General features: G+C 38.1%; 2 protein-coding genes across 6 annotated transcripts; both read left to right on the top strand.

Annotated features, from left to right (window-relative positions):
- The first annotated feature begins 14,354 nt into the window (after positions 1 to 14,354).
- Positions 14,355 to 32,571, top strand: TMEM196 (transmembrane protein 196). Of its 5 annotated transcripts, none has more exons than XM_040549521.1 (5): positions 14,355 to 14,762; positions 24,724 to 24,780; positions 26,610 to 26,864; positions 28,708 to 28,781; positions 31,169 to 32,571. In XM_040549521.1, the coding sequence occupies exons 1-5, from the start codon at positions 14,616 to 14,618 to the stop codon at positions 31,173 to 31,175; spliced, it is 540 nt and encodes a 179-aa protein (XP_040405455.1). In that variant the 5' UTR covers positions 14,355 to 14,615; the 3' UTR covers positions 31,176 to 32,571. The 5 variants fall into 5 exon arrangements, with proteins under 5 accessions (XP_040405455.1, XP_040405453.1, XP_040405454.1 ...); XM_040549519.1 differs by having other exon boundaries at positions 14,355 to 14,780; XM_040549523.1 differs by having other exon boundaries at positions 14,739 to 14,776.
- A 19,787-nt stretch (positions 32,572 to 52,358) lies between these two features.
- On the top strand, positions 52,359 to 56,756 carry POLR1F (RNA polymerase I subunit F). Its single transcript, XM_040549029.1, is given in 5 exon segments — positions 52,359 to 52,602; positions 52,724 to 52,865; positions 54,684 to 54,892; positions 56,300 to 56,513; positions 56,516 to 56,756. Coding segments are annotated over 5 exon segments (948 nt in total). The 5' UTR covers positions 52,359 to 52,393; the 3' UTR covers positions 56,690 to 56,756.
- The last annotated feature ends 15,333 nt before the right edge of the window (positions 56,757 to 72,089 follow it).

Raw genomic sequence — 72,089 nt, 5'->3', positions numbered from 1 at the left:
ATAATAAAATAAAATAAATAAAAAAAACACTGTAGTTAGTATGAGTTTATTTTCACTTACTTTTGTAAGTGAAAAGCAAAAAAGCTGAAACCAAGATCATTCATTTATTTCCAAACAAGAAAAGGCTCATTTAGTGTCTCTTTAGTAAATTGGAGCCCTTTATTCTGCTTGAAATGAGAGTGGAGGTCATGGACATAGTCTATCCTCAAGAGCCAAGATGGTCACCATGATCCATCTCACAAGGAAACCTTGCTTGGATTCAATAAACAGTTGGGGACCTTCATTTTAATGAGGGTACTGTCTTGATGACAGGCTCTGGGCCGAAGCATCATCATATCTGTTTCATAAACACAGAATGCTATGTCTTGAACTGGCACTACAGAAAATCCTACTGATTCAGACCTGTAGGTATATTTACTGCCTTCTATGTGAACAAACTGCAGTAGAGTAGGCACAGCAATGACAATTAACACGAACTAGCTTCTGAGAAGGGCATGCTCTAAATTGGGGGGGGGGGGGGGGGGGGAGAAAAAAAGGGGGGGGGGGGGGAAGGAGGAAAACACAAGGATTATTTCTACTTTATAAATGGGAAATTGAATGCAAAAATAATCATCTTGTGAGCTGGCTCACTTGGTTTCAATGCATATATACACCTGAAGGGAGGGTGCAAAGAAGATGGAGCCAGACTCTTTGGAGCCAGGCTCTTTTCAGCGGTGCCATGTCAGGACACGAAGCAAGAGGCACAAACTGGAGTAAAAGAGGTTCCATCTAAACATCAGAAAGCACTTCTTTACTGTGCAGGTAATGGAGCACTGAAACAGGTTGTCCAGAGGCGTTGTCTGGAGATGTTGTAAACTTAGTCCTGGACAACCTGCTCTATGTGTCCATGCTTAAGCAGGGGCATTGGATGAGGTGACCTCTAGAGGTTGGAAACCTGAACCATTCTGTGATTCTCTCTCATAAGCAAACCTGGAAACCTAACCTGCCACTTCTTGACCTCAATCCAATGGCACAGGAAACCTCTTACTCTGTGCCTCTGAGCTTAAATTATTTGTGGAATAATTTATTCAGTCATTTTAATGTTGTTTTCAGGGAAAAATAGCTTCTTCTTAATAGACTGAGTAACTTAATGAGAAGCACAAATTCCATTTCATATATATACTTAGATGTTTCTATGTTGCTCTGGAAATGCAGGGGTTATACATGAGCATATGGTGTAGAAACAAATTTTTTTTCCACAAAAAGTGGTCCTTTTCCTTTACATCTTTTATATCTACTGATGTCAGTCTAATTTCAGTTGCATATTCCTTATAAATAGCAATATAAGGGAATACAAAGTACATCCGGATGGGGCTTCATTTAACTTTAAATGTGATTATGAATTTGGCTTAGTAAATTCATGGTGTATTTCACTAGACTTACAGGTTTTACTCTAGTGAATATTTTCAGATTTTTTTTCCAAGTTCTCTTGCCCTGTTTTCTTCTTTATCAATTTTACATAGATAGAGCCAGATACAAATAGCTTATCTGACTTTACGTGCTAGGAAGATTTTAGAAAAGGCTTTGTTTCAGTTCTAAGCAATTAAGAATATCTTTTGTTTGACATATATGTGGCTAAGTGGGGCAATAACCTTCTTCCCTGTAAGTGGAAATATTCTTCTAAATTAGTAACGAGAATGATGAACATTAAATATTTTAAAGCAATGATAAAGCAGATATAACATAAAAAGACAGTCTCCTGTAAACAACAATGTGTTTTTTTTATATTCTTCAAATTCTGTATCTTGTTTTGTAATCTATATCTACAGTGAGGGCAACCATAAACATAGTACGAATGGCAAGACCATGTGTCAGGGACGATGGTTTTCTGTGAGGTTATACAGCTCTGAGAAACAGCTGAGGAATAAAAAGGTGTATGTCATGTGGTAGGCAAAGTTAAAAGTCATAATTATTCTGTAGATAAAACAAGGGTTTGGAAAGCTTTTATTCATATATATTCCCAGAGATTAGCTTCTTGGGTGATATTCATTGGTTCAGCTCCACCAGATTTAAAATAGATTAATATACTCTATACTTAGTTTTAAGTCTGTTTAAGTCTGTACATGACAGCAATATATTTGTTTGATCTACATTGAATTAGATTTGAACACATTAGCTATGAACTGATTAAAATACACTCATTTCAGTGATGTGTCTTCTGTTCTTTACAATTTCCAAATACCATAGAAGAATAAACAGAAATCTATGTGTTTATCTCAAGAGTGTTATTGAAGGGAGATGAGGTACTATGACCATTGGTAAATATTTTTAAGTGGCCTCTCTTTTATTCACTTTTTTTTTTTGTGTGTGTGTGTGTGTAAAAGTATCTATTTCTAAAATGTTAGCATTTTTCATGTAGGCATCTGTGAAACTATTTGTATTATACCTTAATTTCATTTAAAATAAATTTAAAGCATCTTATTTAAAGAAAATGTGTACATTTAGCATTTTATTTTTAATAGGAAAATACTGATTTGTGGATATTTACTTTAGATTAGCAATTCAATTTTCATACAAATATACATTAGCAGTTATTTCTAATACACTTGTGTCTATTACAAAGAGCTCATATTGAATGTACTGAAATGAGTGATATGTCATAAAAAGAGTTTCCACATTTTTATTAATGGTAGTGTTAAAATAGTCAAAAGATGAAAAGCACAGTCAATGACTTCTGGGAGTATTGTTTAAACTGAGACAATTTGGAACAACAGTGAGGGAAATTATGTTTTTGTGAGAAGCAGTCAGTTCAAACACAGTGAAACAAGAAACATAAAAAGCAAATGGGAAGAAAGTCTTCCGCAGAAGGCTAAGAGTGTTTTGCCCAAGTCAGTGTGCTCTTCTTCCCCTACCAAAGGTGTGATGAAAACATTCTCTCTCTCCAAGCAGCCCGGTCCCAGTTCTGAAAGAAAATATTATTTCCATGAAGGGAACCCATCAAAGTTTCCATCAGAGGACACAGCACTCACAGTAACATTTTAAAGAAGGCAAGGGACATTCTAGGAAGGTTCTTAAATATCTTAACAGTATTATTGTTTTAAGATACTTTTGTTTTCTCTCTACACAAAAAGTTCTGTGGTCTCCACCTCTGGGGTCCTCAGCACAAGAGAAACATGCACCTGTTGGAGTGAGTTCAGAGGAGGGCCATGAAGATCATCAGAAGGCTGGAGCACCTCTCCTATGAAGAGCGGTTGAGAGAGTTAGAGTTGTTCAGCCTGGAGAAGAGAAGGCTATGGGGAGACCTTATAGTGGCCTTCTAGTACCCAAAGGGGGCCTACAGGAAAGCTGAGGAGAGACTCTTTTTCAGAGAGTGTAGGGATAGGACAAGGTGTAATGGTTTTAAACTAGAAGAGGATAGATTTAAATTAGATATTAGGAAGAAAATCTTTACTCAGAGGGTGGTGAGGCACTGGAACAGGTTGCCCACAGATGCTGTGGATGCCCCATCCCTGGAAGTGTTCAAGGCCGTGTTGGATGGGGCTTTGAGAAACCAGGTCAAGTGGGAGGTTTCCCTGCCCATAGCAGGGGGGTTGGAACTAGATGGTCTTTATAGTCCCTTCCAACCCAAACCATTTCGTGATTCAGTGAAAAATTAAATATCTCAAAAATACCCATGCATTAACATGCATTTTTTAAAGTAGTTTGGTGTAATTATCGTACTGAGATACAACATACAATGTCAAAAAATGTATCAGGAACACATGTTGGGGAATGAATTCTGAGTCAGAAACAAAAACCCAGCTCTGTGATTGCCTTTTCAAGACAGAAAGCACTAAACGAAAGTGAAAATAATATTGCAGTATGACTGGTACTACAATGTTAATGTATTACAGAATCAGTCTTTACAATTATAAAGTACTCAAGAAAGAAAATACTGCTAGTTGGGAAGGTATGTGATTTTTTTTTTTCTCAACTACAGTAGCTGGTGCCAGATGGATGCAATTTTAAGATCATTACTTGTAATCCTTCCTGTGCCCTCAGTATTTTATCTTGAAACAATTGCAATTAAGATGTTTTTCAGCACTTCTTGCTGAGTTGCATTCTTTTCTTGCTCGCTCAGGTTAAAATGCTACTAAATTAATCTTTGTACAATTTAGCTAAGGAATATAGCTCTTCCTTTGTTGATGTGTAGCTATTTTTAACATTAATTAGAAAGAGTCAGAAAGCTGATCAAGAATACAGTATGATTGCACAGATCATTCACACTCACATGGAAACCTTGGTGCATCTTGTTCCACTACATGCAGGTGCCAATTCATCTCTTACCTGTGTAAGTAGAGATCTCCTTGCTCAAAGATCAGTAATACGCAAGTGATGGGAGATTTTGATGTTGCAACCTTGATTCTTTGTCAGATGTGTGTGAACTGATTTGACTGAAATGCTTGGGAGCCAAATGCATGAAGGACCAACCAGCAGTCCAGAGGACTCAAGTTGTGTCTCTAGCGATGAGTGTCTCAGATATCATAGAATTATAGAATCATGGAAGATACTGACCAGGAAGGGATCTGCACAGGACCACACAAAAACCAAAACATATGTCTGAGAGTGTTGTCCAAATGCTTTTTGGATTCCAGCAGGCCTCATTTGATGACAATTTCCCTGGGGGTCCTGTTCCACTATCTGACCACCCTCTGGGTGCAGAACCTTTCCCTAACACCCAGCCTGACCCTCCCCTGTCCCAGCTCCATGCCATTCCCTCGGGTCCTGTTGCTGTCCCAGAGAGCAGAGCTCAGCGCCTGCCCCTCCATTCCCCTCATGAGGGAGCTGCAGGCCGCCGTGAGGCCTCCCATCAGCCTGCTCTGCTCTGGACTGAAGAAACCAAGTGACTTCAGCCACTCCACGTATGTCTTGCCCTGTAGACCCTCCATCATATTTGTAACCCTCCTTTGGGATCTCTCTGGTATTTTTGTGTCCTTCTTATATTGCGGTGCCCCAAACTGCACACAGTACTTGAGGTAAGGTCACACCAGTGCAGAGCAGAGCAGGACAATCTCTTCCCTCGACCGGCTAGCCATGCCATGCCTGATACAGCCCTCCTGGCTGCCAGGGCATGCAGTTGACTCATATTCAACATGCCATGAACCAAAACCCACAGATCCCTTTCTGTGGGGATGCTTTACAGCCTCTCTTTCCCCAGTCTGTACGTATATCTACGGTTGTCCTGTCCCAGGTGCAGAATACAGAGCTTGCTCTTGTTAAATTTCATGAGGTTGGTCATTGCCCAGCCCTTTAACTTGTCAAAACCTCTCTGCAAGGCCTCTCTACCCTCAAGGGAGTCAACAGCTCCTCCTAATTAAGTATCATCCACCTTATTATATGCTTGTTTTTTATGATCTGGAAGGCCAAAATTCTAATTCATAATATTACATTTATCACATATATTCTTATAAAGCCCAGATGTGATCTTATTAGGAAAAAAAAAAAAAAAAGCCAAGGTGTCTTTGGACTCATTCCACTGCTAACATCGGACACGTTTGCATAAGCTCCCTAATCCTACAACAGTGATGTAACTGGAAAACATTCCCAGACAGACAGCAGATCTAGCTGTTGCTGGTAAAAAATCATCATTATAGAGAAATTATTGATGAAAAATGGTTTCAGTTTTATAGATGGATATAGCAAGAGTTTAGTTTAGCAAGATACTCTTTGTTGTTTCAGCTGTAAAAGTTATTTGCATATGCTGAACCATTAAGAACCATTATACAGTTTTGCCCATTTCAACTTATATGTTGTTCAGTAGAAAGATTTCTTTCAACTAGACAAGGAATTGGATCAGATCTATAGCTCTTAAATAAAAACAGATGTTACAGAAACTAACAATATGCTGGGTGTAGTCCAAGAAAAACTATGATTTCCAGGCATGCTTACAAATCACTCTTTCAACTCAGTGACCTCTGAGTTTACCATTTTTGACTCCTCTTTCACTTTCTCCATACAGTGTTTCCTATAAAAATGATTATTACAGTTTGGCAGAAAAATGGGGTTGATGTAGGCATGTATGGTTGAAGCAAAAGTTCTTTGTTAACTGGTTATTCCTATTTTTGCCTAACATTGAAAGAATGGGAATTAGTTTAGTCCCTAAATACTTTCATTTTTAATTTGGATTTTATATATTTTTTCTTATACTCTACCTTGGGCACAAAAATTTAATAACTGTTTTGTAAAAGCATAATGCAACAAAAGAAAATCCAGTTCCAAATCTCCTCAAGTATCAGCCCACATCCCACATGCTGAATGACTTTGTTTGACACAATGTATCTCATCAGTGGAAAAAAATTACTCAGTGGGAGACAGATTCTCATATAATTAAAAAAGTAGGCAAAGGGGAAATAACAACTCTCCTTATTCATCTGCAAAACCATCCGAACAGGCTTCAGGTTAAGGTTGTTAACAGGGCTCTTCCCAGCTGTTATCTCCTTCATGACTCATCCAAAGAATATGAGCAGGCAAAGGCTGGAGCCTGGACTTGGACTTTTTCTACAGTATATCAGATGCCAAAAATGGGAGCAGATACTGGGCCTGAGGTCCTCAAGTGCTACTTTCTGTGTTGGCAATAATCCTAGTTACTGCAGCAGCATAAGTCCCTGTTGTGCATTTATTATACAGTCTTTCAGGGCACTTAACATGTGCAGGTTTGTTCTAGCCCTCATTCAGGCCATGCTCCCATTTAAGCAAATATGAGCTTTGTCAATACACATTATGGAGGCTGTTATTCTGATTTTTCAAAGCTTTTGAGTGCATATTTAGTTATACATGTATTAGGCTTATCCTCATTCAGGAAAGTGTTATTCATAAGGTGAATTTTGAACACACAGTAGAGTGCTGAATTGTATTAGGGCTGATATTAGTAAGACACCTTCTAATCTTTATGACTTGAATGCACTGCAGGATTCTAAAAAATGATGGCAAATGTATAATGTACTGATATTCTAGTTGGACACTCACTCCATGGCACTTTAGCTTTGAGAATGTTTTGTTACTGTAAGAAAATATCTTCACAGCATTCAGATTGAAAGAGTTTAATTAAATCTCATTTTAATGGACTTCTGTGGGACATGAAACTTACCCCACAAAGTGAAGGCTAGAGACTGAAAAATGGCAGAATGTCAGATGGGTTATGTAAGTCAAGCAGTTCAAAGAGCACTTTAATTTACTATCCTGAAGAGACTGTTTATACATTCTGTTTATACAGCAAGACAGTAATGATGTTATCTCACTTCTGCTTTGTTTTGAACATCCAAGGTTAATGTATTAAAAAAAAAAAAAAAAAAAAAAAAAAAAAAAAAAAAGGTGACTAAGTCAGGATTTTTCCCGGACATTACATGAATTATTTGGGATAAAGATTTGTGTTCTTTTTTTTTTTTTTTCTTTTCTTTTCTTTTTCAGATCAGCATGCTTGCTGTTCATCCCAACCAGTAGAACAAATTGGTGGAGACTTTTAGCAAGCGGAGACAACATAAATGTCATTTGGAAGCTGCTCTTTCACAGAGGTCAAGATGAAAATGAGATGCATTCAGAAAATATCAGTGAGATTCTTGTGGCATAGCTGGTGCTAGAAACTGTATCTGGTAACTTTTGTATGCTCACAGCTAGTATGGTAGTGTGTTACATAAGGTGTAATAACTTCAAGACTGTAGGCAGATTTCAGAAATGATCTGAACAAAATGCTCATTCCATCTGCAGGTTTAATGAATACTGGTTCAAGTATGAGGCACTGCATGTCAATGGCTTTTTCTTTGTGGAGTTGTTATATGCACACTTTATACTTCCATAACACCTGTCCATAGTTTCACAGCTCCAGCAGTGAAGCAATGAGATGTACTGTAGCATTATGGAATAAATTCTCTGATGATTCAAAATGAGATGGAGAAATTCAAAGTTCCTAAGTTAGTGTCTTAGTTCAGATCATTTTCTGGGTGACCTTCTAGGCAAGGGTCCTAGATGATAGTTTCTTTCAAATGTAGATCCAGAGATAGTGTGAATATCCTCCTGTCCTGATTTTTTCAGAGCATTAACCTTAAGAGATGTTAAGATGCAGATTGTAATATACACATTAGATGGAGAGCATATGAAGAGTTAAATAAGGACTCACTCCTTCAGTATAAGACCCTGTTCCTGCCTCATCTTAAACATAATAGTTTAAGCCATCAGGTTGCTGGGTGGAACAGATTATTTGGTCAGACATATGTCAGATGAAACAGATAAATGGATCAACATAGATTTCTGTTCCTGGTGATACACAGATTAGATTGTGCAAGGCAATCTTTGCCCCAAAACTTTTTAACTCACAAGCCCTTACATCAAAATAAAAAGTCATCAGCAAGGTTTTTCTCAGTTCTCTGTTCCATACTATTTGTTCTTTTCCCTTCATGTGGAAAGAATGGCACTATGTGCACCTTCTCTTCCTCTCACCTATTAGAAACATTCATGTAAAGGGTTTGTAGCAAGTCTGTGCATGCTTTCAAGGATAAGCAAGAGACAAGAAGAACCTGCAGTACTTCCAAACACTCTCACTTCTCCTTCATGCGCTATGGAACTGTCTCATCTTCTCTCTCTCTCAGTCCCAGCCAACCAAAATAAACACCAATTCCTCCCAAACTGCTTCACTCCTATAAGCACTGCTGACACTTCACATCCCTGTCAGTCCCCAGCAATCCCTCTCTGGTCTTCTTCTCACCCTTCTTCAACAAGATTTGCTGTCACCATCAGCAAATTGCATTTCCTATCACAAAAATAATGACGAAAGTGGGTGGAAAAATGTAACGCTTGCCTACACTGTTAAGAAGACTAGTATTGGCTTTGTTTTCCTTCATTCCTCACAGAAACAAACACAAGAGGTTCCATTAATGTTCTGGCTATTAGCATAAAACAACAGTTCAGTTCAGAATTAGAAGTTGCTGGCCTCCAGCCTTGTCAGTCTCCAGCCCTTTCTACTTCTGTACCCCAAAAGAAGATAGGTTTAAACCTTTGTTCTCTCCATGGTAGAAATAATTTTTTCTCCATTCTTCTTTAATCTGGAATCCCATGATAATCCCATGGGAATATCATTTTTCCTTACAACTAAATCTTACTCAGCAGGGTACTACCCTAGATGGATACTATCTGCAGAAACCATTCCCTTAACAGCTTAAATTACTTCCTCTTACTAAGCAGAGACAGCTCCTTTTCAAAGGAAACTGTGCTGACAGGCCACCACTGGAAAGTGGGTACAGTTGAACTCTCCTAGTAAAAAACCTATCCAACCTTTTATAGAAGGTAAATATATTAATAATAATCTGATAAATACATGATGACTTCATATACACAGTGTTGGACTATACAGTTCAAAACAGTTCCTAGAGCAACCAGTTTTCCATTCTGTCCCAGATTCCCAAGTGGGTCACATCTCCTTTAAGTGAATCAGAAGTGAAGGGTCTATAAAGCTCAGCTTCTGGGTTACCTAATGTCATTAAATCTTCTTTATATTCCCCAGATCTCTATGAAAGCCTGTTTAGCATGGTGCTACTACACCAAGAAATGGGTAGGATTTGTTTTACAAGTATTAAATTCATGTTAATAACAGAGGGGTTCTTGTTTAATCAGGCATTTCAGTGCTGTATATTATACTCATGAACAGAGCTGCTGGAAGAACATGGCTGTGCACCCAGGCTGTGCACCCAGGGGTCTTCTTTGGAAGGGAATTATCTTCTGGGGAGCCACGAATTCACAGTTCCTGGGAAAACTTTAGTATTTTCTGATTATCATACCTTCTTGCTCTTTCCACAGAAACTATATTAATGTAACATCTATTTAACAGGACATTGATGTTGGATGAAAGACACCTTCTCAGTTCAGCTACAGACTGTATGTACAATATTAGGCAAATCATTTTTAAGATTCTGTGACTCATAGCCTGGTATGTTACACAGGGGTAAACAATTTCACACGCATTCAATTACTCCTTTGAGCAGTAGCAGGAAAGTTAGAATTTGTGCAGAGTTTTGATCTCTCCTACTGAAGGAAGATCCTTCTGCCATCTAATTAAACTCAAAGAGAACAGGTGTTCTCATAGCTGTAGACCACAGGGGGTAGTTAAGACTAAATCCAGGAAAAAGTAATTTATACACACTTTTAACTTGGGTTATATAGGGGCCGTACAATTTTCACTACCAAACCCAGACATGAAAACAGGTGAATTTTTCTAGCCAAATCAATGACTGACAATTCCTCTAACTTCTCTTGAATGAAAACATGTGATAAGTAGTTTTAGAATATGCAATCAGACTTTTTTTGTCTATGTGTTATAAGCCAATACCTTAATGACTTGATCCAGGGAAAAAAATTGTGACCTAACAACCTTAACAGCCACATAAGTGCCACAGATACTAGCTTGCTGGGGCTGAGCTACCCATTCAGCAGAAAGATTGTCTGGGTATTGAATTTTAAACAGACAAAATCAATGATGGTCCCTTCTTATCTTCTCCTGATGGGTTTTGTTTCCCGTTTTAGACCAACAGTACTTGCTAATTTAAAGTATGAACAAGCTAAGGAGTAAAATGTACTAAGAGTTGATTTTGCACAAAAACAAGAGGAAATGTTCTAAAGGCTGTTTTGTACACATTTTTAAAGATAAGGTAGAATTGATAGAGCAGGCTTTATAATTAAATCAATGGCCATCTCTCTGTAGAACCCAAGGCAATGTATCACCCCAGACAACTGAAAGCCATTAGAGTGCTGGTCTCCACTGCTTTCACTTCAGTCAAACTTATTTGAAGGGATGAAGGTGACAAATCAGTGTAAAGAGATGGAATATGCAAAGTCAGGGGAAAGAAGAAGGTGCCTGTGAAAAGAAGAGGATTTGCAAGCTGTCATCAAGGTTAACTATTTCCTAAAAGATGTCTTGGTAGCAGTCATTTAGTTAATGTCATTTATTCCAAGATAGATCAACCAATATTCCTTAGGACTAACTAGTAATGAAAATCCATGAGGTAAAAGAGTAACCCAGCTTCAAAAGACACTCACGTGTCTGTTTATTTGCTTAAGAGTGCTACCTTATACTTGCATGTTAGTAAAACCAATGTTTAGGGGGTGAGTACCTCCCCTCTTGGAACTGCACCAACTAAGCAGCCATGGGATGGCTATAGAGTTTCAATTTTATTCACAATTTACCTAAGCTGAATTGAATTTAATATCCTGAATTCTTATGTAATGCTATAGGCCTAGTTCATAATAAAGATCTTTATAGTATTGGTTTAGAAAAACAAGAAATAACAGAATAAATAAGCTCAATCACTTTAATAAGGTGTATCCAGCTATGTAAACTATAACTCCATGTCATGCTCAAAAGTGATACGTAAAGCTGGTTGTTTGCAGTGGATGGAGAGCCTACAACCTTTTTAGTGTTTCTCTTTTTGACCATCAGAGCCATATAAAAATAAAAAAATAAAAAAAAATATTTGTACTCTGATTTCTATTTCTTCATTACTAACACTGTCATCCAATCGCCATCCCACTGTGTGACTAGAATTTTTTGTCATGAACCACTTTTAAAGCCTCCTATGATAAAAAGAATTGGAAAAATATCCTTCAAAGAAGTGAAGAAGAATAAGATTGATGACATTTGTTCATGAATCCAACAGTTTAAATTAAAAGATCCAAAGTCCTCATGATTACAGTTAATTGCACTTTGGAGATGGCATTTCAGTATTTACCTTTTGCAGTTGTAATGAAAACTTGTTTTCACATTGAATGATTTATTTTATTTTATTTTGTTATTTCATCATTATCTTTTTGTTATGGGAAACAAAAATATAGGAAACCTTTTAAATCAGCCAGTTGAGACAGTAAGCAGTTAAACAACCCTGGGAAAGAGTGCCTTAATGCTGCAAAGATGTAAGCATGTGCTAAAACGTATGCGTGAATAGTCCCATGTGTAAAGTTAATTGCCTAGATCAGCACATAATGATGATGCAGCACCATAGTACAAATAAACCAAAGGGATTACATGGACAAAGACTGTATCTTTTAATTTAAAAAAATATAATGATTAGAATATTACATTTCCTTCCTGCCTCTATTTGAAAGGGTGCAAAACAGAGATAACTCATGCAGCTCCTCCTGGGCAGTCTTATTAACTCTGACTGAGGTCTTGCTTAGCTCTTCACCTCTCTGCAGTCTGCAGATTAGAAAGCAAGCACCTAGAGCACTTCCTCTCCTGTCATTGGACTCCAGTTTTATATCCCAGTTGTAATAATTGTCGCATGAAGTGATCTCCATCTAGGACACACTTTTCACAAGGTCTCTATCCCCCTCATCTTTCTGACTGCTTATTATGACTGAAGTGGAAATGTTACATAAACCAAGTTGTTTATGGAAATCTTATTTCTGTCATGAGTTCTATCCTGATATGACAGACACTCTATCTGGCTGCAAGTACTAAATATATTCATTATATCTGTCATTATGCAATTCCCCTCTTATCACCACTGTTTTTTATAGTCCTGATAAAATATACTCTGAGCAGTAAAACTATTGCACCTTAGCACACTTTAACGTTCATAACAATCTGACATAATAAGGATACTGTCATTGCAGAAACACCTTCCTACACCCATGTGGGTACTTGAAAATCTGTGCTTTCTCCATCCTCCCACATAAATATAGTAGCTTAGGAACTTTTATGCTGTGCCTTGATTTTTAATGATAAGAGATGTCAGGTACCATTTAAAACATAAGAGATGAAAAGGGGACAATACAGCTTTAACTATAAAGCTGAATTGCTTGATAAGCATGGACTACGTGTACAGATGTAGTCACCTGTTCTGCTTCTGTGAACTGGGAAAAGTGTGAGAAAATATGAAATAGTTAAATTTAAAACTAAAAACCATGGAAAATCTTATCTTAGGACCCCTTTCTTTCCCTCTTAGATACAAATAGAACATAGCTGAAGGTGACAGACTTTGAACACAGCCTAACTGCACTCATGGCAATTAAGTATGCAAGATTTCTATAAATGAGGTCTAAACTCTGGCCTGTATTGGTGAATCTGACCTTCTCAAGTGTGTATAATATACATGTATTGCATATTCTCCTGCACATTGGTGTTCTGTCTCCTCTCGTGACGGTGATTCAATGGATGTGTTTTCAAAACACAAGACACAGGTTTTGGAGTCCAAAGAATGAAGTCCAGTCACAACCCTGATATTTTATGCTCTAGTCTCCAGACTGTACCATCAAAGTAGTGGATATGTCTAGACTACCCTTCTGGATTCTAATGCTTGGATGTAGGATTTCCATAAAAGTTAAGTATTTCAGATTTTTGCGTACAGGGAATAACCCCCTAGAGAATAAAGAAAAAGTTGGAATGCGAATAGAGAAAATTTGGTAAATCCTGCATGATGTTGATGCTTTGGGGACAGAATTGTTTAAGCAGCACTTTTGCCCTGTTAAGGCTAACAGTTTGCAGGTTGGTTATCAATATTTAGGAGAGCCAAGGTTCCAGAATCACTGTAATGTGTTCCCATGTTGTGCAGCACATCTGGGTTTTAAAACAGCAGGGTGACAAAGCATTCCCTGAACCCGAGCAGCAGAAATAAAGATTGATACCAAGGAATCCAGGATGGCTCAAGAAGTGGCTCTGGATCTCTTGCTGTATTTTGCTTTGCTGGTCATTTGCATTAGGACCGACACAGTTCTGGCCGTTGTCAGAGTGACAGGACTGGCTACAGATGTTGCCTAATTTGGCAGCAGTGCTTTGGAAGAGAACCGAGAGTTTTGCAGGGCTAAGACCTGCCAGCCTCCAGCCCTTGTGCTAATACAAAGGGAAGATAGACTTCCTCCTGGATCCTGACAGCAGAGCCTAGGAGGAGGGAGGCCTGTGCACACCCCATGGAGGGGGCTCACTTTTTAGGGACACGCTGCCTGGGGGCACCCCGCTTCCCACCGCAGCCCAGGGGGCTCGGGCCGGAGGAGGCGTGCGGGGTGCCGGGGGCAGGACGGGAGGCAGGTGCCGTGCCTTGTGCCCTTGGGGCGGGGCTGCCGTAGCGCCTCGCCCGTGCATTGGATCCAGATTCATACATAAATATCACCGGGGTGGGCCCCCACACCCCTCAACCCGGGAAAAGGGTGGTGGGGGGGGGGGGTGTTAAAAAAAAAAAAAAAAGAAGGAATAAAAAAAAAAAAAATCCCAGTGAGGTCATTTCAATGAGAGCGCAGGAGGCGATGAGCCAAGGTCGACTCTTCTGGAGGAGGCGCAGCCCCTGAGCGGCGCGGTGCTGCATACCGCCGCGCTGCCCAGCCGGCCGCCGGCGGCGCCCTGTCCCCGTGCCCGCCGCCGGCCCGGCACCTTGGAGAGCTCCGCGCCGCCGCCGGGCTCGTTCCTGGGCTCGTTGCCGGGCTCGCTGCGCGTTGCTGCGCGGGGACGGGGCTGCCCCGCCGCCCCTCGGCAACCCCGGCGGCCGCGGATGCGCCGCTCCGCCCCTGCTGCTGGCGAAGGAAGAAAAGTTTGGGGGGCGACTTTAGGGCCGCCGGAGCGGCGGAGGAGAAGGAGGATGCGCGGTTTCGCCGGCTGATCGCGAAGGAAGGATGACCGAGGGAGGATGTGCACCAGCAGCCAGATCATCGGGAGCCTCCTGGTGCTCTCCGTGCTGGAGATAGGGTTAGGGGTGTCCAGCGTGGCCGTGGGGGCGGTCAGTTTCAGCCTGGTCCTCACAGAGCATAAACCTCAGCTGGGAGACTCTTCTCCGGTATGGAGCGGGGTGTGTGTACGTTAGCCATTTCACTCTCTCTTTAACTCTTTACGGTGATGATCAGACCGTGCGAAGGCACCCTCCCCTCCCTCCCTTCCCCTGCCTTCCCTTCCGCGTGTGCATGCTGCGCCGGGAGCCGCGCCGGGTCCATTGCCGATATGCATGGGGAAGAGTCTGCATGCTCGTGGGGCTGGGGGGAAAGACGCGTGTGTGTGTTGGGATAGGGGGGACACCCTTCTTGCTCGCTTTTTACCTTGTTTTGATTTTGCTGTAAACGATTGAACTTTCCGTGAACCCCTTCTCACACCTGGGGAAGCCCAATGCCTCGAATGCTTCCAGCATTAAGGAGCCTGGGCCATAGCTTGTAATCTTTCAGTTGACTAGGAGCTCTGTTTTTAAAAAAGAACAGCCCTGTCCCTTATGACTAGACTGTCAAAAGGTGTTTTAAAATAATGAATGTCAAGGCTTTGTCAGCTGAGCTCTGAGCCTTTGGAGGAAAAAAGCAAAAGAGAAAATGGGTGAGAAAATGAAAGAAATGTTCTAATGATCTGGGCATCCTGAGCTTCTAGCAAAATGAATAATAATAATAAAAATAAAAATAAAGTACCAATAATGGGTTAATAGAAGGAACAGGTTCATAACACAGCAGAAGCATGTTCATATCAGTGAACATTTCTCACTTCTCAAAAACCTTTATTTTTTTCAGTTCGAGATAAACATGTTTCTAGGAAGCATTTTCCTCCAAATGGTTATTTATATTTATGAAACAAAGAGTAGGAAAAATCGAATATTCAACCTAAACATGAGTGGGCATTTTTGAACTCCAGCGCTGTTTTGGCCAGCTTGGATCGAACAGCAATATTTCTAAAAGCATTGTTTGCATTGCTTGAGATAAGATGTTAAATGCAACAAACTCATGGTTATTCATCAGCATAACTCCTGTAATTTACAGATTCATTCTGACAAAGTGCTTCATGTAATATTCTCACTGCCAATAATTATTAATTATTGACAACAGTCATAAATATCTGTAGCAGTACATAAACATATGATTCTGCACTGCAGAACAGGTAGGCGAATAGGAGAATGAAGACACGATAATATAGGACACTGGCCAGCAGATAATGCTATTATCAAAATCAGTTCAAAGGAGGTTTCCGATCATTGCTGATGAAGAAAAAAGATTACTTTAAAACGTGTCTATCCGAGGATTTAATGACAGGGGGTAATATCCTGGGCTTCAGTGAAGGCAGAGAATCCTGACCAGTCAGTGCGATCTGATTTTTATGCAGTGATTGCATTTTGTGACAATGCAATCACAGCTGATCCCATTTCATGACGATGCACATTTCCTGCACAACTGCTTCATTCTTTTTTATGGTTTCTGTTACCCCACATAGTTTATACTAGTCACAGATTAAGATCCTATTACATTAGATGTTGGTTCCAAGGACTTTACAAGCAAAGCAAGAGACAGATGCAGGATTAAAGGAGATAAAGAAACAGCAAAGCAAAATTGATTGGTATAACAGGTGGTTGCATTAACACACCAGCAGTCTGGCTGATTTCGAGCTGTCTGTAGGTAGAGTTTTAGAGAGGAGTAAGACAGAGGACAATGAAGTGATTTTGCAGATGTTTATAGGAAGTTCTCTCCATATGTGTGTGCAGAGTCATGGAAAGGAAACTGAAGGGACTTGTTTGAACGTGTAACAGGTGGGTGGAGGATGCCCACAACCAGAGTCAGCAGAGGCAGGCATCAGCTGTTAGAAACTGAGCAAACAACAGCACACTGGGTAGGCAGAGAGAGGACACACAAAAACCGTACAGTGAAAGCACGTATCTTATTTTTCATGTAGTTGAGGAAATGAGAAATCACAGCACTGCGCAGACTGGGGTGACACCGTTATAAAGGTTTCCTTTGTGTTGAACTTTGATCAAATTCATCACCATTGTGGCATCCTTTTTGTACCACTCCAGCAGTTCAAACTGTCTGTAAGGTTGTGTTCTTCTGTCTAGAGAACTGGCAGTTAAGACAGGATAAGAAAAGGGCCACAGACTTTCTCCAGGGATGTTTAGGGCCATGAATAACTGTGTCCAAATTAAAATGATTGGAGGAAGATTTGTTTGCACAATCCTCAGAATTGTGATGCTGTGGAAATGGCATAACCCACCTTTCTGCCCACTGAATCCTACACTGAGCTCATGTTGGCTGTATTAAACAATATGTATGCACTATATGTATATATATATCAGATATATATCTGATTCACTTTCTTGAATCAAAGTTTCCCCTCGAGAAATAAACAATGAGGAAAAGAGAATAAAGGAATAACTGCTTCTTTGACATGTTAGGATGCAAAACACTGTAGTTAAGTTGAACAGTGTCATGTCTCCTCTAGTAATTTACTTGGAAATATTCTAAAAACTTTTAACCCTATTTTACTCTTTACTTAAGTGGGTGGAACTCAGCAGAGGCCCAAGTTCATAAGGAAATAGATAAAGATAGCATCACCATGGAAACCCTAACCTGGATTCCTAACATTTGGGAATCTTAAAATCATGCACATTCTATTTGCTATATTTGCCTTCCTACGATGGCTTCTATTTGATTTGATTTGTTAGCTTTCTTTTTAAGAGTTTTCCTTGTTTTCCTTTTTTTTTTTTTTTTCATTTTCTCCCTTCAGCCAGATAATTTACTAGCATAACTAACTTTAAGGATGTGAATCCCACCCATGGAATTAGAGATACAAGTGAAGTTAAGCATGGGCTGAAGTGCTCTGATCATTGCATGCTCTGCATTATACATTAGCAAGCCAGGGAAAGTGGAGTAGACAACAGTGAAGAAATTGAAAGCCTAGAGAATGTCTACATCAAAAATGCACGGAAATGGGAAAACATTTGTTGTTCTCATTGGATTTGAGCTAGATTAAGATGCTAAGAGTTGTTTAAAAAGTAGCCAAAAGAAAACAGCTAAAGGTGAGAATGACTTCTTAAATTATCTAGAACATGTGGAGACAACTGACTGATTTCTTTTACATCATATGCCGTCTTTTAAAAAATTTCCATGGCTACTAAGTTAAAAAATGATATATAACTCCAAAAAATCTTAAGATGGATGTGTTGTTGCTTTCTGGATTTTCTTTATGTTTTGTTATGATTGCATTGACATGATCTACTCCACAGGCTATATTCAGTGTCTCCCAGATTTCTGTAACCAGAAACTGAGATATAGTTCTGAAATCTGTTGTTCCAATTCAATTATGTGACGTACCATAGAAATGATCTAGCCCATGAGCGTGTTGAACCACTATCACCAACACAGCAAGAATGACAGCCATCCATTGGAAAGGCTTTTGTACAAAGAAAAAATCAGAACATAATCTTTCAAAACATATTCACTGATATTTTTTCAATGGCCACATACTTTCCCATTTATATTTGGAACATATTAGTCACTATGATTAGTGTCTATATATTTACACACACATATGTACATGGCTCTAGTTCTCATTTATTCTGCAGTGGTGAATAAATTATTGCTATAAACAAGACTCTCTCACAACAAGAAAGAAAGAGAATGAGACAAAAGCCACATCTTAGTCAAATATGCCATCTATTTTCACTCAGAAAAGAAATACCTGATGATTCACTTCTGGCTATGCCCCCCGAGAATGATAGTCTCTTCCCTTATAAAGACAAATATCTAAATGTGTTTAACTGATGTGCATTCTCTGGAAGTTTATCTGTCTGTCTGTCTGTCTGTAGGGGCAGAGTTACTATTCCCATGATTTGTGATTGTAGCACTACGGAATTCTTCCTGCCCATGAAAAATCAGCATTTATAGTTTGGCTACAGAAATATGTTCCAAGTTGTCACTTGAAATACTTGCTTTCAATTACATTTTTTTTTAATATAGTACTTGAAGGGAAATCTTAAGGTTCAGTCAGTAGGGAACTATCCCAAAGCAAGAGCATTATTTTGGACTGTTAAATCAATGTTGGTGGCCTAAAATTTTAAAACATTCATTTTTTTTACATCTAGTTTTTACTGCTGCCAAGTTTCTTTTGGAAAAGAACAGTCAAACTATTTTTTCAAATGAACGCACAAAAAAAACACATTATTGTTCAGCATGCAGACAAAATGCAGATGTGATCCTACTTTATTTTAACATGTGCATTGAATTTTCATCAAACTGGCCATATTTCTGACTGGCTCCTGCTCCTAATGAAATGAATTTCAGCACTGTCAGTGAGCTCGGTAGAAACTGGAGAGCGTTCTGTACATATACACGAGGGAGGATGTACCAAGTGTGGCAGCTGCTTGCCTTGTGTGGAACCAGGACATTTCACTAGAGCTCAGGAGTCTTTCAGCAGGTTTTCTTTATCATTCAGACCTTCCAGAAGCACATGCCGTTCTTCAAGCTGGCCTCTTCAAGCAGACTTCTAGTGCCTGACTTGTATTTAAGAGAATCTGCTGAATATAGATTGACTTAAGCATATGTTAAAATGTTTTGTTAAGACTCTAGTTCACCTACTGCAAATTATTCTTAATTTGTTAGTTTTCAAGAAGCAAGCAATCATGCTCTAAGTATTTAATACAAAATAGCATAGTTAAACATTATTTACTGCTTGTTATTCTAAAGTAAATCCTAAACAAGTAAATAAATGTTCTTCTTTTGCGCTGAGAAGTTGAGTGTTTTTCCAGATAGCCAGGGGTTTTGTGAATCACCAATGGCACGTAGACGTTCAGGTCCAGAGACCCACTTCTAAATTTCCCCAAGTTCTTCTGAAAAGCACTTCCCATTTTTAAAGTGTCTTTGAAGGCCTAGAAACAGATGAAAGGAAACACTAATCCAACTCAGATTTGGAATAATTTCCCTTCCTCTATTTCATCAGATACATATGGATGACCTGGAATGCTGGAGAGCTCTATATACAATGGGTTTACTCTGAGTTTCTTTGTCATGAACAATAACTGGCAATCAAATTGTCCTTATATTCAACAGGTTTTCTCTAACATTTTCATCAGTCTCTCCAAAAAGAGTTCCAATAGAGAGTTTTCATTTTCTCAAGGGAATTACACTACTACTTTTGCCTTTTTACCTCCTTAAAAAAAAAAAAAAAAAAAAAAAAAAAGATTTCCTAGGTTTAATATACAGCATAAAAACAGTTCATTTTCTTCTGCATGATGGAAACCAACAAATCTTTGGCTCCCTGCAAATACAACTGAAACTGATTTTTTTTTTTTGATTTTTTTTTTTTTCAGAATACAATTAAGAAAGTCCTCTTTTTTCCAGGAGAAAGTGAATGAAGCCAAGTCTTCTGTTTCAGCAAATATGAAATAGGGACGGATCCAAACCACAAAACTTGAATCTAAATTGAGATTTCAGCCTCCTTACCAAAATTTCTGGGTGTTTGGATCTGAGGTTTTGTTTCAAGACCGTATTTAATATAAAAAATTAAAGCAGGCTCAAAATAAACATTCTCCTTTTCTGGGAGGTCTTTGATTCTTTATTCCAAAGTTCAACAGGCCAAAGGAGAGATTTTCAAATGTGCATATTGAACAAAGGCAGGCACAGACACAGTGTGAATGGCAAAGGGTCCACAGGCAAATAGACTAATGCATCACGTTGCAATCACACTCACACTAACAGGAGGACTTTGACTCTGCTAGGTTCCTGGAAAATCTTCCTGGAAGGGGGACAGAGGCACTCACAGTCCACTGAGTTTCAAAAGCAGTCTAAGAGGCTTTTGTGCTTTGTAACATTTTTTCTTTGTATTTTTTTTTAACCAATCATCCAAGGGAGGTTCTGTTCCTCTCTATTATCAGATGATATATTCAGTTCCTGCCTCTCTGTGATAGTCTTGACATGAAATAACATGTATCATAGGAGGTATGACTACATCTGCAACCAAAAGTTACCCCAGAAAAAAATAGGAATTGCTTGCAAATAGTGATCTATGTAGTTTTTTTTTAAGTGAGATGTTGATCTTTTAGCTTCTTATGAATTTTCTGATGAATCATAATCACAAAAGAAAAAAATATAAAAAATCTAACAGTGAAACATAGCTTCAAGAAGTCCCTCTCTAACTTCTAGGGCATTTTGGAGGGCTTATTCATTTAGCTTATCCTTCATGAAATGTTCTAGCCTTATTCTCAGCATAAGCTGTGAACACTTGAACATTTGATCTTCAGTCTTCAGTGGTATATTTCTTTTCCACTCCTGATTTACTGTATTTAATGTAAGAGTGTTTGCCTTAATTTACTTCAGGTTTGTCATAGTTAGAAAAATTTACTATATTTAAAGAGTCCAAGAGATTAGTAAAAATCAATGGAGTATGACCAATGGTTATCCAAAAAGGAGTGATTCCTCAGCATGACAGTATTAGTTAGTCATGGGTAAAATGCAGCAAAAAGTAGCTCAACTGTTAAAAGTCAAGTTTAAATAATAACGGTATATTGACATGATGAAGTCTTTCAAGATAGCCAAAAATAGACAGGGAGTGGCAAGACAGCAGAGCCCCTGATGGCTGTATTCCAATTGGCAGTATTATAAAAAGAAGAACTCAAAATTAAAAGATAAACCAGAACACAGGAAATTACTGGTACAAAAAGTGATTGTAGCTTCTCCCATCTACTTTTCACTACTGTTGGCCATAACTTCGGAACCCCAGAAATGTTATAGAAAATTACTATAGCACTACCAATAAATAAATAAATAAATAAATAAATTCATTAAAATCCTGAGCCACTAGCTGATCTATCAAAAAGCAATGATCAGTGTCAATCACATAATGTCCCACTGACTTCACAGACTTTCTAGAGGTCTGTATATTGAGAAGCCTGGATAAGACAACTCTGCATGAGCAGTGTCCTCATGCCCCAAGTAATGCTAATATTCTCTTCGTAAAGCATGTTTCCATTCTTTCCAGTGGATCAGAATCTTCTACAGCCTTAGAAAAGAGAGATAAGCATTTTCAAAGCATGGCATGAGGTTTAATTTCCTGACACTGGTTCAAATTCATCCATTGGCTTTAATAGCAAAATGCCTGCTGTCATAAATAAATAACCATACAGTTTTTTGGACAAGCCTTTTCTGTGTGAGTGTGACACACTGGTATCTCAAACAAAAACAAATAATACTGACCCTTTGCTACTGCCCAAATGTCTTTCTTCCAAGATTTTTAGTACCTTCATGAACAGTAGCGCATTCAGTTTTACAACTTTCTTGTCTTGTAGTCATATGAATTATAAAAATTTGGCATAACCTTTGCAAGCTCACAGAGAACAATGTGCAAGAACCAGGAAAATTCAATTTGTCTGAGGTCTCTGTTGAGTTATTTAACTACAGGGCATCTTATTTCCTGTGTGGAGAGAGAGAGAGAGAGAGAGAGAGAGAGAGAGGTACAGAAAATACAGACCCTGACGCAATAAAATATTACTCCAGGTAGTCCCTTCTGATACTTTAACGTCTATGGAATAACAAGGTTACTCCTTACTTTATGGAAGTCAGTATCTTATGTCTTGCAGCTCAGCTTATTCAATATTCTTTGACTTTCAACAGGAAAATATCCTTGGTAACATAAGCATTTGGCACTGTATAATGGTGATTTGGAAGATTGTATGTCCTGTCCTTGAAAAACAATACAGAATAGTAGAACTGCCCACATGGGTGGGTTCTAATGCTAAGGGAACCTGTAATTTCCTTGTTGCTCCTTTGGTCATGTGCAAGACCAATATAACATGTTCATCACAGACTGCCCTACTTTTACCTTCTGGATAGAATAGACTGTACAATGGAAATAGAAAGTCTTCTCCAATTGAAATCAATGATAAAAAATCAATTTATTTTAACAGGAGCAGAATTAGAGCATTTCTTTTTTTTAAAAAAGTGAGTGACCTATTCTTTTAGTTCTGAAGGTAATTTATCAGAAACACATCTTTGGAAATGTACAACATTTTATTTTTAATCTAGTTAAGGTACACTTGTTACAAGTTGAAACTGCTTTTGATGGTATCTTCCAGATCCTTTATATAAACTTTCTATAACTCATAAGATTTTCTTTATACATTTTTTTCCTTTTAATCCTATTCAATCACTATAGAGAGAAATGATATTATTAGTCTGCTTTATCAAGACTGACTGAATAAAACTTAATTACAGCGATGTTCTGAATAAATAATTTTTTTGAGGTTTCTGCATGAATGTTGAAAAATGGAAAGCACTGCGTATGAAAACCATGGCTTGACTTGAAGCCAATCCGCAAGGACAGAATTGGGAGTGAAATATTAAAACTTCACAGAAAGCTTGAGTAATAACATACAAAGCAGGTGTGATAGTTATTAGTTGAAATCTTCTCTACCTGTGGGAAGGGGCAGAGGGAGCCCTTCTTGTTCATTTGATTTTATTATTATTATTCCAACTGGTGAGCTCTAGTAGCAATTACCAGCTGTGCAGTGCATGTCCTGAGCTATTCACTGCCATGACCCAGCCCTTTACATGATTAGATTGGTATTAAATTCACATCCCATGCTTAGTATAGAGGTAAATAATGTACAAAACGAAACTATATTAACTGTGAGGAACTGATTCAATGGCCTAACTCAGAGTAAAAATACATCTCAAGGCTTATGCCTAGCTACATGCATGAACAACTTTGGCTGAAGGGAGATAAACTATGTAGTAAAGCAGCTCCTCAACTGGGATACTGAAGTTGCAAAGGTCTGGTAAGCAAATGACGTACATATGTAATATATCATAGGGACCCTGAAAGATACTGAGAAACTGCTTATTTTTTTTTCTCTTATGTAATAGCCAGGCCTGTTCTGTGACTTAATCCTAAATCAAGGTCAGCTAAAGCTTTTTACTAGAAACACCACCTCAGTGCAAAAAGGATGTGGAAAAATCCAGTTTTAAAACTACAAAATTATTTCCCAGTAGGGGTGTCGGGTTTTCAGCTTTACTGAAAACAAGTAGCATAGTTTTCTTAACAATGGAGTTTATGAGGTATTGAAGGAACTTTTTGACAGTATTGCAAACACCTGGAGAGGGCCTTATTGCTTGCATACAACTAGTGTAGTTCCTACCACGACTGCTCCCTCGGGGGCTGTTCACTGTTTCCCTCGTTGAACTTGTATGAGGAAATAGAGACATCAGAAAACATCTTTGACACAGGTCACTACAACGCATTAAGTTTTATTCATAAGAGCTGGTATGGGGTTGTATGTTTTGTTTTGTTTTGTTTTTTAATCACTTCTTGCCTAATACTTGATGTCACGACTGTCAGATCAGTTTGTGAAAGGAAACTACATGAAAAAGGACAGATCCCTTCACACTATCTCTTGCGGAGTGGGCTATCCAGACTCTGAAACAGTTTTTTTCCTGCATGTTCATTGTAGCCACATCAACAGATGTACATGGTACTTACATTTGCACCTACAGAGCTGACTGACCTGCATTCTTGCCCTGAGTTCCACTGTTTTGAGGACAACGGTCCATACACAATCCCTCAGTGGTTCACACTGCAGGATCAGGGCATTAGGTAGGCTTGAAAGTAGATGAAGTAGGATTTGGATCACTGATTACTACCTTACTAAACTTATTTTCTAAGAAAATAAATTTAAAAAAAAAAACAGTATAAAGATATCTTTATCTGGCACCATTGTTTTTTTCATATTTTGTTTACTCAAGCAGCTTAAAAGTAGGCCTGCTTTCTTTCTCTACTTTTTTTTCTATTTTTATGACTAATCATCCTCAGTCTGCCTTCCCAATCCAGTTTCTTCTTGTATAAGTTTATGGCTGAGTTATAACTTCCTGAGTCATAAGGTTTGTAATAAAAATGCTGACAACAACCATAACCATTGCCTAGCCTACTGTTGTGGTCACCACTAAAGCAACACAGTAGGATTTAAACTTAATGATGAAATAATTGTTTGTTTGTTTGTTTTTCCTTTTCAGTTTCTGCTTTGTGGCATATGTGGAATATTGTGCGCCAAAAAAAAATCTGGACTTGTTGTAAGTTTTTCCAATACATTTATAACACATAATTATTTGAAAGGCATACTTATCTAAGTTGAACACTTTACTTAGGACATACCGTGTCCAAGTGTTTCTGCTAAAAAATCACTAAATATTGCAAGCCAGCAGTCCAAAGAAAACAATCAGCACTTTGGGTTCATCAAGCAACAAAAAGCAGTTTTGAAATGCCCTATTTAGGTCATGCTAATTTAAGCCATATATACAAATTTATCCCTGTCTGGATGGAAAACCTCTTCACATAAATTGATGACAAGAAAGAGATCCTCAGCAGTGGACTGTATCTTCTTTCCTTCAGGAAACCATTTCTTTAAAGTGTGGCATGACTGGGCTACCAACTCAGTGAGGTTGCTGACCAAGTTTGATTTTAGATATTGTTCACTGTTCATGGTTCTTTTTACAATCAGAATAATGAAAAAGGCAGTTTTAAAATGATGATGGATATCTTCTGTTTCTTCTAAGAGTAAGAAGTATAGTCATTTTTCTGACTGCAGCAAAATGGTGTGATTGCAACACAAATCACTGCAGAACTTTTGCCTTTATGGTAAAGACTTGATCTTATTGTAAGTTATAATGTCTGGCTTTAATTCTCAGTCAGCTTGGTTATCCTGCCATGTACAAACATAAGCCATGTAAAATAAGTGTAAGTGTGAAGGGAATCAACATCTCTCTCTTATAATTATTTTAAATATCAATGAGTTACCCTAAACCCTGTTACAATTATGGTCTCATTTCTTAAAGGATATAGATCATACTCCGTTTCTAAAAGCTGTCTGTTCTGCTGGTCTCATGCAATAGTGACTTCCTATTGGACTGCAGAATACAGAGTGAATGCCACTTCGCTGACAAAATTCTCATCTCAGCTGTGTACAGAAGTGGTCTATGAGGCTCCATAAATTGTTTCTACAACAGAAGCGTATATACAAAACCATACTCAGTCACATCAAAGGTCCATCTAGATAAATGTCTGACAGACCAGCAGCATCTAGGGAAGTGAATAAGGCAATCATTTAGCAATAAGGTCTTTCAGCCTCATGTGATTTGTGGCTCAAGGACATCCTGAACCAGAGATGGCATCTTTGTGATTAAAGCGGTGAGGTCTTTAAACATGTCTCATTAATTGCAGCCTGTTTCACTTCCTTGTAAAGTTTCCGGAAACATTTTAACCACATTAAAAATAATAATAATAATAATAAAAACTAAGCAAAAAAATGTAGTCCACACTGACCTTCTGTAAAGCTGCATAGATTTCTGGTTGTTTCTGTTGCTTCTTTGACCAGCACACTCACCTTCAGCATGTTTGAAGACCCACAAAAGCTGTAGGAAGCCTCCAATCTGCTATCAGACTGAACAAACTAGAACTGAACAAGAGGCACAGTCGGTTGTTACACAAAGCAAGAGAAATTCACTGTAAATACATGAGGCATTCACTCCTGAGAATTAGTGAGAAACCGCCCAATAGAAAATTATGACACACTGTCATGTTGTTGTTTTGAATTAAATGCTGGAAATCAGAAGATTTGTGTCCTAATAGTCCTTACATTGTCTAGTTTTTAACACAGGCAACTAATTCTACGTAACTTTATCTTACATGCAACATCAATCTTAACTCTTGGACACCAGAGGGTATTGTATTCCCTTGGAGTTCTGTGGGACCTGTGGGAGTTAAAAAATGAATGTCAGTGAAGTTCATTGCAATCTGTGATGCTATCAAAGTACTGAGTTATGGTTAGTCTCATCTTTTATATGAATGAATCTGTCTCTGAGAAATGTTACTGTGACATAACCTCTCTTGTCTTTCCTGACAGATGATACTTTTTTCTGCCTGTTGCATCTGTGGACTAATCGGAGGAATTTTAAATTTTCAATTTCTTCGTGCTCTGACAAAGAAGTCATCTGCTCTCTATTCATTGCATCTTGCCTCCATGTCTCTTGCATGCATTGGAATTGGTGGTTGCACCCTTTCTTCATGGCTCACTTGTCGGCTAGCCAGCTATGAACAAAGGCGAATGTTCTCAGAAAGAGAACATTCATTGCATCACTCCCATGAAATGGCAGAAAAAGTGAGTTGTGTGTCTTTCTTATTTGTTCTGGTTTCCTTAAAAAAAGCTACTGTATGTCTTAATGTATACAACTGGCAATGGGTGTATTCAATTTTTAGTTATATATGAGAAAGAGTTTCTGGGAAATGAAACGCTGCCATTCTGTGTGAGCTTTATTGTATTGCGTTATATGGGGCTATTTTTAGGTACTGTATATTTGCAGTACATCCATTTCAATGAAGTACATCCATTTTCAACATAATTCCATTGTACAGCTATCAAGGGGTTTAGTTGCTAAATATAGCACTTCATAAATAATTGGAAGCCTTATTAACATGGATTATCATGTATTATACTGTGAAAAAACACAGAATGCTTTCTGTAACAACATCATTGCATGCTTCCAGGATTTAATCAATTTCTTCCTCTCCCAAGTACTCAGCTTATAAAGTAGGTTATTTAAACACAAAAGCCACAGCTCGAAAACCTAGAAGACTAAACCTAAGCACCTAAGACATATTTAGACATGTAAATGAAACTGGGCTGATCTGCAGCAGCACTGAGCATTTATTTCCTTTGTCTGTTAAAATGATGCTTACCGTGGTGTCTCAGTCCATGCTTAGGTGCTGAAACTTAAGATCTCAAAGTCAGGCACGTAGGGACAATAAATAAATAAATAAATAAAATTATTGAAATCAGCTTCTTGGGAGTTAGGGATGTGATTAATTTTCAAGGAGTAAAATATTTACTGACACCCTGTTCTTTACATTTTGGTTTAGCATCCAGTGTTTTTCATTTGAGAAATGACTGGAGAAATGAACAAATGTCATGCAGACTGCCCATCTAAACTGCCATGTGCCAGTTTACATTACAGTTAAGTTCAATTACTGAGACCTCTGAAAAGCAGAGAAAGGATTAATTTATTCAGATTGTAGAATGTTTTCAGATTCCTCAATAAAACACAATAGAGCAACTAATTGTCCATTATGTAAAAATTACTTGTCACTATTCTCTGTTTTATTTTTTTAAATGAAATGAGACAAGCAGAAATATAGAATGAATTCACTTTAGAAAATGTTTGAGACACATTTTTAAAACTTATTTAGTATAGGTTACAACAGTAACATAAAATCTAGTCAAAAAATAAATTTCTCCCTCTCATTTTAAAATGAAGCATAATTCTGATGAGTTACATAGGCCTTGCAGATGGTCTTGCAGATGGTGGGCTAGATCCTGCCTTTCAAAGAGGCTCTTGCCTCAACAAGATGAAGCCCTTCTGAGAGAAAAATGTACAGACAAAAGAAATGGCTTGGCAAGAAAAATCCTTCAATATGCAAGCAAATGCAAACCCTGTCACTTTGGGCAGGAGATGACCATACATAGCAGCAGATCACTGCCCCATTTCTTTGCCTGTTGAGGTTTTGCACACTTAGCTGTGAGGACTGCCAGATGCCCATCTATCTTGGGTGAAGGGCCATGAAGCATGTGCAGAGCAACGTTATTGCACATGCTTAGCGAATGCGGGATGAGCACCACTGGTGGACTCACTGCATGTGTGTTGTAGGATCAAGTATGCATGCATAGATGACCTGATCTGGGACTTCTCAGACCTACAGCCTGTGGGACCGCCTGCTGCTGGCGGGTCTGAGAGCATGCTCAAGGCATGCCCTTAAAAAATAACGAAGGCAACTTAACAACTTAAAAAGTTATGTCAAATTAAGCCCTAATTTATAAAAATAGTTGTAAAGTGTTTTATATATAAGACTATTTTTTATATTTATACTGATATACAGTAATATAGACATGTACTGCATGTGCATTTATTTGTGCTATATTTATTGTATAATTGTTATATTTATATTAGAGATTGAGGGGTATTGAAATAACCGACCTGCCCAGCTGCCCGGTGGTTCCCCCGACACCAGAGTTACCTCCAAGGTACGCTGAACACTAGGGAGCTACCATGTTGTTATGTCACTTCAGGAAGTGCCGCCTCTAAGAGGAAGTCATAGCTTCAGCTAATCAAAGTTGGCTGATGCTGTGACATCTCTCTGAGTCAGGAACAGTGCTTCCAGGTGGTGACATAATTCTACGTGGTGAATGCTGCAATTTGGAAGTAAGTTGAGTATTTAAAATATTCACCCTAGTTACAGACATCCAAATGCTCCGGTTTGGATGTTGCCACCATTAACTCACTCTGCTTCTAACCTTTGTGCTCCTTCATTTCTTGAATTCAGCAACTTTTTTTTTTTTTTTTAATTTGTTAATACTTTTATTTTTGAGGATAGAAATATTGGGGAAAATAAATGATTTTCAATATTTTCTGATATTATGATGGTATTCTAACAGTTAATGTCTTCGGAGGATTCAAGTGATAAAAGCGACAAAAGGAAACATGCACTTTGTCACTCACTCGTGGCTTGCCTTCTGACAGAGCAGTACATTTTACTTGTGGCTAATTGAGAGTTAATATTACATGGTTTTGGTATTATTGTTCCCTTTCCCAACTGACCAATACCTTCAGCTTAGAACCCACAAAGGATTTAGGCACCTACAAACTGGCAGCTGCAGTGCCTTGCTTCAAAGCAGGCAGTCTCCAGACAGGAATCCCAAGTCCAGTGTTAGGCATGCATCAGTTTCCTCTTCAGTTCATGAGGAGAATAAAACACCATGTGAAAGTATCCAGCACCATCACCTGCCAAATGAAGAGTTGGGTGATAGAAAATGCTCATAAAGTTTACACGCCTTCTTTTCTTTGAAGCTTGTGCTTTATTACAGATTATTGATTGGCAAGTCTATTTGGTTTGATGGTCCTAAGCTTACTTTGTAGAGAAGAACAGCACATCCCTTCTTTCAGAAAAAGTGAAGGGAACAATTAAGTCCTGTGATCTATTTTAAAGTGTATCTGGTAAGACCTGAGAGAGGAGGCATCAATGCTTCTACTTAATATGAAACTCAGAGTTTTGGTCTCTGTGTCCCTAGCTATGTATAAATGAAATATTGTGGATTAAAACGGGGAAGTGAGAAAGGGGAAGACTGGAAATAAAGACCAGGCCCTATAATTTCCTTCTCTTTACCAAGTATCTCAGCCATGATACTATAGAGTTAGGGTTTTTCTTTCTGTCTTTCCCTGTCTTTTTAACCCAGTGAATCTTGCTTTACTTTCTTCATAGAAACTTCCACAAGAATGGTGAAAACCACATCCCTTTTCTTCAACATTTCCTCCAACTGTACCTATGAGGTAGAAGAGGTTAATTTTAATCTTCCCATTCAGAAAAGTGCTATTGGTTCCCAAGCAAAAATTTTAGAACTAGCATAACAGTGGCAACTCTACCTCATCTACGTGAATTTTAAAAAGAATAGCCAAAACTGCATTTTTATGCATGCCTATTCCTCTTGGCATAGTCAGATGTTCTTTGGGACATGTCGTTGGACATAAGCAACAGATCACTTTATTTTTGCATCCTGATTCAATTTGGTGAGGGAAAAATAAATAAATAAATAAAGCTTAGAACTGCTTAAAATTAGGCAGTTCTGAACATAAACTCCACATGGCTTTGCAGCCTTGAAGGTCAGAGAAGTGCTTAATGAATGTAGTCATCTGCAGGCTTAGACAGCTGCTAAGTAGGCATTGTTTGGACCGCAATCTGAGATTTAGAAAATCTAACTCCAAATAAATCTTGTTTTAGGTGCCTTAGGATTCTGACTCATGAGCAGGTCAGCTTACTTTGGGATGACTCATCTGCCACTTGAGCAGCAACTGCTGAACTGCTAAAATTGTAGGCTGGCATATTAAGGGAAAACCAAAATCAGTCCCACCCCAAGGCAAGCAGTCTCCACTCAGGCGTCAAAGCCCTTAGATCCTATTTGGATCTAGACCTTCATGCCAAAATGTCTGTCCCAGCCAGCATCAAATGGCATCTGTCTGTAGTATGTCAGCATGGGAAAAAGGTTTGAACAGAAATGAAGACTTAATTACCATCTTTTTCCTTTGTAGATTACTACACAAGTTTGAGTTGAGGCACTTTAAAGGACAACATCACAAAACTTGCGCAGATGCCATCAATGCTGTATATGTGGTCTGAGAGTAATGTCCGACTCAATCAGTGTCAATGAGTTTAGCAGCTTTCAAATGTACTTAATTTATGTAGGAAAAAATGTGGTTCCTTTCTTTTACAGTGACATTTAACAAGCCAAATAAAAAATGTAAAGTTTTTCTGAATATAAAACATTCAGTTTGTTAGGTATTACAACCTTAGTTAACTAAATTTCAAACATCATAAATTAATTGTAGTTTTAATCAATGTTTTCTATTCTTGTTACAGGAAATGACAGACAACCTAAGCAATGGTGGCCCACATCTGATTTATAATGGAAGCGTATACTAAATGATTTTTTAAAGTTCCGTGGAATGAAGTGGTTTTAGAATTTTCTTCAGGAAAAAGACAATTGACTCCAAGAGATTGAGAAAATGGAAGTATCTTAGCTTTTATGGCTCCAGTCACAACTGCAGAACAGCACAGTTGCATTTCCCTTTTAGAAATGTTCAAAATTTGTCTTCTAAACATTTTGCGGATATACAATATTTATTCACTTCCTGGCTATTCTTTTTTTTTTTTTTTTTTTGGTCTGAATAACTTTTCAGAATTGTGATAGTATTTGAAATGGACTTCTCGAGACTATTCTCATGAAGACTCAAAAAACAGAAAAAAGTAATGGAATAATTCAACTGGAAAACTGGACCACATTTAGCCCAGTCACAGGATTCCTGAAGAGAATGGAAGAGGGCAGAGGAAGGATGGCTCAGGGCAATCTTCTTGTCCTCCCCAGTTAACAGCATCTGATGTAATATGATGGCTTCAGATCATGTGGCATGGTACCAGCAATGCATCTGCACAGCCCTCCTCCCCACATTGCAAATGCATCCAGCCTCAGTTTTCCCAGTAGATTGTATTAAAAAAACAGTGCAAATTACTCCTCCAAAATGCTCCCATTTCATATGCAGAGTGTAAATGAACAGCGTGCTGAAAACAACACCAATGTCTTTGTTTTGAAAGACAGAATGCTCTAAGAACGCCATAAATCAAAACCTCAACAATGCCTTGTTGTAAAGAAATTGTAAATATTTCCAATTTGTGAATGAAGTATATTTCGTAATTTGTTCATAAAAGATGACAAATAAAATGAAATCCAAAACAGTAATTTTAAATATTTTTTTCTCTTTAGAAACACCTGTAAGGCTGAACCACCATGCTTGCAGTTTTGCATAACACATTAAAAGGTTCCTAAAGGGATGAAACAAGCTCAGAAAGGAAGTAAGGAAGTTTGAACAGAAGTATTACCAAGGTCAGAACATTCTGGCAGTTTTGAACACCCACAACGAAGTCTGGGGTCTGTTAATGTTCAGACAACAACTTTAACCGACTCCAAACTCTATTGTGGGATCTACTGGTTCATATAGTCACAAAAAATGGAAGATGCTATCTGTAACAGAGCACAGCATAATGTACATATAAGATATTCCTATAGAAACATTTATATGTTATACAGTGAGTTTATGACAGTACTGTAAAGCCCACAACTTCAGCATCAGTTTGAGATGCAGGCATTGTTGATGACTGGCAACATCTGGTGATGTATACCCACATGCCCAGACAGGTGTGAATAGAATCTTTCCTCCTACTGGTCCATGTGTTGAATGGACAGCATGTTGTACAGACACAGTCAATAAGGAATATTCAAAGTTGTATTTTTAGTTGTAAAATAAGCTCCTTTATTATTCTACCCAGGCTGTCTACGGTAGAGTTCAAGTCTTGCCATAAAAACCTGTAGAAATTATGTTAAATTGTTTTGTGAATTTACAAAGTAGAAAATAATATTTAATTCAATTATCTTATGATTTTATAAGTCTTCAAGGGAGTTTTGCATTCCATTACAACATAAGAAACCACTGTTATTTAAGGCTGTCACTTATACTTCATGCAAATTATTTGAATAGCTAAGCTTACGAGCCAAAAACTGGTCTGCCTCATGAGTCTTTCCCTTACGTATCTATCATCTCATCGGGCTTTTGAATCTTCTCTATGCCCCGATATAATAATATCTATTTTAGCTATTGCTAATGAGACTGTTCATCAAGAACATGAATACTGTCATAGCAAGCAAATTTGATGCTAAAGCATCTTTGCTCAAGGAAAGTACTTCCTTTCCAAGGGCCCTCCAGCCATTCGTCTGCTTCCCTTCCTACATTCCACACTGTTTGGTCTCTTTATAACTGCCATTTCCTCTTCAGCTTAATTCTTTTCTTTCTCAGCAGCAGGAAACATGGGCTATATTTGTCCCCAGCATCTGCCCCTTCTGGAGGCACTTTTGCTTCTGTTATGGGCACAGCCTGTCAAGGTATGACTAGTGCCTTAGTGGGTTGGGGAGTTTCATACAGGTTGAAGAAATTCGTAGCAGACATAGAACCAGACGAGATGGTTCCATAAGACTCCCTTCCTCATTGCATCAGCGTAGAGTGTAAAAGGCCCTTATCAAAGAAAAGCAAGAACAAAATAAAAATGACTCAGAAGTCCACCTCAGAACTCTCTGGTTAAGGTTCCTCTTTATCTCCGTAAGACAACTGTAGAATCACAGTTCGTACAGAGGCATTGTGTGACACCTCAAGTCTAGGAATGGTAGCTTCAGATCCTAGACTGGTTTAGAATTGCAGTTTGGAATCTGCTCAGGAATGACGTGAAAGATCATAACATAAACCATTTACTTGTCACAAACACTTAATTTCCCAGCATGGTAGTAAGAGTATGTGATGGAGCAGGGAAATAGGTAAATCTTCTATATCCAACATAGGGTAGTTCAGGGCAGCAGCCGCTATCTCATGCTTTGGAAAGGAAAGGATAAAACATTTCCCAGGCTCACAATGCTTGAAGCCTCACTGTAACTTAAGAAATACACCCTGCACCACTTCTGCTATTTTTCACAGGGTGCTGGAGTGAGAAAGGATAAATCTGGGCCCCAGAGAACAAAAGATAATTTATTATTATTATTATTATTTTATTTTATTTTATTGTATTGTATTTTTTATTTCTTTTGGTTCCAAGTTGGTAGAATGCAGAAAAACTGGCTGGTTCCTGTATTAATAAAAGCCTTGAAAATGCAAATCTGGAATTCAAGAGACCTATGAAAAAATGTCACAAAAAAGACTACTCCTACCTTAGTCATACAAAGACAATCAAAATTCTTAAAATCAAAGTAAATTACTATAATATATGAATATGGTAGGTAATTCTAGGAAATGTTTCAGTGCAGTTCATGAAGTTTTGTTCTATAATTGCTTATTGAGTTCAAATGTAATGGAAACATTTTCTGAAGGTTTTCATTTCTGGTGCAGTTGAAAGAATACTCATTCCACTTATCCAACTATATAAACAACAGAGGTTTTAATTTTCAGAATGTGACCAGAAAACACACTTACACCAATAGCTTGAAAGCTGGGTGTGCAAATCCATTTTAATCTAAATAAGATGAAGCATGTATTGGCTTTGATACAGTTATTTCTGATTCCTGCGGCTGTGAAAGCATATACTGGCTCAGATTCCATCAGAGATATTCAGCTGTTATTTAATAGGCCAAACGATCTAACACTCTTCCTGAAGGGGGTTACTTATTGAACTTTGTGTATAGGACTTAGCTGGTATGTCCTTAACGTGCATCTTTGCCTATATTTTAGGCTATGCTTGGCATTTCATAGAACTTCAGCCTATGAGAGCACACATGTTTTGAATTTACAACAGTCAGCAGTTCTTATTCCAAACTGTAGAGAAAATAAGCAGATCAGCACATATGTTAAAATAATTTTCTTGCACAATATTTAATATATATTAATTGCATTAGGACATATGAATATCCCTTCAGATGGTCTGGGAATGTATGAAGAGTGGGGAAAGACAAATTCAGTGTAAAATGTATATGCAGTAAGCCATAATCACTAATAGTCGCATTTATATTGAAATTTTCCTTGAGATTGTGATTTTGAAGATAGATTTATAAAAAAAAAAAAAAAAAAAAAAAAAAGGATTAAAATGGCTTAAGCCATCTTTACTCATTTCAGGCCCCACAGAGACTAAGGGGTTAAAAGAGGATTTTTATAATTTAAAAGCTCAAAGATATCTAAAAGCAGATTGGTATCAGACTACTGTATCATTGTAGACTTAAATTTTCTTCCTAAAATTGTTCTAGCTAGCTTTTATTTCCTGTATCAGAGGGACATCTTCAGCTCTGGTATAAACTTCCAAGTTCCATGAGGTTGTTGTACTGCATCCAGAGACAGATTTTGAATAATATTTTTAGAACTTGTACAAGGGTTATTCAAGTGGACTCACAATCTCCAGAAACTAAATAAATAAATAAGGAAATAAATAATAATAATAGTAAATATTATTAATACTACTACTAATAATAATTATTATTATTGCTACTACTACTACTACTAAAAACCGATTTTTTTTTTTTTTTTGTAAAACAAAATTTGATTGGATTGGAGATGTGATACCCACCTAGTTTAATATTATCAGCCTGAGGAACTCTGAGTGAACTCTGAGTGATGCTCAGGAAGACCTTTTTTCCTCCTAATTATAACATTGTGGAAATACAATTCAGTGTTCTGACGGAAAAGAGTGAACTGGGTGGGATGAATCAGTAGCTGGAATTTCAGCAGAAAGTTATGTGTCTGGAGAGACTTGTTTGGCTATAGAAGTGTGGTTCTGCTTCAGAAAGGAGCGGCTTTGATTTGGAGCAAAAAGTCCAGTGAGCTGCACCAAGGTCTCTCTTGTCATAGCTCATAGTCAAAGAAATGACTAAGACACAGGACAGACAGACCTATTTCTGCCAAAGAACTAATGATAAACTGTGCAGAGCAGCCTCCCAGTTGCTCTGTGATTCCCTCAAATGAGACCTGATCATATATAAAATTAGCATTTTTTGTTTGTTTGTTTGTTTTGTTTTGTTTTGTTTCCTTTGTGTTATTTCTGTTTTGCTGTAAGGTTATTTTTATGTCCTTTAACTGCTGAGTCACAGCAGGTTGCTTTAATGATTTTCACATCTGTGTAATTTTGCTTTGTAATTGGTGGAAGGTTTTTTTTTTCCAGAGATCCCTTCTGAAATCTAGTTTCAATCCTGCCACAATCTGCAACATGAGTCCCTCTAAATATATGTGCAGTTACGGTATGTTGAACAGGTCGACCATGTACACGAATTCAAAGTGAGTCTGCATCCACAAAAATAACTGTCGTGACAAAGTAACATAATGTGCAATGGGAACACCGTAGGAAGGCATGGAGGAAGAAGGATCAGAAGCACAACTGAAAAAGCCTTGAACTACAAAGTGTCACTACAGTTCTGCATATAGTTCCACTGATAAGAAACAGGCTTATGAGTCAACACAACTTCTCTTTGCATGCCTAAGAAAGCAGGCATGGATCTAAAATGAGCTAAGAGGCATTAGGATTTCCTGCTCACATCCAATTACTAGTAGCTAGTGTGAGACACATCAAATGATGTAACTGAGACCAATAACTTGTGCAGCTCCTCCCACACATCATTAGGCAACCCCTTTATTCTCTCCCTCCCACTTCATTATAGTACAAGCTAAGAGGTCATGTCTTGTATCTTCCTTTATCTCTTCCCTTCTGTTAAAATACAACTGTATCCTTTAAAGTATTAAGTATTGAATAAATTCTTACCTCCCCCATCCCAAAAAGGCAAACATAGATCATTGTCTTCATTTAACAGACTATAAACTAGGCAAATATAAACCTAAACCATGAAGTCCAACCAAACAGACTAAGAACTTTTAATTCCTGTGGTTTGCTACACTTACTGATACCATAGATGTCTTCCTCTGCCAAATAGAGGCATAAATTCCAGGAATGCTAATAGCTAATATTTTTCTGAGGACTATTTATTAGCTGTGTACCCTGGCACAGTATGTGTGTCAGAGCTCCTTTGGTAAGCCCTACACATAAAGGATGGTAAGCTAAGATTGGTACCAATACTGTGGTAGCAGCAACAGAGATCTTGATATGGTCCAAGTGTTTTGGATCTAAACCCCACAAAGAGCAGGGAATTCTGTATGATGACATTCATGCAAGGGATTGTTTGTTTTCATTTTATAACTGCTAAAAATAGCTTATAAAAAAAGATGAATAGTGCTGTTAAGGTTGTAATATAAAACATTCAAACATGAAGAAATACCAGAACAGATTTTTAGAGTAGAAGGCACCTGTTGACCAACCATGTTTTCCTTTTGTATAGGTCAAGACACAATACTTCATCTCGTAATTCTTATATCAATCATATAACATCTGTGTGACCAACATATATTTTTAGAATGAAATCTGCTCTTTATTTAAAGACTTCAAAAGATGGAATCTATCACCTCCCTTATTCCAATGAGTAGAAACTTTCCCACTTTAAAGTGATCTGTTTCTATGCAGAATTATTTGGCTTTATTTCCCAGGCACTGGCTCTCATTATACTATTGTCTGCTAAATTAAGAAGCCTTGCAGAAATTGGGGTCAAGTCATGTCTTAACCTTCTCTTGGGTGAGCTTCTTAAATTCCCTCACTGTGGGGCAGATTTCCAGATAGCACTTTTTTTTTTTTTTTTTTTTTTTTTTTATAATTTCTTTCCTAAACCCTTTCCAGTTTTTCCATATAAACTAATTCTTCCTTTCCTGTGCATATGAATTATGACACTATGTTTGACTAGTTACCCCATTTATCCCTGTCTTACCAAAATTACATTGAAACAACAACCAGCAGGCTAAGAGCTTTCATCTCATGTCTTTCTCTGCTTAGTTTTAACTAAGTTTTAACTTTGTTTAACTTAGTTTTAACTTTGTGCTACAAGGACTTTAAAATTGAGAAAAAAAAATCATACTCTCTCAGTTCTCTTCCCCCCAGTTTCTTCTCAGACAATTGGCTTATTTTACCCCTAGGAGTAATGAGGAAACTAAGAAATTTCTTTATGGTTTAGAATCTGTCTCCTTCCCTGACTTCTGTCTATGGATAGGCAGATTTTTTATCTGAGTTTGTTTCAGGCTAGTAAGTTTACTTTAATACCGATGCCTACAGACCAAGGATATCAAAAGGTTTACATCACCCAGTAAAGAATTTTGCAGAATCCCCATAACCCTCAGACACAGAACCAGTGACAGGGTAGCTGTGCTAATGAGGCACTCCCAACCTGAGTTAATTAGCCGTGCTGAGAGTAGGGCTGACACCTGCACACAGAACCACACACATATGAACGTGTCCCTTCTGCACATGGCAGATCTCCAGTACGGTAATGCATTGCATGGCACTAGTGCTTCAAGCTCATGCTTAGCTCTACACACACAGACAGCTCTCTCTAGCTTTCAAAGCAAACTGTCAAAAAATGCTGAAAGCCTACATGGAGATTACATTTCCATCTGTCAAAAGATAGATGCTTGCCTGATGTTAAATGGCTTGCTCAAGAGGGGATGCTCTTTCTTCCCCCCTCTTATGATATACTTTAGCTTTTTCAGAGTCTGTGCTAGGGACTTGGGTCATAACAGCCTCCTGGCAAGTATCACAGCCAGAATGAACATCCAACTGAACGTCTCCAAAGATATATAAATACTAATGTGTAGCAACTCAGTTCAAGTCAGTGTTGCAACACTCTTAACTCTGGTGATTCTGTTGCTGTGATGACGAGATTGTGTAGGCACAAATGAACCAATGATATCCCTGTTGCAATGCTGGAAAATTTAATAATAATAATAATAATAATAATAATAATAATAATAATAATAATAATAATAATAATAATTTTGAGAAAAGAAAAAAAAAGGTATAGCTAAGTATTGGAGGTCATACTTTAATGGCAAGAAAAGAATTTAAAAAAGCAAAAAAAAAAGTAGGTCTGTTCAACATATCTTTAAATTCATTAATTACAACAACGTCTTATGTGTTCAGGTTTTTTGTTTGTTTGTTTTGTTTTGTTTAATGTGTTTGTGACTCCTTTATGCTGTATATAATTATATTCAATATTTTATTTCAAAATCCCACATAATAATGAAAAAGATGTAAAATTTGTTTTGCTTTATGAACAGAGGACAGTGTATAAACGTATCTTGGGGCCCAGCTTTTAAAACCCTAAATTAATGTCCATTTTGAAGATTAAAGATAAGATGTGCTTAAGGAAATGCCTAATTAGTCACTGAAAGCAATGGGGCTAAGACTTATGTTTAAAGTTAAACCTAGACAGCTGTCTCAAGGAAGGACTTTCCTGACTAGCGGCCTAACATTGAGATGAGTCCAATGACTTTAACGTTTACTCTTGTTTGGCAGTGATAGAGATGTGAGAATCAGGCCTTTAATCTGCATCATCCTGAGCACTGCGAAAATAGCAACTGGAAGTGCAGTCCCCTGAGGTAGATTGCACCTTGCTTCACCCCTCATGGCACCTATGTTTATAGTTTGTAATGTGTATAATTCTTTCAGATGACTCCTTTTAATGGTTCCCCCAAATGCACTGCTCTTAACCCCAAAGCAAAGGTTCATGATTGAACTGTGAAGGTTTGTTTGGAAGAATTTACTTTTGATTTCAAATAAATGTACGTTCTGGGGACTTCCAGACTATTATTGGGCCTGTCAAGGAATGGAAGCATAACAGATGCCTACCAGCCTACTGGCAAAGAGAAGATAGTCTGTCAAAACAGCATATTTATTTGTAATTGAGTGTAATTTTAAATCTCCTTCTTTGGTGACACTCATATCTTTGGCATTTACATTCCCAATGTTTATACTAGCATCTTAAGTACACTTAAGTAGAAACTTTATTTCCAAATAAAGTTTCATAACTTGGCAGTCTCATCTCACTTTATAAATCTAAGAACTTTAAATCCTTTTCCATATAAACATGTGTAATATTTCCTACCAAAACTGTGTGACAGCCAAGAAGTTCAATTCTTCTCAATCTATAAATCAATGCTAGACAGCTCATCCAAAATAAAGGTTCAGCCCAGTCATAATTACAAATATACATGTCTAGTAAAAGTAAATAAATAAATATCATCTAAGTATGAAATGACAGCGACTTTCCAGTAAAATAATACTGTCTGTTAGGATGTTATGAGGGTTCATTGGAATGCAGTTGCAGTGAGAAATGACAGGAGGCCTTTACCTCCTAAGAGTGTGCGCTGTTCTCCGCTGAGTTTGAAATTAGCAAAACGAGAAAGAGATACCCCAAGCCGTACTCTGCCAGTGTGGGAGGAGGGCTGGCAGGGAGAGCCGTTCAGTTCCTCCTGCCAGCAATTATTTGTAGAGATTGCCCAAAGATGCACAAAACTGACGCAGGCACCTTGCCTTCTGCTCCAAGATGCTGTCTGAAAATGCCTGTATTTTTCAGGCTGATACCCTTGGTGCTTGGTGAGCAGCACTCTGTCACAAGAACAGCCCCACTGATTGCACAGGAGGGATTGCAGAAAACAACCACTACTCACCCAGAGTGACAGGGCTCTATGTTTTGAATTACATACCGACAGCCAGAGCCTGTTTTCCTCAGCCCAAATACATTCAAGCTCCTATTCCTATTTCTCAGGAGCCAACTGTCTTGTTAAAGGTTAAGCTGGGAGGCCCTCTTCCGTCGGAATGAAGCATGCATGATTTACTGCACAGGAGAGCACAGAAATTCAGCACAACTCTGCAAACTGCTGCTGAGAACCACGAGCTACAAGCCCTGGCTTCTGACGTCAGCTTGCCGCAGTATTTCTTTCAGGGTTGGGTGTTGGGGGTGGTGGTTGAATCAGTTCTTTTCTCGATGATTGCTTAAGCAAACCTGAAAGCAGAAGCAGATTACTGACAAAACCAGCATGAGCCCAGAACCACCTCCCTATCATGCAGCTTCAGGACAGCTCAGTTTCAACCCTGCTCTTTTCTCCCGTCCTCTCCCAGGCAAACAGCTGGATTGTTACAGTACTCCCTGATGCTGCAGGTTTGCATCTTCTCCTGCTGAGAAGGGAGTCAAACCAGTGGTCCCCAGCTTCTGGCTCACTCTTCTGGCCACTGCGCCACTGCATACAATAAGGGCTTGTCATCCACCTGCATTTGCAAAACACTATAGATGTGTTGGGGTGGAGGGCAGGAAGGCAGACAGCTGGCGAATTTAACGTGCATTTAACAGGTATTCTCATCACTTGTCACAGAACTATCAAGACCTGTTCTGCTTAAAGCTTGGATCCCAGCAAGATTTAGGATGGAGCTGGATGAGGAGCCTTTTGAAATGGGGCAGCTCAGCTCAGTGCACCATACTAAGCTTCAGGCAGCACAGAACAACTCATATGGACTTTTGTCCCAGGATTAAAATGGAGTTTCTGAATTGGCACCTGAACTCCATCTCAGTTCTGTTTTAGCTGTTGGAGTCTTTCATAGGGTATGATCCTTTCTATACAAAACAGTTCAGACCTTTGTTTCATCAATGCAATGCAACCTAGCAACTGTTCCTGCAGGAGTATGTCCAGGCGTGAACCTGTAGAACATCACTGATCCTTTGTCCTTGCCACAGGGAAAGCAGTGAACTAAAAAAAAAAAAAAAAGGACGGGGGGGAACTAACATTAGTTGAAAAAGCAATTTCAGATTTAACTAGCAAACTTTATTTATTTTTTTAGTCTCAGAAGATTTAAACTAAAACACTTAGATTTGTTATCTCCTCTTTCTTACCCTAGTTAACAATCAGTATTGTCTCCATTTAAGCCAGGAAAGGTAAAACCACACATGGCAGAAGAATCAGTTCTGACTGCCCAATAGTGAGACCCTTTCAAAACCATCCAAATCTCTGGTATGTGCATGAAATTAACTCGTGAGGTTTACAAGATGCAACTGAAAGCAGCACAAATAACTTGTGCAAGTCAGGCTGTTTCTTTCCACTATTTTCTAGGATGATGACAGGAATGATAATAGTAAATAAATAATGATTACAGTGATCGGATCAACTGAGGGATTCTATTATTATGAAAAACATATTGCATTGGAATTATTTTAAAGATGACAAATACATGCTTCTTCTACCTGTGATAAAAAATAAAATAATTAAAACCACTTTACATAAAAGACGTTGAATTATGATAGTTCATTGCAATAAACCTGATGGGATAACACCATTACTGAGCTGAAGCTTTTGTACAAGACCTATTGTTCACAGAAAGCAACTCAATGTTCAAAGAGTTCATTATTTATTTATTTATTTTCCTAGCTGAAAAGGGGCTGGATAGATTTCCCCCCCCCCCCATGGTTGTAGTGACAAGCTTGTTTTCCCCAAGATTTTGTCCTGTTCTGCTGCTTGTTGCTGTGGCACTATCTGATCCTTTGCATACTGACAACAACTTGAATCCTCCCATTGACTTCAGTCAGCAGTTTTTTCAGGTCTCAGGTTCTTCTTATTCTCATGTAATTGAGTCCTAGCATTTGGGCTACTGGAAAGAAAAGACCTCATTGTGTAGCCTTACCAGCAGTACAGCTACTTTGACATGGAAAAGTATGACCATTTTGATTACTGAGATGGTCCATTCATAGTGAGATAAAGTAGCTTTCTGTAATAATAATGCAGCTGTAGTTCATTCTCTATTACCAACAAGTACATATATAATCCTCTGCTCCAAAGGGAACCATGACTACACAAAATCATTGCTTTTACGCAAGGAACACTGAAAGATGGGGTGCCTATTCTATTTAAAGAATCATATATGCCTGTTATAGTTCTGGCTCAGTGGCTGAAATAGCACTGTGTAAAAATAATACTTCAAAATAAGTAAAACAGAGCATATTCCATCTAGCAATCTCAAAGTACTTAATGAGCATTAATTATGCCTTATGCTATCTCTGTGAGGTTGATTGTACTGTATGGAAATGAATAAGTAATGTGAAACAAAGAAAAATACAGTCAAGCAGATGGGCCCAAAATCTCAAATCCCATCACTGCTAGGGCCCTGAGTGCAGTCCTTCCCTCCTGGGGGTTTGGCTGTTTGGGTTATGACCAGGCTTGATAAGCAGCTGTCAGGCCTTGGCACTGTTGTGAAGAAAGCTCTCTGGAAACAACCTGGAGGAAGTCTCAGCAAGAAGCTCTCCCCTTTCCTTGGGAGATGCATTTGGGCTGAAGTTCTCACCCTTGCAGGAACACATGTTGTAGGTACACATGTGCCTGGTCTCAAATCTCTCTGACTCTGAACCTAATCCTGACCTCACAGCTTGACTTTTAGGCTTGACCTCAGACCTGCCTCATCACTGTGGACCTCATAGTTTCATAGTGAACTGTGGCTGACCTGGTTAGCATCGGAGACATGCTCTGCTCTTCAGCAAAGCTCTTGTGGCAGTGTGCCCATGCTGCACCCTGGCAGTCATCAGCAGGGCCAAGTGCAGGAAGCAAATGTCTAATTTTAAGAGTTAGGTCACATGCCTTACAGACACATGTACACACATATTAACATAAACACAAAGTTTTACAAAAGTGGTATTCTAAATCACCAATTACATGTTCATAATTCTGAAATAAAAAATTGTTGTATTTCCAGACTGCTAGATGTTGGAGAAACTCTTTTATGGTATGAGCAGAAAGAACATGTTTTAATAGCAGTAATATACAGCTTCTTATCACTACTAGTAAGAACCTGCAGTGTGCTTTGCCACACCAGTTCAACAGGGCTATTATAACCTTTAGCTATTTATTAAGCTAACTAGTAGCGATAAAAAAAAAAAAAAAAAAAAAATAATAATAATAATAATCGCACACCATGAGCCTCTTACTGATCTCAGATAATGCCATAATAATAGTAGCCAGCCACAGGAGAAATGTTTTTTACTTGATTTTACAGATAGAATACCCAGGAAATCAGATCATTTGCTTCAGCATATTTGAGTTCCTTTATTGATGGGAGCATTTGCAATTATCACAAATGGTTGACGATGTTTACAAGAAATTCATTTGATTAAACAAAACAAAATCAAATATTTTAAAATCCATGCAAAACCTGCTAATATAGATATTTACAATTCATAATTCATGAATAATGTCTATGTGCAAATTATTCTAATTGTACAATTCAATCAAGCTGTCTGTAGATTCAAATTTCTTCTCAAAACATATGTATTCTTTAAATGCTTTCAGTATTAGCTCAAGCTTCAAATATTAACTTTATAAACAAATATAAACAAATATAAAAAGAAATACATTTAGTGTTTAAGCTTCCCATTCATGTCTCTCAGCTTTCACATATATCTGATATACACAGTCCTTATCCTTGCAAAAATGCATGCAGTGAAGAAACACTCTGCATGAAGTTATAACACTTTCAGTAAAAGTTTTCATTTATACATCTTACAAGAATTTAAAAGGGGAATTTAGGCCTGTATATGCATATATATACATATATGTATACTCAAGATCAGCAAGTCATTAAAACGATTGCTTTGTGCTCTGCTTTTCTGGTCTGTGCTCTTCTCCTCATGCTCCCCACTAACAGTGTTGTGGGGAGGCTGCAGGGTGTCGGAGGAGCACCATGAACACTGCATGTGGAAACAAGTAGGGCCTCAGAGTAAAACTATGGGTGTGCCTACGTGTTAAAGAGCTGGGATTTAAAATGTTTTGCAACCAGAGTCTGGCAGTGTGACATTTCTAAATTTCCTTCAGCAACATTATATCTTGATCGTTAGCAAGTATCAGCAATGCCACAAAAGTGCTGCAATTAGGGAGTCATGCTATTTTTGGAGCACAGAGTGCTTTGAAAAAGTCTATTTCAAAGTACGGTGACACAATACACTGCTGCTGTGCTGAGTAAACATGTTAGTTATGTTTTGCCTCATCCACCACGTGCTATGCAATCTGAAATACCAGCTGAACAGCAGTTACAACAAACATTAAAATATCAATGAAACAATGGAAACTACACAATTGCGTCTAGAACATTTTCTTTTTCTGATTCAGACTGAGATGAACACTTCAGAACTCAGCAACTGCAGTGTTGTAACTTTTGGTGAAAGGAAGTTGATATTTTGAGAACAACTGAATGATGGCATTACCGTGAGTCTAAAAATTGCCTTTGCATGGATTACAGAACCACAGAATGGCTGAGGTTGGAAGGGACCTCTGAAGATCGTCTAGATCAACCCCCTTGCCAAGCAGGATCACCTAGAGCATATTAAATTGAAGACTGTAAATGATTACACTTCAGCCCATCTTATGGCTAAGTGAGGTATATAGAAAAGGTTGAAGGTACAAGAAGTTAACAGCTGTGCAGAAGGCATAGCTATGAAGAGTGCAGCTAGTGCATATCTCTACTCATAGTGCACAGAAAATGGGGACACCTAACAAACATGGGATCTCTGGACCATTTGTCCATGACAAATTGACACAATGGAGCCACGGCCTGTATTTGTCCCTGTATTTCCAGGAGGAGTATAGTGACGTGCACCTTATACTATCTTGTCTTGCAACTAATGAGAATTTTCTGAGCACACCTTAAGGCATCTAGAATGCTTCTGCAGATGGCTGCTATGTAGATAGAGAAATAGTCTCTCAAACCAAAAGACAGATTGAGGGCTGCTGTGGGCACAGTCACATCAGCTTTGCTTTCTTCAGCTTCTACCGGTATGAACTTGGATTTAAAAGACTACCGTGGCCCTGTTTGCATCACTGCCAAATATCTGCTTTTGTGTAAGAAAACTGTCACTTAATCTAGAATCACAGAAGCATTGAAAATAGATGGGAACTTGGAGGCCATCTGGTCCAAAGCATTTTTTAGTATTTCCAAGATCAGGGATCCCACAGCCACTCTGGGCAACCTGTTCTAGCATTTGATCACCCTAACTGTAAAGAATTATTTCCTTGCACCTAGCAAGAATTTCTCTTGCTGCAACTTGTGTCTGTTGCTTCTCATCATTTCACTGTGCCAAGACTATGGATCCATCTTCTCCACAGCTAATCACTAGGTTGTCAGAGACAGCCAGGTGCCCTTCTCTTTCCAGCTCTCTCAGCCTCTGCATTATATAGCCATCATACGTTTATTTCCCTGTGTCAAATACGGCATAGCAGTGTATTTCCACAGGAGTGGAAATGCAGAGCACTGCATTGTTTGGGTGGCAACCAAAGCCCACACTTATATCAAGCAGACACTTTTGCCTTGAAAAGTGGGTGTCATGTTGAGGGCCACACTGGTGTACCTCTCTGACGGAGCAAGCATGCCATGATGGTCTTTACTGAGACAAATTCAGTCAGCTTCAGTTGAAGTCTGCTTAAGTGAAAGCTAGCAAATATCTTGGAATTTGACTATTACATCTTATTTGCTTCCAGGGGCTGGTGATGGTAAAAATAACGAGAACCTTGTGATTAATATCACATTTAAATTTACATAAAGAACAATGCTGCACTTCAGAAATTTCTCATGCTCTTAAGGGATTTGGATAAGTGAAAAGAGAATCTGAAATGAGAACAGGATTTTGCCCACACTGAATTTATTTTTTCAATACTTTCACCAGTCCAGGGAAAATGAAAACTATACTTTTGTCGTGATTCTCACAGAATAGTCCCTGATTCTCATGTGTAGCTTTGTTTGGTCTGCTGGCTTGCTGTTGTTGCATTTTTGCGTGTGTGTGTGTTGTTGCTATTGTTTGGTTGGTTTTGTTTTTACTATAACTATGACTTTTCTTATCTTGGGATTTTTTCATGTGGGTGGATGGATGTGATGGTAAACAGTGAGAACCCTGTGTGCTGCCAAACTAAACCATGAGCTCTGCAGGAAGCTAAGGGAAAACAGAATCTTTTGTCTTCAAACTAGGACAACCTGGCAATCGCCTTAAAATTAAGCTGTGTTTGTTCTTATACCTTGTCATTCAGAGATATCATTCAGGCTTCAATTGATACCTAGCACTGAACCATTCAGAGGTGAGTGACACTCAAACACTTTACAAGATAAGAGCTACTATAGGCACAGTACTTTGGAGTTTACCTAAACTACTGAAGGTGCACTTGCTTCAGTGCCTAGAGATGCTGTACTCAAATGCAAATGGCTATGCGAAGCTCCTCAGTATCCAGTCATAATAATGACCATTGCCCTTTATTTATCTGAAGACAGATAATGCTGTTATTGATAGTCAAATATGGAAAAAGGCCCAGCAAATGTACTGTCAGCCAGCGTCTGAACACACTTCGCTCACTGGACGGAAACATGGAAGGGAGAGTCATCATTATATCAATAACTCCACAGGTCACAATGTCTCTATACCATTGAAACTGTGACTTGAAAAGCATTCAAACTTCAAATACTAGCAAAGCTAGAGAGGGGCACCACAGCCACCAGTCCTCCTGATGCAGATTCTCTCATTTCCACAGATAAAAGGACAGGCAGGTACTTGGATATGGCTCCTTCAGCAAGATATTTATAGACAAGATGTTTTATCTCCAGAAGAGTGATCCACAGTTTAGGCAATACTGATCACCAGCCGCATCAGCCATTTCCTGGCATACAACAACCTGCTTGGACAATCAAGAACCAAAGGCAAATCTAGCCAGTCCCCAGCTGTTAGGAAATGTTCATCCCAGACATCATAAATGTCACTACAAATCAAGATAAATTATTAACTGAAATAAATTAACATAATTGCTGTCTTATCCCATTTCTTTCCCTTAATGTTTCTCTAAGTCATTTCCTACCTATTAAAGATTGACCTAGTAATCACTGACAAAACAAAGCACAGTCTGCAATTGTATTACAGATTAAATTTCTAGCCTGCCATGCAGCTATTATCATTCTCTTGGATGGCTGCATTTTTCAGTATCAAGGTTTTAGTGTGCCATCTGGTGGATTTATAGCATTTGATACATTTTTTACAAAACCAGTGATACAGGGATGACTGATATACTGACAGGAATATCTACCTTTTTGAAGGGAAGTGTTATTAAAGAAAAAAAGAGTGTTGCTCCTCTCATCATCCCATATTTGCTAAAATTATCTTTTTGCACGAGAATAATAACTTAATTCTTTCCACATTTCCAGACAAGTGAGTTTTTAGTACTGCAACTAATGGATGTTTAGATAATCCTTACATAAATTAACTGTGTCTCTCTTGAGAAGGATTCCAGGAAACAAGCCTAAAAGAACTCCTGTTTACGGTCACAAGTTGACCCCCTCAATGACATCTAAATGCCTATTTCTCACAGACCACACGGAGAATCATAGAATAGAATCATAGAATCATCTAGGTTGGAAAAGTCCTTCAAGATCATCAAGCCCAACCATTAATCTGACCCCATCACTAAACTGTGTCCCTTAGTGCCAAACTTACTCAATTAGTCTCTGTCAGGGATGACAAGACATTGAAACAAATCTATTGCCACACAACTTCAAAGTTGAGAGTTTGAGTACAGATTCTTCAGCCTATTATGTACCCCAGCAACGACTCACATTAAAAATGGTGTAGGTTTTTATGATACCACATAAAAAATGCAAAAACAGCTAAGATATTTGAAAATAAATCATGACCATGAATTTTCTACTGTATCTTTTAAGCCCTTTCTTCGTAACTGTGAGGCATTTCTTCATTTCTCTTTTTATAGAGCACAAATTGTGTGATGAGGAGCCTGGGATGGATTCAGTTTCAAAACATAAAGAGACCTTTGAGTGCATGCTAATAAGAGGGAATACATCTGCTACTCCAGCATAGTGCCACAAGCACCCTTCCACAAAATGCAGCATATTTGATTACAACTAAGATTTACAGAATTTTAATGCTGGATGGAGACTGCCCTCTGAATGAATGAGCTGTAGCTGCCACAAATGAGCGTGAATGGGCAGTAGTATGAGGCTCCTCCCCAATATAATGCTAATCCATAAACCTGGACTGAAGATGGCAATGACTGTTTTGGAATAAAAGAAAAGTTCTAGCTGAGAGGTGCTCAATATGTGGCTGTTAATGAAAGTCCTTGCTGGAGTCTGGCTTCGTTTCCATAAAAAAAAAAGACTAACACAGATAAAATAGAAAGGAAAAGAACAGCAGTGATTGAAAACACAGCTTTTGGTTTTGGTCCTGGTTGTTACTGGCAACCTCACTGCTAGAAAAAAACAGGTTCATCAGAGTTTTATCAGCCACTGTGAGACTTGGCAAATGTACCAATGCTGTGCTGTTTAAGACATTGATTTTAGCTGCATTTTTGGACATAGGCTCACTGCAGTGCTGCAAAAAGTTCAGCTAAGACAGACTGTTTTTAAACTGAAAGCTAACATCACGGAGTGAAAAGAAGATAAATAACTATGGAATAATAATAATAATAATAATAATAATAATAATAATAATAATAATAATAATAATAATAATAAATAAGGACAATAAGAATGTAAGTATTATGGTTCCGATGGTTTCCAGAACTGAACTGTGACTGCAGGAAGTTGCAGTAGCACTGAAATTCCTCTCTTTGGTCAGGACATCTTTTACAATCAGGTAGTGAAAGCCCAAGTCATATGATGCATCTGAAGTCCCTAGAAGACAACACAACAACCCTGCTTTTGGTCTAGATAGGCTATGTTGCATCGGCAAGCAGTGTGACTTGACAGGTATGGATTCACTGAGTAAAATAGATGTGCTGGGACCAGGTATTGACACTATAAGAGTTTAAAGGAGGTTATTCTGAATTACCTGTATTCCAATCCTGTAGATTTAATGACCATTAGGATTTAGAGCTCATGCTCCAGATTACTTTAGCCTGAAGGGAGTTCTGAAAGTCCTAAAGGCACTTGGCATCAAAATGCAAAGCACAGTTGCAGGGATAAATGGAGATTCATTTAGCAAGTGCAGATATGATCTGAACTAGAATACCTCTATATGGCCACACCGCCACTGCTACATGCATCTGCTTTGCTAAGTGGCAGAGGAGCTACTCTGCCAAAAGTGAACTCCCTTTAAAGGTTACTGGCCACGTCCATCATGTTTAGGTTAAGCCCAGGCCTCTGTAGGCCCCCAAAACTATCCATAGGCCTGAAGATATTATTATTTTGTTGTAGGCTTTAAGTTTAGGGAGTCTGAAAGACAGCAAAGGAAATTTTGTAGCCTGATAGAAGGTGTGTGTGCTCTGGGGCACAGCACCTGAGAGTAAGGAGTTTTCTGAGGACAGGCAGCCTGCAGGATTATCGAGATAGCACTGGATTCCTGCAGAAGCTGGACAAGGAGGGAGACCTCCTGGCACCATCTTGTCTGACCAGTGTACAGAGAGTTACAAGTCCACATTTTTGGTTATATTGTCTTTCTATCATATTTGGAGCTTTTATTTAATGAACAGAGCTAGGTTTTCATTATCCTAGATAAAGTTGAGTATAGACCTTAGCAGGTTATATGTTCTCATTGCAAACTAGATCTACTCATAAATAAGAGCTATAAAATGTATATTTCATTTAGGAATAAAAGCACATGCAGTTACTGTACAAGGTCTTTAACTGAGATTGAAAACACATTGCAAGGATTAAATATGACCTCAATACAGGAAACAAAAAATATAGATATTCCTCCAGAAAGCTCAGAGTGTATAGCATACAATTGATTTCAACAGACATTAAATACTCTGGAGGATTAACGCCACAAGAGAATACAGATTACAGTAGTTCAAGATATTTTCAATTCTGCAAGTTCAGTTATCTGTAAACCATTTTTTATGTCAGTTATTTCATACTAATCCAACTTTACTTGCAGTAAAGTACCACTTGTTTCAGCTGCGAAAACTAATGTCTTATCTGCACTGTATATACAGTTGAAGAAAATCTGATATTGTATTTTTGAATAGTTTCAAAAGGCTTTTGCATCATTTAACATTTTATAGGGAGTTCAAGGATTTCTGATATATGAAGTAAGGTTTGTCTTTATAGAACAACAGTGTTTCTGAGGCCTCTATAATATAAAGAAATTTTAACACCTTTAATAAAATTGGTATATCAAAATCCCCATGTGGAGTTAATCAGTATAAAAGTGTACTTTTACTAATACAAGTTAAATTGACATAAATTAGACTTAAATCAAAGAAAGGATAGCTTTTCAAGGTTTTGCAGCAGTTCAGTTAAATCAGTTTAAAAGCAAATCTTAAGCCAATACCGTGCAACTTGGTATTTTTATAAAGTCTTGCTGACTTTTCCGGACAAAACTTGTTTTTACCAACTAGCCACAAGTTCCATTGGTTACAATAGGACAACGAGCTTTTTGCTATTACTGTAGCTTATTTTGTAGGTCATTTGCAGTGTACAGTGCACCTGCATCCCTTTTTATGACTTTTATAACCTTTATCTTTCTTCTCCTTCCACCTTTTAATATGTGTTTAATAAAGTGTTACAAAATTTCTCATTATATGCACAAATTAGACTCAGGCCCTGGCAAAAGAAAACAAATTCTGTTTTTCTTAACAGTGCCATGTATGAAGAAAACCACTCATGGCAATTTAAACTTATGACAATAGTTAATCCCTATGCAATCTTCATAGCAGTCTTTTGGTTGAACTGCTGCATGTTAAATTTAGGATTGTGGAATAATTTAATGTGTGGCAAGGGTCACTACAGGTAAAACCTTTCAGTTGAATGGAGAAAATAAGTTATGCTGATCACTGAGGCACTAGAGAGGAACTAAACAGTATGGCTAAGAGCGTAGATATGGTTTATGGATATAAACCTCTGCTTCTAGCTGTTGGCACAGATAACTGTGTTTGGGCTACGAAGCTGGTGAAGGGCCTGGAACACAAGTCCTGTGAGGAGCGGCTGAGGAAACTGGGGTTGTTTAGTCTGGAGAAGAGGAGGCTCAGGGGAGACCTTGTTGCTCTCTACAACTGCCTGAAAGGAAGGTGTGGGGAGCTGGGGGTCAGCCTCTTCTCACAGGTAACTAGTGATAGGACTAGAGGGAATGGCCTCAAGTTGTGCCAGGGGAGGTTTAGGTTGGAAATTAGGAGGCATTTCTTCTCAGAGTAGTCAGCCGTTGGAAATTAGGAGGCATTTCTTCTCAGAGTAGTCAGGCATTGGAATGGGTTGCCCAGGGAGGTGGTGGAGTCACCGTCCCTGGGGGTGTTTAAGGAAAGGCTGGACCTGGTGTGTAGGGACATGGTTTACTGGGTGACACTGGTGGTAGGGTGGTGGTTGGACCAGATGATCTCGGAGGTCTTTTCCAACCCTAATGATTCTATTACTCTTCTTGAGGCGCAGAAACGTGGGACATTGGAGAAGAGCAACTCAGCAGAAGGATTGTCAGGGCTCTGAACACGTGTGTAAGGCTCTGTAACTCTGAACGCACGCTCAGGGTACTTTATCGCTGTGACATGCCACCCCATCCCTCCTCCACAGCACGCCCCCCCCCCCCCCCCCCCCACCTCCGCGCCCTCCCACACCCTCCCCGACCCCCAAATCCGTTCCCCGTCGCGCCCTCGGAACTGCGTCACTGCCCGTGGCGGCGGCGCGGCCGGGTCGCGCCGAGGCGGGCCCCTGACGCCATCTCTCCGCGCCGCGGCCGTGCCCCGCAGCATGGCCGTGCCCGGGGAGCCGCCGCCGCCGCCGCCCGCCGCCGAGCTGCCGTCCTTCGCCGCGGCCCGCGGGCTGGTGGGGCGGCGCTACTCATGCCTGGTGGTGGCGCCGCACCGCCGGCACATCGCGCTGCCTCCCCGCTACCTCGGCCGCAAGCGCACGGGCATCCGCGCCCAGCTGGACGCCGAGCTGCTGCGCTACTCGGAGAGGTGCGGCCGGGCATCGGGCGGCCCCCGCGGGATCTCTCTGCGGTGGGGGAAGCTCTCGGCCCGCCTGGGGGGAGCCTGGGGGTGGGCGCCCCGCTCACGGCTCGCTCTGCTTCCTCCGCAGCCTCCAGGGCGTGCCGGTGGCCTACGACAATGTGCGGGTGGTGGGGGAGCTCGGCGACATCCGCGACGACCAGGGCTTCGTGCACCTGAACATCGAGGCGGACTTCGTCATCTTCAGCCCCAAGAAGGGGAAAAAAATGGTGGTATGTAAATGCACGGGCACCTCTCGGGGCATTTTTTTGCGTAAGTTACCAAGGCTTGGCTTATTTCCGTCAAAAGCAGTGGGTTGGGACTTAAGTAGAGTTGTATTTTGGTTTATTATAGTAATTTATGTGGGTAGTTTCTTAGCATGTGAGTAGTTTATAATAGTCCACTAGTAGTTTATAGTAGTAGTCAATACTGTCACGCTTCTGAGGTGTCTGCCCCTAAATGTGTGAGGCTGGTACGGACTCACCTGGAGTACTGTGTGCAGTTTGGGGCACCGCAGTATAAGGACATAAAAGAGCCTCCAAAGGATGGTGACAAAGATGATGAAGAGTCTAGAGGGGAAGACACATGAGGAGCAGTTGAAGTTACTTCCTTTGTCCAGTCCAGAGCAGAGCAGGCTGAGGGGAGGCCTCGCAGCAGCCTGCAGCTCCCTCACAAGGGGAGCGGAGGGGCAGGTGCTGAGCTCTGCTCTCTGGGAACAGCGACAGGACCCGAGGGAACGGCATGGAGCTGGGACAGGGGAGGGTCAGGCTGGGTGTTAGGGAAACGTTCTGCACCCAGAGGGTGGTCGGGCACTGGCTGCCCAGGGCAGTGGTCATGAAGCATTTGGACAGTGCTCTCAGACACATGATCGGTTTGGTTTTTTTTGGATGGTCCTCTGGGGAAGCAGAAGTTGAACTCAATGATCCTTGTGGGTCCCTTCCAGCTCAGATATTCCGTGATTCTATGATTCTGTGAAATTTATTAAATAGCAGTTTCTTTCTAAAAAGCAAATAACTCTTAAATGGATGAGTTTACTCTTATTTAATAGTGGCGGTAAGGTTTAGGGCGTGCTGATGAATTTATTTCTTTTAAGTACTAGAGCAGCACTTACACCTGCTTTTCAGTAAAAGGAAATACATGGCTCAGGGAGCAGCTTTAAGCTTAACTCACTGGTGTCAGAAGATGTATTCAAACTCTCAATTTGGTTTTCCCGTATCTGGTGTTATGCCATGTTTTTTGCGGCATAGCACATGCCTTTCTGTAAATGTCATTAAGAAATAAATAGGTTCATTTGGTAGAAAGCGGATGAACATACTATCTCAAATTCATCTTTGAGGAGACACCCTCTCGGTGTCTTTCATTCATCTTTGAGGAGAGCAAAGGTGGATAAGGTTAATGTGCAAATGTGTCAGAAACCCACTGAATGGAGTACTTAAAGGCTTCTTATGTGTCATCTGTATCTTTAGCTGCTAAGTAGCGCTGTACTAACGTGGAAGTAATTTCAGACAAGTAAATATGACTTAAAAAGGCTTTAAAGCAAGGCTGATGGCATTACTGTCAGGAACGAGGTAACTCTTTGATGCATGTACTCACTATAGCTAAATTCCATGCTTTGACTTTCATTTTTACAGATACAGGTTCATTGAACAGGACTGCATGAAAAGAATCATAGAATCATTGAGGTTGGAAGAGACCTCCAAGACCATCTGGTCCAACCATCCCCCTACCACCAATGTCACCCACTATGTCACAATGTCACAAACTATGTCCCTAAGCACCACGTCCAACCTTTCCTTAAACACCCCCAGGGATGGTGACGCCACCACTTCCTTGGGCAACCCATTCCAATGCCTGACTGCTCTTTCTGAGAAGAAATTTCTCAAAAATAGTTTTGATTTTAGTGTAGAAAATTTTGCTTATTTGCTAGATAAACAGACTTCTAACTTGAATGTAGAAAGTCTTGTCCAAAAGTGTCTATATAGGAAACTGAACATGCATCACCTATGTGTTCAAAGGGATAATCTTTAATAGACATTCTTTTTGTTTTTTAGGGTGTAATTAATAAAGTGGCCCCCAGTCATATTGGCTGTCTGATACATGGATGCTTCAATGCTTCTATCCCTAAACCTGAACAAATGTCAGCTGTAGAGTGGCAAGAGTTAGGGTTAAAAGTAGGTGATGAACTGAAATTTCGAGTATCACACTTAGATTCTGATGCAGCTGGAGTGTTCTTCATTCGAGGAGGACTGACTAAAACAAGGTAATGTGCCATAAAAGAGAATATTTTTGAACTGTTTTAATGGACTTGTTCTAAGCTAAATGATTTGATTTAACATCTTAGGCTTTAAGCTTCACTGTTTTTACACAACCCCTCATCTATAATTAGTTTGTATTAGTCACATTAAACACCTTGATGTTAAGGAATTGCATGGAAATTTTCTCTGGAAAAATAAAAATAGAATTTTCTGAGCTTTAAAAAATCTAACTGCTGTCCTGTGAACTGTTGATTGTGTATATATATAGTACGTGTTCAAAATAACACCTGAAAACTAGAGTGGCTTTCTTTATTAACATTCTAGGCTTTTCAAGTAAAAATGTTCCAATTTCTGAACACGATGTGTATGTTGGTATTTCTACACACATGTACACATACTACCAGTTATATAATCACAAGTAGTTACATGCAGGTGACTTAAATGCTTGCAGAAACATCTTTGATCTCAAAGACGATATGAGAAAATGCATGACCTTCATCTGTTCACTTATGCCTCTAGGTTTTCAGAGCAACTAGCTAAAAATCTTAATAGTGATATCTTTGAAAGAGTTTTAGATTTTTTTAAATGGTCGTTTGCTGAGCATTTTTTTTTACCAATGGGATTAACTTTTTATTTTTTTTAATGTACAATATAAATATTACTGATGAAATCATAATATTTTTGGAGATCCACAGAGTTGTGTTTAATCTGAAAGGATGTTCTGGATTGTTTTCATGAATTCAGAATGAAGCTTAACCATTTTGTCCCCAGTGACTCTGGGGGCATCTGTTCCTCCGTAGTTTTAACTGCATTCTTTCCTTATGAGTCTTCTTAGACGTTTTATCCAGTGCTATTACTTGCAGGATGCTTGCTGGGTTTTTTAGTGTTGTGGGTTTTTTTTGGTTGGTTTGTTGTTGTTTTTATTGTTTGGTTTTTGTTTTTCTGGCATCTTCTTTGTTTTATCGGTACAGACTTCAGCAAGGCAATTGCTTGGTAAAACCAGCAGCATGTCTCAGGTATGATTGAACAGGTTGTTGTGTGTTTGTGAATAACTGATGAACCAACAAAAAGGTGTACTGCACAGTGTGTAATTATAAATTACTAGATGAGGGAATAAAAGAAAAAAGGAAATAACAAAATGGTGTATACAGGATGTTAGGGAAGAAATTTAGGCTAAGGTTTGGCAGAGAATATTGATTCATTGGTAAAATAAAAGAAGGTGGTCAGGTAGTAGAAATTAAGCTGAAAGTTTTAACAGGCTTTATATTTTTCGCTAACTAGAGAGTCATATTTTCCGTTTGTATATTTTATCTACTTGGTGTAAATACTGTGCTTCAGAAAATTTTGACATTTCACTGTGTGAAGTGCCCTAAGATTTTCTATTTCAGCTTATTTTGTATGTTTCCTTACAGTATGCATCCCAAAATATCTGAGAGCATCACTGACTGTGCAAATGGAGAGGAAATTCAAAACCTTGAACATGAGAAAAATAGCTTGAATGACTCTAGGGGAGATAATGTCATGGAGGAGCCTCCAGATGAGACAGATAACACTGGGGGGGACAATGCAGAAGAGCAAAGTGTTGATCCTGTGAATGGAATATGTGATGATAAAAACAAGAAGAAGAAAAGAAAAAACATAAGCAAGAAGAACAGCAACATGTATTGCCTGCCAGTGACTCTAGTGGTTACCAAAGTGACCACAAAAAGTCAAAGAAAAAGAAAAGAAAGCATTGTGAAATTGAAGAAAGTGAATTGCCTCAACAGCCACAAGAACCAAAAGCTAAAAAAAACAAGGACTGAAGTCTGAAGTGCCTTTCTTAAAAAAGATATCAGACATTTTTGATAAACTTCCAATAAAACCCTATTTTCAAAATACATATGTATATTTCTTTACTAAAAAATCTGCTTTGCTATGTGGGATTGTTTGTATGCATATGTGCATCAACAGCTTTAAAGGCAGCAGCTTTTAAAGAAGTGTTGCAAGAAAAAGGGTGGAGGCAGTATGTGCATGTCTTTTTGACTGGAAAATAACAGATAGAATATGAGTATAGTATGATTGTAGGATCACATGTATCACCTCTGTGCTTTCTAGCTCCGTGCATTAACTAGTAGCTAGTTATGAGCTATGATAATCTAATTTCATCATTGCTGCTGAGTGTCTTGATTTTTTTAAGAGGAGTCTTAATGTTCTGGGACACATTCCTGAATTTCCAAGATTTCTTTTTTTTTTTAAATTGGAGGCGAGGGAGAAGTGATGGGCTGTGAATGCCTGTGAATGAATCTGTGCAGCCTGACTTAAAGGTTAATCAAGCAGTGAGTGCCTTGGTTCATTCAAAACAAAGCTTTGTAGGTACTCTCTATAAAACAAACAAACAAAAAGAGATGGACAACACGACTCAGCATTGAGGCAGGGAAGAGAGAAGATTAATGTAATCCGATGTGATGAAATACCATTTGCACACTGGTTAGAATAACACTGGTTAAGCTGCTAGTCATGTGACATAATTTGAGAAAGTTCTTATTTTTTATGTATCAAACTCATAGACGTAGCAGTTTTCATTAAAAAAAAAAAAAGTTAAAGTGCAACTCCAGCCATTTATACCTGCTATAACTTTAAAATGTTGGTCTCTAGAACAACAGGTGAGTACAGTCAGTATTTCCCAGGCTGTTAGAATTAATGTTACTGGAAAATTAAGATAATGGAAAAATTATAGTCAAATGTTAACTAATGTACCTTTACTAAGAACTAATTTTCATGGTGTAAATGCAATACAATTTTTTTGAATATCATTATTTTAGTTGCAGCTCTTTTTTGTTGTGAAGAGTTTTGGAGAGCTGCAGTGTGATTTGGTCTATGCTAATTCTTTAACCAAGGTAGGAAGCAACGCTTGGTTTGGTGCTATTGACTTGCCTAATACAAGACATCACCAGCTTTTCTGAAACCTTGTAAGTAATCAGCGTGTATGTGGGAACTTGCTGTTCATCCATCTGTTCTCTAGGTGTTCTCAGACTAAACGCTGTTGGAACAGTTATGCTGATGCTATTAGCTGACTGTAATAGACTTACATGCAGTTTCTAATCAAATAACCACAGAACATGTTTTGGATCTGAAGTGTGGTAGTTAGTACTTGTTTTAGGGCTCACTTCATGCTATATTAAAGATACTTAAAAAAACAAAGATCCGGACTTGCTGAGACAGATCTAAGTTTCTGTCTTATAAGCTTGATGGCATGGCAGTACACCACAGGATTTTTAAAGTTAATACAACCCTATGAAGAACAAAGTTAAGAGTTTTTGCAGACCTATAAGGGCAGCTTAAATTGATTTTTAAGGGCAGCAGAATCTTCAATATATTCTCTTTGAGTTGTCCCTGTTGTGTTTTTTATGTGACAATGTTGACATTTGAACTAGATGCATTTTCATTGATGCTATCTCCTTGGACTGTCCATTCTTCCTATACTGTGATAAAATTGAAAAGTCAAATGATGCATCTGTGATGTGTCAGTGTGCTGCAAGGTCAATTTAGGGCAATATTCTGGTGTGTTGAGTGTGGCAGAAAGTAGCGGGGGAAAAAAAAATCCCACCTGAAAGTTTAACTGTACAGGAAAGCCTGCAGATCGGGGCATACCTCACAGTCAGAAATGTTCTGTCAGCTCTCCTTTTATAATGGATTGATGTAGAAGGAAAAATTAGATGGATAGGTATGGAGGCTATATCATGGAGGAGGATGGTAAGCGAAGAATCTTTTTATTGATGCCTGTAGGAAGGGAAAATTGGAGAGGGTTACTTTTGTAGATGCACCAAAACCAGAATCATGTGAGTTCACCTATTAGTACTTAATAATCATTATAGCTCACTTTCTCTTTTAGAGAAGGGAAACAGATCTCCAGTAGACCCACTATTGGTGACTGAGGCATGAGTCAAGCAAAGCCAGTTCATAGGACGAGCTTGTAGCACCAAGAGTTCGCTTTGTTTTGTTCCAGCTTTTCATCGGCATGGACAGATGGGGATATTCTGGGGAATAACTGAAGTTGCAATTAGTGAAACAAGTAACAGATAATATAAATGCTTACAGCACTTTGAGTTGTCCACTTTTGCTACTTTACTAATCTCTTACTGTATGAGAATTGCCTACTGTTGTTTTACGAACTATTAAAACTGACTTTTTGAGTGTATTAAGCAACTTTTCTGAAAGTCTAATAATCTGCCTCAATTTTAAGTCTTATTTAAAGCCTTTTTTTTTTTTTTTTTTTTTTTTTGGCATGCAAGCGTGGCCAGCACCCTCTTCTATCATTTTTTTGCTTTTCTTTCTTGGCTTACAACAGAAGAAGGCAATTACAAATAAATCAAGTGCAGGAATTGGCAATTCACGATTGCTGAACAAGTTGTTGTTCCAGTGTTCCAAATAGTGCAACCCATGACATTAAATTGTTGCTAGGTTAGTATGCAAATAGTAACTGTGCAACAAAATGAATTTGTAGATTCCTTCTTCTGATATCTGTACGAAGTAGTTGACTGTTTTCTGTCTTTGGAAGGAAAAAGGTTAAGAAAAAAACTTTAAAAAGGAAAAAAAATAAATAAATCACAGTTGGAACCACTATTGGCAGCCTCACAGCTGCACTGTTGATGTTGCTGTACACACTGTTTTAAATTAGCTAAATATGAAAAAAAAAAGGATTTTCAAAAGTGAATTGTCACTCTACTCATGACTTTAAATCAGCTTTTTTTTTTTCTCCATTAAAAGGGTAAGATTTTCTAGTAGTTTACTTTAACAAAGGAAAGAAGCCTAACTTAAGATACTTTCCATAAAAGTTTCTCTGAAGTCTGATCATTATGTCATGAAGTCTGATCTGAAGTCTAGCTTTCCCAGAGGGCATTTTCATACAATTCACTTGTGTCACATAGAAAGAGAAAGTCAGAAGGCAAAAATTGTAGTTTTACCTATAACTATACTGACAGTTACACCAATATTTCAAGTGATCTTAAGAAAATGTTTGTTTGTTTGTTTGTTTTCCCCCTTCTTTTAGTATTAATTTGGTAAAGAAACCAATATTCACTTTTATCTGTGGCTGATAATCTGTTGTTTGTACTATGCAAAACATAGTCTCAACCAACTATAACAAAAGTTTCTAAAGCTGGGACTGCTTCTTCATAGTATTATACGTATTTTGATTCTGAAGACTTACATTCCTCAGTGTATCATGTGTTCGGCAGACGAAGAAGTGGTCATAGAAAAAAAAAAAAGTATTTTTAGTTGTCTTTAAAACAAATGTTTTGTATTCTCTGAAGCTTGCAATGAGCTGTGTTGTTAATTTTTGCTCTTCATCTTCTCCTTGCTCCTCTTAGAGACAAATTTTGTGCTTTTGGCTTGGCAGTTTTCTGCTTCTTAAAATATGCAGCCTGAACAGCACAGTGGGTGAGCTCTACGGAAAGGATTTTCAAAATGTCCGAAGTAAGCTAGCTGCCTTTTGGAAAACATGAGCCTTGATCAAATCTGCCTCTGCATAAACTGTTTGCCTTTGGAAGCATCCCAGCCTTTGATAGCCCTCAGACATACAGACCTTTGCTGTAAAATGCATGGAGTTGCTACATGCCCAAACTGTTGGGATTGTATTCCTTCCATGTATCAATGGAGGGGTTATATGATCTGTTGCTTTTGGGATGATTAGACTTGGCTATGAAAGGACTGAAATAGTTTCATTCTAATAACTCCTGAAGGCATGTTTCTCTTTCCATAATGTTGATTCAAATCTGCTATTTAGCTTTCAGAAATTCCATAATTTTGATACTTCAGTATCCAGTAGACTTAGTCTGTTTACAGAAAGAAGGTACTTTGTCTTCTGGAACAAAATAAGACTGAAAATTAAGCTTTGTGCTTCTTAAAAGTCATCAAGAGTAAGTTATTTATAGACATGAATAATAATTTTTTGTGACCTTTGTCATGACTTTATGCATAGCTAGGGTTAGAGCTGGGTTGAATTCATCTGTAAGTCTAGTAGAAATCTACTGAATTGACCTAATGTTAAGCAATTAGGAATGATTGCAGCCTGGTAATGGCTTCAAGTTACCCTGGAGCCAACTGTCCCAGGTAAGGAGTGTAAAGATAGCTTAGAAAGAATGAACTTCAGTTTTCCCACTTTACCTGTCCTCAAGAACTTCAAAAGGACCTCTGCTCCAAGACATAGAATGAATAGATGATCTCCTCCCATCTCCCAAACTGATATGTTTGTTGTGTATTATTGCTGTGGGAACACCTCTCTTGTCCAAAGACACAACTCAACCCCACAAAGACTTTTTTGAGAAATCTGTCTACAGAAACAGCTAAAATGAACTTTTGGTACAGTTAGTGACCTGAACTGTAGCAATTCTTAGTACATAGCAAAGAAACCTTGTGAATGGAGATAACAGTTTTGGTACGAGTGTCATTAACAATGCACCCCTTTTCTATGGGTAATTTTAGTGCATTTTGTGTGACTAGAAGGTGGAGCTGTGACCTTTCCTCTCTAAAGCTATATGGCACAGTCCATTAAGGGCGCAGGTACAAAGATATGACTGACCTGGAAAGTTTTCTTGTTCCTTATCCCTGCGCTCCTTCCTCCTTTGTGCTTTCTTTCACTGGTGCCTTTGGTGAATGGGGGAATTGTCTATAAATAGTGCTACTACACCTGAAGCCTGGTGCCATACAAGACTGGGATTTCATTGTGCTGCACAAATTGGTTGAGAGCTGTGTGTTTAATAAGCAAATGTGTTGTTTAAAAGCTCATATTAGGCATGGTTGATCCACTAGAGTTTCAGTCACAAAAAGAAGTAGATATTTATCAAATACTTTGACTGGGTTGCAAATAAGGTTACAGAATTCAGAAATACTATTGCCATTCTATCTGCAGAGCCATGATCGGTGGACATGACTTCATTGTGATACATATTTGTACAGCATACACAAATTTGGCTAAAGACTCAGGAGCACAACCATTAAGTGGAATGTAGGCTGTGCAAGTATGGTCCTGGATTTCACCAAAGGTATTTTGTCACAACTAGTGTGAAAGAACTCCTACCCATTCATGGAACTGGCCAGAGTCTCATGGCAAGGCCCGAGTTGCCTTGCTTTCAAAGTGAGTTGAACAGGACTACAACTGGCCTTCAGAAAGTTGGCCGTTTCGGCTTCTTTGCTACTGTGTAAGACACATTCTGTGCTTTTGTTTTTTCATTAAAAAGTGTTAATATATGGGTAAAAGAAAAATTCTGTACAAATCATTCAAACATTTAAAGCTAGATTAAAAAGACAGACAATTTATGCCGCATCAGCGATCATTAATATCACCCTCAGGATAAATCAGGCATAGTCTTGGAGCACTATTAAATTTTTGCCTCGTCTCCCTTTTTTATTTCAGATTCAAAGCCAGGTAGGTAGTGGCTTTGTGAAGTGGGGGCACACCTTTGCTTCTGGTGTTCTCTGTGCAAAAAGTAGATTAAGAGCTGAGGACCTCTGCCTTTCAAAGGAGTTCCATGTATTGTGGCTGAAAATAAGCACACAGACCAATCTGCAGTGTTGATAAATAGGATACGCTGATAACTTGCTTTGATATGATTTTCTCTATGTGAAACTGAATATAGAATGTGACCTACTTTTAGGTGTGTTATTACCAAATCCCATGTTTTCCTAGTTTTCTTAGAAAGAGTTTAATTCCTGTTTCATGTGTATAATTTCACAATTTATCTTTTCATTTGGGACAGGCATTATTTAAACCTCAACTCCTAGTTTCCTTGGGCTAAGTGAATGATATTATGAACACTTGGAAGCTTTCTGAAGTAGCGAAAAGAGTGTGCATGTGTTATAGGTTCAATTACCCAGGATCTTTATAATATACTTACAAAAATATGCGGATGCCTGTAGATGAGTTCTGTAGTATTTTGTACTGCAGTTATTTATATCACACATCAATGCCTGGTTTGCCAAAATCATTATTAGAAATGTTCCCAAAATTAACATCATCATATTCGTTCCTGATTTGTATTCAGTAAATCTGTTGTTGTACAACAATATGATGACAAATGTGAAGACAATCTGTTGCAATTTTTTTTTAAATTTTCCTATTAATTAAATACATTAAATATCTCTTCTTAGGCAAAACAAATTCCCCAAAGGCTGTTTTCTGAGCCATTTTATGAGCAAGCCTTAGAAATAGAGACATAATTACTCTATTTGTGACACAGTCATTCAGATTTCTGAATTACACTTGAAAGAAAAGATAGTTGAAAGATGTGGACCAACTGGATTAAATTCAAATGCAAATAACAGCAATAAAAGAGAGAGAATTGTTTCATGAAGAAAGAAGAAAAAGATTGATAATTTTATCTAAATAATAAGTGTGTATGCAATGTGTCTTGCCTTCCTCTGAAAGTTCTCACGGGGCTTGCAGTGGGATGCAGTTTTAAGCACCTTCATATTGCATTGAAGCAAGGCACTTAAATGTCACTAGTGAGGGACTGTAGATACAAGCAGTGCTTCTTCATATCATAAATATGTAAAAAAAATGGTGAAGGATTGTTTCACTCAGCATTTTTCTATTGAACACTTCCAATTCTGTAATGAGAAAGGTAACCATATATCTTCTGTATCACTTTTAGTTTGGTGATGACCCAAGTGATGCTGTTTTTTCTTGTCTCTGGTCAAAAATTGTTCTTTAAATAATAGTTCTAGCGGTTAGGAAAATGTGAGACTGAAACTTCAGACTTTTTATATTTAGACTTACTGTGTCTTTAGCGGACTATGCTTTGTAAAATGCTGTAAGAAAATTCAGTTAAGTTAATGGAAAACTGAGTAGGAATTAAGGGTAAATTAAAATAAAATAAAGGGGGGGAAGGGGGATTTCTTCATAAACCTGGAGTACAAAGTATAAAATTTCAGTTTAAAGAAACGTTTTTTAATTTTCAAAATCTTTCATAAGAACAGAAGGAAACTTGAAGGCTTATCTTTAAGGAATTTTCTATCTTCTTTCCACCAAATATTTTTAGTCCATTCAAAATGCTTGTATAGTTTTTGAAAGTGTGATATATTTTAAATGTACAAATAGTCATTTCATATTCGAAGTTAACTATTCTATTCTAAGCATGGGATTGTTAGAAAAGGAACCAAAATTGTTTTTTCCTCTCAAATTCAGATACTGGTGACATCAACTGAAATTCCTTTTTGGTCAGGCTACAATTCCATAAAAATGGCACTGATCCACTATAAGTTTACACTTTCTATGTCAAATCAGTGCAGGACTTTGAAAAGTCTGTCTTGCAGAAGACTTCTCTCTGTTCTCATGCAATGCCACATGGTGGAGTATTGCTTTTTCTGTATGGGTTTTTCACCATATCTGTCAGCTAAAGAGCTCAAAACTTCTGTGAATTAGCATTTAGTTAGGGGAAGTTTTTGGGAAGTATATAATGTTTCAGATTCAGAACATAACTTTATGGTAGTGCTGTACTATTGGAGAAATTATGAAGTCTCTTGTCAAAACGAAAGATTCTCATTGACAAAGGTTTCAGCTGCACTTTTGTACTTCTTGATTGCTGCTGTTCCTCTCTTGGGTTACTTGCATAATGACTCTTAAATTAATAAAGTCAATGAGAGACTGTAGACTTTTTTCATTCTTTCCTTTGTCAGGAAACTTCTGTATTACACACCACTGTAAAGAAAACTTGTTTGTTCAGGTGGAAAATGAGCTAGTACATAAAGTACGTAAAGCTGCATTTTTTAATCTAAATATTTTAGCAGGGTGACATATAGTACAACCACAACAGAGAGGGCTAGTGAACTTAGAAAATAGATCTGGAAGAGACAAAAAAATTTGTATGTGTTTGTATGTGTTCTCAGCATCAAAACCTTTTTATCTACCCTAGTTCCTGTGACCGTGTTAGTTTAATTTATTTTCTAGTTTTCATATACTTGAAAATACAGTTAATACATGTATACATCCAGTTTTTCACTGTTTGTTTTTCAGATTCTTTCCTGATTCTTTCATGCTGTGAATACAACCTGAAGCAAATATGATGATCAGCAGGTGGATTTGTTTGTCCTACCATAGTGAATGTTTAGCTATTGGCCAGTTCACAGAATTCTGTCAACTTAACTGAAATATTGAATTACTTTAAGTTTTATGGAAATGGATCATGAACAGAGGAAAGAAACTACGTTAGTTTTCCTTTTTGAAGAAAGGTTAAAAGGTGTCTTAATCCGGTGTAGCATGATGAGTGATGTTGCCATTATACCTGAACATGAATCTAGCTATTTTACATGTAAGCAATGTAACCATTAGAATCTAGGGAAAAAAAAAAAAAGTCGATAATGTCTTTACCTCTAGTAATGAGTTGCATTTGGAGAGCAAACTGAGCTCTACTTTATGGAATGATTTTGGGGATTTTTCTTCAGGAAGGATTTCAGGGTTGGGTCTTTTCTCTGAAAGCCCCTGGAGAGGTTCTGTATTGGATCTGTATTGCTAGATCTGGCTCAAATAGCTTTAGGCTTAATCATGAAAATTATCCATTGATTTAGTCTGAGAATTGCATGATTTTTAAGACTAACTTGAGAGTAGAATTAAGGGGATTCTCCAAAATCTCAGTTATAAAAAAGATTAATTCATAACTTTAGAGGCAGCATTGAATAAATCTGCTATGAAAGACAGCTAAGGGGAAATAATAGACCTGTGCACTAAACTATGGAAGACATCCACGCTGCTTTCTAACAGGATGCAAAGTTAAAATAAATGCAGGACTCTATCAAGAAAAATGGTCTATGTGGGACCGGTGTTCACACAACTGTGTTTATTAATATTCTAGAACAGATTCTCTTTCACAGATACCACCCATGCTTAATGACTTTCATCCCATTAGTCTTACCTGAATGTGCCTTTCTCCACTGAGTGATTTCATCTTCTTTTAGTCTTGAAACACCCACAATATATTTTTGGGAAAAAAAATAATTTAATGTGTTTCTGTAAATAATCTTTAGTACTACAAAATTGTCAGTGTTTATTAGTTTTCAGGTATAAAATTTAATCCAAAACACTCGTTTTTCTCTTGCTCTTAGTTGGCACATTTTGTAGTTGGAAAATCTTTGCACGTAAGATTAAAAGGAGAGTAGTATACTCACTAGTTCAATATAAAATTAACAGACCATTTGTGAGATCAGTACTAAAATATGTTTTAAGTGACAAATAAAGTAAATTCTTATTTTTGGTTGTCTGTTCAATTTATGTAGTGTGATTCATAACACTATGAAGCAAGGCCAGGATAGGGAATAGCAGAAGCTCCACTGAAGGCCTGAAGGTAAGACAGGAGGTTATGGTTAAGAGATTCAAACAGGATAGTAAAACGTTGATCTTGGTCTGCTCTGTATAACATAACATATTAATCTTATCAGTATTGGAAGAAAAAGAAATTGCATCATCTTAATATTTTCTGCTAATTTAGACTGAGTGTCCTACAATATTATTTTGGCACTCTGCTAGTGGTGTGTCAGCTGTCTCCAGGGGCCCTTGTCAGAAGAAGAGGAAAGTCTCCTGCTGTGCCAATACTGTAAAATATATAACATTCTCAGAAGATTAATACAGAGCTGGAGCACAGAGTGTTACTAGTTGTCATAAAACAGACAGAAAATGGTTTGTGTTCCGAAAGGGAAGACTTAGGAAATGACTGATCCCAGAGAAGAATAAATTTGTTGATCTGGAAACATCATTTGAAAAAAAAATGATGACCAAGTGTCCAGTGGTTTGGAAGTTATGAAGGGACATGTGTCCAAATCAGAGATCTATAGCTGAACTTCTTCCAAATACATTTAACCTTGTTTTGTCTGGAAACCTCATGAATCCAAGCTGTGTTTTGAACTCACACTTACCAGTGTTGGTTTTGCTTAGGCTGTATAGTAAATAAGTGCTGTCTGGAAAGCCTTTTCAACCTATATTGATATTCTTAATTCTAGCTGAATCTAGTGAAATAAATAGTGCATTAATAATTCAAAAAAAAAAAAAAGTAAAAAAAAAAAAAGTCTTAAATGACAATGTATGTATTGTGGGGACAACTAAAGCCCTATGAAGTCCTATCTAATTTATGTGTGTGTTAAGCTTTATGTTTGCAAACTGCATGAGAGTAACAAAATTTACATTTGTCTTCATCCCTCTCACTCCTTGTATATCAGAGTGTGATTAGTAATTCCAGACTGCTTTCACATAGGCCCCATCTCAATTCAGGAAAGGCTTGTAGCTGGAGGAATGTATGTATTCCAATTTCATTAATTCTGGCATGATTAAAAAAATAAATAAATAAAAACAACAAATACCCCCATCCCTAAACAAACAAATAAACAAACAAAAACTTTAGAACTGTCATGAATTTGGATGGGAGGTGGCCATTTTATGTCCTTGTTCCATATAGCACTAAACATGTATGGCATCTATGTCTCAGTAACATAAGTGGAATTTCATCATGTTCCAGTCATTAGTAGCTATTTTTGAGAAAGGAGTGGACTGTTGGGTGATGCAATGAATTTTTGAGAATTTCAGGGAGGGTTCTTACCTAGGCCAGGCCAAGGGCAGACTTTCAGGGTAAGTCAGAGGGTATCATATGTACAAGCATCCTGCATGCAAGAAGGAGACCACAGCTTGGACCCTGCCCAGACCTTCATGAGTCTCATGTAGCTTCGGTCAGCAAGTATTAGCTTTAGGAGATTTTGGCAATAGAATGTGTTAGACTGCTTTCAGGTGATGACTTTTTGGCAATTGCTCTGACTTTTCATAAGCTTGTCCAATATCATACAGCTTTTTTATGTCCACTTACCTCAAAGGTAAAATTTCAGTAACCATATTCACATTCCTATTGGTTTCTAGTCCCCTGGTTTCATGACTCATGCTCATCCTTGTTTCAACTGAGGTATAGCTAAGTAAAGGTTTATGGTGCTTATGCCTGAATTAACAAAACTCCTGTCTCTCTTTATCTTGGTTTAAATCTCATCAAGTTCTCTCCTTTTATGCAACTTATCTCTTTTCTCCCTCAAGATTTTTCATTTTCTTTTTGCAATGTATTTTTACTGATAATTTTTCCCCTCTTATCTGATGTTAAAGCTGCTGTTTAGAGCACAGTATGTTAAAATGTGTATTACACTTGTATACTGGCTTTCTTCTCAGCTTTCTGCTTACCGGTTCTTCTATGTATCAGAAGTCAGCACTATCCCCAACTCTCCTTTTTGGTCCTGTTCACTAGGTATGATTTCTGCCACTCTATTCTTCTCAACATGATCCAAAAAAAAAAAAATCTTATTTTTTGCAGTCTTCAAAGAATCAAATATTTTCTTTTACTTTTCTAATCATGAATGCCTGGTTTCTGCAGCTGAAGCAAAAATTAAATGGGAATCTCCATCTGCAGTTAATGTACAGTTGGCACAATGCCTCTGTTATTTCTTCAAAAGTATTTATCCCTTTTTAAAGAAAAGGTTGAAAGTCCAGCCTTGACCAAGTTGATAGGATTTATTTTTTTTTTTGTCGTAGAGTTGAGGGGCTACTGAAATCAACCTCAAAATCCCAGCAGAAACTTTTTTATCTTGCCCCCCCCCCCCCCCCTTTTTTTTAATAAGTTAACATCATATTTTCTCTTTTCCTTGATTCTTTCATTACTGTCTCCTTAATGTACTGGATCCTGATCTTATCAAACTGGTTTAAAGCATTCATTTAGCTTCCAGAGGCTTCCAAATAAAGATCATGGAAGCTAGCTTATTTCAATTTCTTCTGTTCATGCTGCAAGAGTTTTTAATCTTTATGCATAACCAAGAAAATGTCTCTTCTGAGTCTTCCAATGTTTTATCTTGTTCTAAGTAGCAACATTTTAGTAAGGGAAACCTTGCAGATGTTCTATATTTACAATGTAAATCTACCAATGTCTTGGTTTGCATACTTTTCCTGTTCCTTTTCATAATTATCAAATGCATTTACAGAAGAAAACTGTTTCCTGCATTCTGCAGTCCTTCAAACTGATCATGCATGAAAAACAATGCTGCTGTCTGAGATCACAAGAACCTAAATAGTGAATGTGGAGGTCAAAACCAAGGCTGTGTATCTGAGGATCCAACAAATCGGGAAAGAAGGCCACAATCTTCATTAGAAAGTACCAACAGAGCCAACAGTACTGTCTAACAGTTCTAACAAGGAGTGTAATTCCACTTGGGGGCAAATGGAGACAGTAAAAGGTCAGTCTGTTAGTGGTTCCCTATTTCAAGATGTAGCAGAATAAAATCAACTTTTTTGTTCCTTTCGAGCAGTAGAAAATATCTCCATCCCCCTTGTAATCAGCAGCATCAAGCCATTAAAAAGCTCAGAGAAAACAAACAAACAAACAAACAACTGCTGTCCCCATTCTGGTGTAACATGTCTGTTATTCCTGAACAGGAACACATGGGATATTACTTTTCTTTTGCTGGAGTAATAGCTCTTGGAGAAAGCTGAACATTGGTAAAGGTTTTTTTGTTGCTGTTGTTTTTTTGTTTGTTTGTTTATTTGTTTGTTTTGTTTTTGTCAAAAAGATGTAATTTTATTTAAAATGACTTCAAGTGCATGTCAGAAAAAAAAAATGAAAGTTTTTGCCACCTATGTCACCAAGTAGTCTTCTTTGACAGACATTTCTGATGATCAGCTTTCTTTCAAAATAACTTTCTGATTATTTCCATGTACCAAATGCAAAGGAAGGCATGGTTTAATGTATGGCTGACTTCTCAAAGTCATTTCTTGTACAGCTTTCCCATCCCCATGGATCTGTCCTGAAACAGAACACTGTAACAGTATTTAAAACAGAGCTTCCTCTCTCTCTTTGTTTTGATCTTGATTTTTCATTCAAATTTAAGTTGGATGTTATTTTGACTCTCCAGGATTAAGTTAATTGTTTGTGCATCAGGCAATAAAATCCACTGAGATCTGCATCTCTATGTAACAGTGTCTGATACAAAGAAAGGACTAGACAATGGAAATAATCCATATTTGATGTCAGCATTGTTCAAATTTGGCAGGTGCCTGCAAAAGTGAATGTGAACCTGAGAGCCCAGAACAGGCTTCTGTGCAGCTCATAGCTTTGTCTCTTTGGCAATTTGAGTGTCTTAGCAAGCTTGCTAACAAACCTGTTGGTTGTGCTGTGAGGCTGGCCAGTACATCACTCATTCAGTTGCATGAATTTTCTCAAATGAGCATGGGATAAGAAAAGAAAACAACAGCTGAATACAAAGAACTTGACAAACTTAGAAAAATAACTAATACTAAACTTTTTTGCCTTCATCTTTTATTTTTTTCTTAAAGCTTGCTTTGTTATATCTTCTGTCAGCTTTCTCTTTTAATTCCATTTTTCCCTACATAATATGAGAATTGTTCCTTATTTTCTATCACATTTTTTCCTTTTTCCTTCTCTTCTCTTCTCTTCTCTTCTCTTCTCTTCTCTTCTCTTCTCTTCTCTTCTCTTCTCTTCTCTTCTTCTCTTCTCTTCTCTTCTCTTCTCTTCTCTTCTCTTCTCTTCTCTTCTCTTCTCTTCTCTTCTCTTCTCTTCTCTTCTCTTCTCTTCTCTTCTCTTCTCTTCTCTTCTCTTTCTTGTATTCTGGAGAAAGAAAAATTATAAGTACATGCATTGATCCTAGATATAGCAGGGACTTTCATTAGCGTTTAGTTAAATTAAGGAGGAAGCTTAACAACAGTTCTGCGATGTCGGCTGCTGTAGCAGAGAGGATCAAGTAGGGTACCAACATCTCTCTTTGCCCATACTTTTAGGAGACTGCTGCAATCTCAAAAGTTCTTTTTGATGTGACTTTGGGTCTCTGTTTTAAACAAAAGGGCTTCTGGGAGCAAAAAGTGGAAGAAGTAGGAATAAAAGGATTTCATTGTAGACATCCTCACTTGTAACATTTCTATTTCATGATTGTAACACCTAAAAGCTTCATTTATGTAACAAAAAAAAAAATAAAAAATAAAAAAATAAACATAATGTAGAAAGCTTAGGTCATCTCTTATATTTGCTCCGCAGCAGAGATTTGGTACCCATATGCTGGTAAAATACTAGTGTAGTCCTCCAGGCTACCTCTTGTGCCTCCACAGACTTTGTAATTGAATTTGATCTAGAAAACCAGCATCTTCTTGTCACTGAGATCTCCAAAATGTAAAGCAAGGCTTCAAACAAAGGAATTCCCAAGTTAATATAATGAAAATATTATATATGTATATTGCTAAATTTCAGCATGGTCTCCTATAAAGTCAATAATTTCATATGTTTTTCTATGCTTGCAGGCTTCAGCCATTTGGTGTAGTAATAAACATCCCCAAATCTTATGTCATTGATTGTTTGGCTTCAGCGATGATGAAAAATGGAAAATAAAATGAAAGAATCTAAGCCTTGTCTGAAATTTATTTGGAGACTGTTTGTGAAGCATACCTAGCTTTTCAAACTTATCATGGCACCTGACAGAAGTGACACATTCAGCCTTAGCTATGTCTAGTTTATCTTGTCAGTGTCTGAAACAGACAGGGGAAACCTTTCAATGTTGTACTTCATGAAATTGTAACCAGACTGATAAATCTGTTTATTTTTCCTTTAAATATACCCTGGTTTCCATAACAGAGACAGCCTGCATGTATGCTGATGAATGGTTATTCTCCCATCACAGACCTTTATGGACACATTGCCAAGAAGCTCGTTTTATAAATTCCTCAACTTTTTTTTTTTTTTTTTTTTCCCTTCTTTTCCAGCACCTGAAAACTTGCAACTGGCCTGGCTTGAAAGCTGCCTTGGCAATTTTACTAAAACACTTACTTTGATAGCTAAAAATGACCTTGAAGAATGATTAATACTGTGTGGGGGTTGATGACATAAATCTGTTAAAGCGTGCCTGATGTACAGCTTCACATGCAAGAATGTTATAGCCATATTCCTGTACTAACACAGTGACATTGAACAGACTGTAACAGATATAAAATCTACCAAAAAAGGAGCCCCCCACACCTCCAAAGGGTTTGAATTATTTTTATGAATTTGTTACCAACAAAATGCTTCTGGTTAGAGAATATAAACTTAATGAAAAATAACAAGCAATGGTCTTAAGGCACATTGGGACATACTGTCTAAATCACAGAATTCCAGTGGTTGTTACTGAGAATGCAGGTACTTGACTCAAGAGTGAAAAAGCTTACTCTTTCTG

Source organism: Cygnus olor, chromosome 2 (assembly GCF_009769625.2).
Source record: "Cygnus olor isolate bCygOlo1 chromosome 2, bCygOlo1.pri.v2, whole genome shotgun sequence".
NCBI lineage: Eukaryota > Metazoa > Chordata > Aves > Anseriformes > Anatidae > Cygnus > Cygnus olor.
The sequence above is the reverse complement of the archived record's forward strand: the minus strand, read 5'-3'. Positions and strand labels throughout refer to the sequence as shown.

Excerpts from the sequence above, each read along its gene's own strand:
- TMEM196 (XM_040549519.1), top strand. The coding sequence starts at position 14,616 with ATGTGCACCAGCAGCCAGATCATCGGGAGCCTCCTGGTGCTCTCCGTG. Across the intron at positions 24,781-26,609 it reads AAAAAAAATCTGGACTTGTT|ATGATACTTTTTTCTGCCTG; the intron begins GTAAGTTTTTCC and ends CTTTCCTGACAG. Across the intron at positions 26,865-28,707 it reads CCCATGAAATGGCAGAAAAA|AGATTGAGGGGTATTGAAAT; the intron begins GTGAGTTGTGTG and ends TATTTATATTAG.